General features: G+C 42.7%; 2 protein-coding genes across 2 annotated transcripts; both read right to left on the bottom strand.

The window, feature by feature from the left end:
• Positions 1–16,971: 16,971 nt before the first annotated feature.
• LOC140202947 (hemoglobin subunit beta-like) lies at positions 16,972–21,709 on the bottom strand. Its single transcript, XM_072268567.1, has 3 exons — positions 20,928–21,709; positions 20,573–20,780; positions 16,972–20,163 (listed from the first exon to the last, which is right to left on the bottom strand). The coding sequence occupies exons 1-3, from the start codon at positions 21,017–21,019 to the stop codon at positions 20,059–20,061; spliced, it is 405 nt and encodes a 134-aa protein (XP_072124668.1). The 5' UTR covers positions 21,020–21,709; the 3' UTR covers positions 16,972–20,058.
• Positions 21,710–30,076: 8,367 nt separating this feature from the next.
• Positions 30,077–31,148, bottom strand: LOC140202946 (hemoglobin subunit alpha-like). Its single transcript, XM_072268565.1, has 3 exons — positions 31,002–31,148; positions 30,531–30,738; positions 30,077–30,305 (listed from the first exon to the last, which is right to left on the bottom strand). The coding sequence occupies exons 1-3, from the start codon at positions 31,094–31,096 to the stop codon at positions 30,180–30,182; spliced, it is 429 nt and encodes a 142-aa protein (XP_072124666.1). The 5' UTR covers positions 31,097–31,148; the 3' UTR covers positions 30,077–30,179.
• Positions 31,149–72,089: the final 40,941 nt, after the last annotated feature.

Raw genomic sequence — 72,089 nt, 5'->3', positions numbered from 1 at the left:
TTAGTCCCAGGATAGATTTTCAGAGATGTTGACACCAAGCAACTTAAAACTGCTCACGCTTGCCACTACTGACCCCTAGATGAGGACTGGTGAGTGTTTCCTTGACTTCCCCTTCCTGAAGTCCACAGTCAATTCCTTGATCTTACTGACATGGAGTGCAAGACTGTTGTTGTGACACCACTCAACCAGCTGATGTATCTCACTCTGGTACAGTATGTCATCACCATCTGAAATTCTGCCAACAATAGTTGTCACCTGCAAATTTATAGATGGTTTTTAAACTGTGCCTAGTGTACAGTCATGGGTGTAGAGAGAGTAGAGCAGTGGGCTAGGCACACATCCTTGAGGTGCGACATTGTTGATTGCCAGCAAAGAGGAGATGCTATTTGCAATTCGCACTGAGGTGGCCTCCTGATGAGGAAGTCAAAGATCCAATTGCAGATGCCCAGGTTTTTGAACTTGTTGAATAGTACTGAGGGTCTGATGGTGCTGAATGCTGAGCTGTAATCATTAAACAGCAGCCTGGTGTAGGAATTGCTATTGTTCTGGAGACCAGGAGAGCCAGTGAGATTATATCTGCTGTAGACCTATTGTGGCGATAGGCAAATGCATCAGGTCCAGGGCCTTGCTTTGGCAGGAGTTGATTCCGGCCATGACCAACCTCTCAAATCACTTCATTACTGGGCAATAATCTTGAATGTTGTCTGTGGTGACTTAAAATGGAAGCTATTATTTTGTTTTCAGGTGAAAACAGAAAATGTTGGCAATTCTCACAGGACTGGTGACATCGGCAGGAAGAGAAACAGAGTTAATGTTCAGTTTGAAGATCCTTCATTGGAACTTTGGTAGACATCACATTTTATTATACTTTGAGACTCTTCCTTTGCGCACCAAACACTACAGTTAACACAATATGAGTTAATGTGAAAAGTGAATCATTGTAATAGATATTATGCTGATGAAAGCCTATCTTTCTGTCTTTCATATCTTGGCAGCATCCAGATACACAAATTGGCCCTCACAATGCTGACTCTTTTGAAAAAGTGCCTATGCTGCCATCCTCTGGTCTAGTCATTCATTACATCTTTAATTCCCTGTAAGTCGATGCTGCAGTGATCTATCTCCTGAACTGGCGAATGGGAAATCACAGAGGAGGACCACGAATGCAATATGCATGTCATCTTATCCTGATTCTTACTAGTTGTATTGTCAGCTGATTTAGACTATGCTAGAAATAAAGGAAGCAATTTCAATGAGGATGTAGTGTTGTTTATATATTCTTATGAAGTGAACATGTTGTTCTAACGTCATTTACTGATTCCAAGGCTGCACTGCACATACAAAGCCCGTGTAGGAGATATTAGTGTAGAATGTGGAATTGTAAATATTTGTGTGCACAATCCATATTCAGCACCTTTGTCAAATTAGTCGGCCACCATATGAAGGGTGGCACAGTGGCACAGCTAGCAGAACTGTTGTCTCACAGTTCCAGTTCAGTCCTGACCTCAGTTGCTGTCTGTGTGGAGTTTGCATGTTCTCCTTGTAGCTGTGGGCTTCCTCTGGATGCTCTGGTTTCATCCCAAACCCCAAAGTCTTGTGGATTGGTGTATCCGTTGGTCATAGTAAATTGTCCCAAGGGTGTGGGCGACTGAAAATAGCTTGGGGAACATTGGGGGGAATGTGATGAGAATTAAAAATGAGATTAATGTATGATCACTGTACGTGGATGATGAGGACTTGCTGGACGGAAGGGCCATTTTCTGTGTTGTTTCTCTCTAATACTCCATGATCCATTGACCTCCCCATTCAACATCAAAGAATCAGGAAGCCAAGCTTTAATATTCCAGATGCCAATGGAACTCATGATTTCAACTATTCACATGAAATTGCATTGTATTTTGAGCGAGAGGTATGTGCAATACAGTGTAAAGACTTCAAAAGCAATCAGCCACTAATCATACTGTAAGTGTATAACCCCAGCTGTTCTGGAGTTCAGAGTTCAACTCTGGAGCCACCTGTAAGAAGTTTGTACATTCTCCATCTGTGAGCATGTGCATCTCCTCCCACCGTCCAAAGGTGAACCAGTTAGCAGATTCATAGGTTGTTGTAAATTGTCCTGTATTTAGGCTAGTGTTTCAGCAAGTGGGGCCTGCTCCATGCTGTATCTCTAAATAAAATAAAAATAAAATACCAAAGGAAGAAATTACACAGGATCAAAAATATCAGAACTTTTGACTGGTCCCACTACTTGGAACCTACAGTGTTCAACATAGCCTTCTGCTCAGCTACTCCATGCCGATCAAGAGCTCCACCTAAGCGAGTTCCGTTTGCCAGTGTTTATCCCCTATCCCTCTAAACCAGGAGATCCCAACCTTTTTATGCCATGGATCCCCACCATTAACCAAAGGGTCCATGGACCCCAGGTTTGGAACCCCTGCTCTGAAGCTTTTCTATCCATGTACCTGTCCAAGTGTCTTTTAGATGTTGTTATTGTAACTGCCATGTAAATGGAATATACTGCAGGGATTGGCTATGATTGATTGAGTGGACAGATAGGGCTGAATTTTGGTGCACTGGAGCTGTGAATGTTCTAGAACATAGAATATAGAACAGCAGAGCACAATACAGGCCCTTCGGCCCATGATCTTTTAGCCTACTCCAAGATCAACCTAATGCTTCCCTCCTGCGTAGCCCTTCTGCCATTAGTGCTGTCCTCTGCCTTCAAGCTCAACCTTCTTTGTAATTCCCATCATTCTCTGAGCCATTTCCGTAAATGTCTACTCAATACGGCCCCATGCTAAAGAGGAGTTGTATTCCTAGAAAATATGTGTCGCGACGTTCCATAGCACAAACCCTGGACAAAAATGTTAAATAAAGGTTCATTCTTTTTGCGTATTGTGTTTATTTAGACCATAAGACCATAAGATATAGGAACAGAACTAGACCATTTGGCCCATCGAGTCTGCTCTGTCCATTTCCCTGTCAGCCCCAATTCAGAGACTTTGTCTACCATATATATTCTGTAAGAGTGAATTTTTATTCTGAGTTTCAAATTTTTGTTGTCGACTTTATAAAGGTGAATTTCCATTACTGGAACTGCTGTAATGTGGGGATAAATTGATTATATTCACAAATGCTGGCATTTGCTCCCTGATCCTGAATTGTCCATCAGACTAAGTGATTTGATATACCTCAGTAAGTAGTGAAGAATCAATCATGTTGATGTGTCTGGAGTCACCAATGCATATTTTTACGCATGTATTAATAAACCAGGTAGAATTTTAACAACTGTATTGGCTGTGTGTGGCCATCATTAATGACATTTTGGATTTATTTAATTTATTTCCTTTAAATTTCCTACCCCCTGCAGAGGATTCAAACACCAAAACTCTGGATGCTTGTCCAGTAAACTATTTTGTGACTATACGTGACTGAACACACATCAGCCATGTCTCATGGATGCAGTGAGATGGAGTTTGATACTGTTCCTACTCAGGACTCAAATGGTTATCTTGTCAGATTAGCAGATCACGCTAAGATAGGTAGTAAAGTAAACTGTGAGGAGGACAGTATGTTATATGGGTAAGGTTGAATGACCTGACAAAAGAAGCGTCGTGTTGGAAAATGTGAAATTATTCGCCTTGACAGAAAAAAACTAAAAGAAAGCAGCAAGCTATCTAAGTGGCGAGAAGTTGCAGAGGGATCAAATTGGTTTATTTGTATCACTGGTACCAATATTGTGTGGAAAGATTTTGTTAGTGTCCATCTAGACAGCTCATTCCATACATAACAATATTGAGGTAGTGAAAAGAAAAGATGTATAGAAATAAGTAACTAAGTACAAAAAGTGAATAAAAGTTTAGGGAAATTTTAACCATATGCATATAAACTGGCATTGTGGGCAGCTGAAAGAGTATTGAAATTCAAAATGGGGAATGTTAGGAGAGTGAACAATATGATTTAGACTCACTTGGTGAGTGGGTAGATGCATATGGATGCAATTTAATGTGGCTAAGTTGCTTATCCACTTTCTTTTCAAAAAGAGGAAGGCAGGTTATTTTCTGAACGGTGGTGGACTGGGAAAAGAGAGGTGAAGTAAGAACTGGGTGTCCTTGTACATGAAAAGCTGAAAGCAAATGTTTAGGTCCAGCAAGCAGTTAGGAAATCGAGTGGCACATTAACCTTCATTGTAAGACAACTTGAGCACAGGAACAAGAATGACTTGCTGCAATGTACAGGGCCCATGTGGAAATTGTTTGCACTTTTGTCTCCTTATCCAATCAAGGCTATTCTTGTTATAAAGGGAATTCAGGATCACTACACTAATCCTGAAATGTCAGCATTGATATATGAGACACTGGGTTGCTCAGGCGTGTAATCCCCAGCATGTAGAAGAATAAGAAGGGACCTCGGAAATGTATAACATTGTAACATGATTAGAAAACTCGATACTGGGAGATGTTCTCCATGTCTGAGCAGTCCAGAAATAGGGGCTGTAGCCTTAGGATACTGGGCATGTTATTTAGAAACTACTCTTCTTCGTTAAGGAGAAATTCACTACAATAGAGGGCAGTGGATGTGAAGACATTAAATATGCTCAAGAGGATGTAGATACTGTATATTTATCAACAACCCTGTTCTCTTCTATCTACTTATCTACAGTTGAACCAACATCGTGGGACAAAGAGCTTGTTCAAGTGCTGTATTGCTTTGTGTTCTACATTTCTTAAGGCCAAAGGCATTGAAAGTGGTGTCACAGGTAGGTAAGGTTGTAAAGAAAGCTTTTGTCGCATGGCCTTCATAAATCAAAGTATGGAGTACTGGAAGCGGGATGTTATGCTGAAGTTGTATAAGGCCGAATTTAGAGTATTGTGTGCAGTTTTGGTCACCTACCTACAGGAAAGATGTAAGTAAGGTTGAATGAGTACAGAGAAAATTTACAAGGATCTAGCGGACCAGAGTCATAAGGAATGATTGAATATGTTAGGACTTCATTCCTTGGAAAGTGGAAGATTGAGTGGAGATTTAATAGAGGAATAGAAAATTGAGGGGAGATTTGATAGAGGTATATAAAATTGAGGGGTATAGATAGGGTAAATGCAAGCAGGCTTTTTCCACTGAGGTTGGGTGGGACTACGACTAAAGGTCATGGGTTAAGGGTGAAAGGTGAAACACTTAAGGGGAACATGAGAGGAAACTTTTTCACCCAGGGGGTTATGAGCGTGTGGAAGGAGTTGCCAGCACAAGTTTTGTATGAGAGCTTGATTTCAACGTTTAAGAGAAACTTGGATAGGTACATGGATATTAAGGGTATGGAGTTCTCTGGTCCCGGTGCAGGTAGACAGAAGTAGACAGTTTAAAAGATTTGGCACAGACTAGATGGACCAAGCAACCTGTTTTGGTGCTGTACTTTTCTATGACTCTGACTCCATGAGATATACGAGGAGAAATCAGGAACAGGGCACTGAAGTGGCTACTCAGCCATGATTGCATTGATGAGTGCAAAGACATGAAGGGAGGGATAGCTCTGAATTTCTGTGTATAAACTTAATTTTCACTACAGTATAAACTGCCTTTCCTGCAGCTAATGAACCTTGCATATTCTCCTCAAGCTGGTTTAATGCTTTTGAAGTGATATTAATTTTAAAGCTATCTTGTTTTGGACCACCAGGTGGCGCAGTTCACCACTTTCAAAGCAAGTGGAAAGCATTTCCACCAAACCCTTGTTTTTTGTAACGTCTGACTTCCCACACTGCACCATTACATCTCATTTAGTTTCCTTGCTCCTGAGTGAAAGTCTCTTGCTGGCTGACAGTTTGGTGGGGACCATGTATGATGTGAACATACTTGTCATCGGCAGAATAAACCTGCTTCTGCCATACAACATTGCATTCTGACAATAAAGCTGCTTGAGGTGGGCAGCATCCCCTCTTCATATCCTTCAGGGAAGGCAGGAATCCTATAATGAAATGCACCAACTTTCTTACTCCAAAATAAGTATTATTCCGAATTATATATATATCAATGTACATGTATATTACCATAGATTACGCTGAGATTCATGTTCTTGTGGGCATTCACAATAAATTCACAGTAAGGAGAAAAGTAAAAGTGGCAGGCTGACAAATCCAGGGCAAGCATTAAAAAGGGCCACTTTTCAACATAATTTTATAAGGGCTAAGAGAGTTGTAAAAGAGCGCCTGAAGGCTTTGTGTGTCAATGCAAGGAGCATTCGTAACAAGGTGGATGAATTGAAAGTGCAGATTGTTATTAATGATTATGATATAGTTGGGATCACAGAGACATGGCTCCAGGGTGACCAAGGATGGGAGCTCAACGTTCAGGGATATTCAATATTTAGGAGGGATAGACATGAAAGAAAAGGAGGTGGAGTGACGTTGCTGGTTAAAGAGGAGATTAACGCAATAGAAAGGAAGGACATAAGCCGGGAAGATGTGGAATCGATATGGGTAGAGCTGCGTAACACTAAGGGGCAGAAAACGCTGGTGGGAATTGTGTACAGGCCACCTAACAGTAGTAGTGAGGTCGGAGATGGTATTAAACAGGAAATTAGAAATGTGTGCAATAAAGGAACAGCAGTTATAATGGGTGACTTCAATCTACATGTAGATTGGGTGAACCAAATTGGTAAAGGTGCTGAGGAAGAGGATTTCTTGGAATGTATGCGGGATGGTTTTTTGAACCAACATGTCGAGGAACCAACTAGAGAGCAGGCTATTCTGGACTGGGTTTTGAGCAATGAGGAAGGGTTAATTAGCAATCTTGTCGTGAGAGGCCCTTTGGGTAAGAGTGACCATAATATGGTGGAATTCTTCATTAAGATGGAGAGTGACATAGTTAATTCAGAAACAAAGGTTCTGAACTTAAAGAGGGGTAACTTTGAAGGTATGAGACGTGAATTAGCTAAGATAGACTGGCAAATGACACTTAAAGGATTGACGGTGGATATGCAATGGCAAGCATTTAAAGATTGCATGGATGAACTACAACAATTGTTCATCCCAGTTTGGCAAAAGAATAAATCAAGGAAGGTAGTGCACCCGTGGCTGACAAGAGAAATTAGGGATAGTATCAATTCCAAAGAAGAAGCATACAAATTAGCCAGAGAAAGTGGCTCACCTGAGGACTGGGAGAAATTCAGAGTTCAGCAGAGGAGGACAAAGGGCTTAATTAGGAAGGGGAAAAAAGATTATGAGAGAAAACTGGCAGGGAACATAAAAACTGACTGTAAAAGCTTTTATAGATATGTAAAAAGGAAAAGACTGGTAAAGACAAATGTAGGTCCCCTACAGACAGAAACAGGTGAATTGATTATGGGGAGCAAGGACATGGCAGACCAATTGAATAATTACTTTGGTTCTGTCTTCACTAAGGAGGACATAAGTAATCTTCTGGAAATAGTAGGGGACAGAGGGTCCAGTGAGATGGAGGAACTGAGCGAAATACATGTTAGTAGGGAAGTGGTGTTAGGTAAATTGAAGGGATTAAAGGCAGATAAATCCCCAGGGCCAGATGGTCTGCATCCCAGAGTGCTTAAGGAAGTAGCCCAAGAAATAGTGGATGCATTAGTGATAATTTTTCAAAACTCGTTAGATTCTGGACTGGTTCCTGAGGATTGGAGGGTGGCTAATGTAAGCCCACTTTTTAAAAAAGGAGGGAGAGAGAAACCAGGGAATTATAGACCGGTTAGGCTAATGTCGGTGGTGGGGAAACTGCTGGAGTCAGTTATCAAAGATGTGATAACAGCACATTTGGAAAGCGGTGAAATCATCGGACAAAGTCAGCATGGATTTGTGAAAGGAAAATCATGTCTGACAAACCTCATAGAATTTTTTGAGGATGTAACTAGTAGAGTGGATAGGGGAGAACCAGTGGATGTGGTATATTTGGATTTTCAAAAGGCTTTTGACAAGGTCCCACACAGGAGATTAGTGTGCAAACGTAAAGCACACGGTATTGGGGGTAAGGTATTGATGTGGATAGAGAATTGGTTAGCAGACAGGAAACAAAGAGTGGGAATAAACGGGACCTTTTCAGAATGGCAGGCAGTGACTAGTGGGGTACCGCAAGGCTCAGTGCTGGGACCCCAGTTGTTTACAATATATATTAATGACTTGGATGAGGGAATTAAATGCAGCATCTCCAAGTTTGCGGATGACACGAAGCTGGGTGGCAGTGTTAGCTGTGAGGAGGATGCTAAAAGGATGCAGAGTGACTTGGATAGGTTAGGTGAGTGGGCAAATTCATGGCAGATGCAATTTAATGTGGATAAATGTGAAGTTATCCACTTTGGTGGCAAAAATAGGAAAACAGATTATTATCTGAATGGCGGCCGATTAGGAAAAGGGGAGGTGCAACGAGACCTGGGTGTCATTATACACCAGTGATTGAAAGTGGGCATGCAGGTACAGCAGGCGGTGAAAAAGGCGAATGGTATGCTGGCATTTATAGCGAGAGGATTTGAGTACAGGAGCAGGGAGGTACTATTGCAGTTGTACAAGGCCTTGGTGAGACCACACCTGGAGTATTGTGTGCAGTTTTGGTCCCCTAATCTGAGGAAAGACACCCTTGCCATAGAGGGAGTACAAAGAAGATTCACCAGATTGATTCCTGGGATGGCAGGACTTTCATATGAAGAAAGACTGGATGAACTGGGCTTGTACTCGTTGGAATTTAGAAGATTGAGGGAGGATCTGATTGAAACGTATAAAATCCTAGAAGGATTGAACAGGCTAGATGCAGGAAGATTGTTCCCGATGTTGGGGAAGTCCAGAACGAGGGGTCACAGTTTGAGGATAAAGGGGAAGCCTTTTAGGACCAAGATTAGGAAAAACTTCTTCACACAGAGAGTGGTGAATCTGTGGAATTCTCTGCCACAGGAAACAGTTGAGGCCAGTTCATTGGCTATATTTATGAGGGAGTTAGATATGGCCCTTGTGGCTACGGGGATCAAGGGGTATGGAGGGAAGGCTGGGGCAGGGTTCTGAGTTGGATGATCAGCCATGATCATAATAAATGGCGGTGCAGGCTCGAAGGGCCGAATGGCCTACTCCTGCACCTATTTTCTATGTTTCTATGTTTCTAACACAATCGAATCACTGAAAAAACGCACGCAAGATGGATGAACAAACAATGTGCAGAAGATAACAAACTGTAAATACAGAAAATAGAGAATAAGTAAATAAGCAATAAATATCAAGAACTCGAGTTGTAAAGTCTTTAAAACTGAGCCCATAGGTTATGGAATCAATTCAGTGTTGGGGTGAGTGAATTTGTCTCCTCTGGTTCAAGAGTCTGATGGTTGAGGGGTAATAACTGTTCCTGAACTTTGTGATGTGTGACTTGAGGCTCCTGTACTACCTTCCTGATAGCAACAGTGAGAAGAGGCATGGCCTGGATGGTTGGTGTCCTTGATGATGGATGCTGCTTTACTGTGAAGGAAAGAGGGCAGGACTCTTCCCTGCCCAGTAGCGGATGAACACTGACCTGTGGTCCTTCCCCACTGAACCCTTGCATTGACTGCACAAAACTTCACTGCATCCCCCAGTACGTACCCCTGCAGCTTGGCAGCATTCCCCTACAGACTGTGCTAGTCTGTACAGACTGATTCCCACTGTGCTAGGTGACCAAAAAGTTTCGGACAGACCAAGGAGCCACTTTCACCGAGCTGATGATCTTCCAGCAGCAAGTGATGTCTGCTTCTGTGTGCATCCCTGGGAACAGCCCGTAGGTCAGAGAATCTGCCTTTACGCAGCTCCTGGGGTGAACAGTGACAAGGAACCTTTTTATTTGCATGCTCTTTGCAAACCCACAGCCTGCAAAGGAGTGAGTGACTGCCTCATCCCTCATCATCCCAGGCTCAGTGAGTAGTGAGAGTGATTTTCTGACCATGCAGGAACATCTGACTGATATCACTGCCAGCCATGCAAGGCTTTGGTGCTTATTGGTGCACTGATATGTCAGTCCACTGGGGTACAAGTTATTGTTGTTGTCCAGTGAACTTCAAAGACATGGTCTACTCCCAGCTGGCATTTCAAAGTATGGGAGACATACCACCAATGCTAGCTCACACAATACTTGAAAGCCATTGGTACGATCAGCAAAACCAGTATCTGTGTCCTTTTCTCCTGCCAAGTTCCCCAACACTGAGCCTTAATCGTGCTCAGTTGGTTTCATTGGACAGGTTGTGTTGTGCATGCCTGATTCTAGATTCCCAAACAGGCCCTTTATTCTGAGCTTTATGATTGCTTCATTATTGTCACACGTACCACAATGCAGTGAAAACATTTTATTTGCATGCTATCCAATCAGATCACATTAAACTTAAGTACATGGAGGTAGCATAGTTTTGTAGCTACTGAGAAAGTGCAGTGCAGGTAACGGAATGGTCGTGAAGAGATAGATTAGGATAGTTAATCTTTTGCATATTAGAGGTCTGGTCATTGGATAGAAGCTACCCTTAAGGCTGGCAGTTTGTGTTCTAAAGCTTTTGTATCTTCTGCCTGATGGGAGAAGGCAGAAGAGAATAACCAGGGCAGGGGATGTCCTTGAAGATGTTGGCTACTTTCCTGAGGCTGCAGGAAGAGTAGACGGAGACAAAAGAGGGAAGACTGAGTTGTGTGATGGTCTGGGCTGCATTCAGATCTTTCTGCAATTTCTTGCAGTCTTACGCAGAGCAGCTGCCATCCCAAGCTGAGATACATCTGGATAGGGAGCCTTCAATGTTGTGTGTATCTGTAAATTTTGCTAAGTGGCATTGGGATGTGCCATGTTTCCTTAGCTTTCTGAGAAGGTAGAGGATTGGGTGTGTCTTCTTTGCCACAGTGTCCATGTGTCTGGACCAGGACAAATTCCTGGTGATATTTATACCTGTAGGCAATTACCAGGTAGGCAGAGAAAATAACCCAAAGGTGTCTTCAAATTCCTTCTTGAAAAAGTGTAACATTGACAACTAATCGTGTGAATCCCTGGGCTGTGACTGCTCAAAACAGAGAAAGACATTCAGGTTGGTAGTGACAACCTGGAAAAAAGGCATTCAAGGGAAAAATTCAAAAATCAGAGGTGTAATGGGACATGGGAGTGCTAGTACAGGATTCCCTAAAGGTTAACTTGCAGGTTGAATCAGTCGTAAGCAAGGCGAATGTAATGTTAGCTTTCATTTCAAGAGGACCAAATTATAAAAGCAAGGATGCAATGCTGAGGCTTTATAAGGTATTGGTCAGATCACGTTCGGAGTGTTGTGAGGAGTTTTGGGCCCCCTATCTAAGAAAGGATGTGATGGTATTGGAGCAGATCCAGAGGAGGCTCATGAAAATGATCCTGGGAATTAAATGGTTAATGTATGATGAGTGTTTGATGGCTCTAGGAGTTTAAAAGAATGAGGGGGGATCTTACTGAAACCTATCGAATATTGAAAGGCCTACATAGAGTGGATATGGAGAGGATGGTCCCAGTATTGGGGGAGTCTAAGACCAGAGGGCACAACCTTAGAATGCAGGAAGAGCCATTTAGAATAGAGATGAGGAGGGATTTCTTTAGCCACAGGATAGTGAGTCTGTGGAATTCATTGCTATGGATGTCCATGGAAGACAAGCTATTGGGTATATTTAAAGTGGTGGTTGACAGGTTCTTGATTAGTAAAGGCTATGGGGAGAAGACAGAAGAATGGGGTCAAGGGGGTCATAAATCAACCATGATAGAATGTGTTGCAGACTCAGTGAGCTAAATGGCCTAATTATGCTCTAATGTCGTATGGTCTTATTCTCTTAAGGTCTTAAGTCAATTTGTTAAGAGTCCACAGAAAGCCAGTGTAAATACTGAAAGAAGTCAAGCGTTTCCTAAACACAGGCCTCTCCTGTTCCACAATGACAGAGTACGTCGGTCCCCAAGGGACTGTTTCTGGCAGAGGAAAGGAAGGATTGTTGACAGGTTATTCACCAAAAGCAAAATCACCAAATTTGTGTGGGTGCCACAGTGCGATGGGAGGTTATTACAGCTTGGGGCATTCTGGAGTTTGGAGCTCAATTCCAGTGTTGCCTGTACATCCTTTCCATAAATTGCATGGGTTTGTCCCTCGTGCTCAGGATTCTTCCCACAGTCCAAAAACAAACTGGATTGGTTAATTAGTCACTGTAACTTGACAAATTACATACTGGATTGGTTAATTGGTCACTGTAAATTGCCCTGTGATTAGGTTAGGGTTAATTGGATTTGTTGAGCGTTGCTGGTGCAGTGTTTATCGCTAAATAAACCTCAGCTCGAGGCCAGAGGACAGCAGATAGCCAGGTGGCAGACAATATGTCAGTTGAAATAAACCAGCTCACCAAAAATCTAGGATCAGCCCCTCATTGTCTTAATAACTAAGCTTTGTAGAAATTGTTTTTGTTAATTTTTGTTCTTCTTTCTCAAGGGATTTGAAGTTATTAAGCTAGAAATACATGCACACAGTGAAAATCTAGCCATTACAGAGTGAAATACAAAGGTTCATTTATTAGCAAAGTATTTATTATCTCGTTCAATTTCCTTAATACATCCAAGGTAGCGGTCCTCCAAGGTTTCTGACAGAGGCTGTGAACTCTGTCCTTATCCAACTTCCAACTCGACAGTAATTTGCTCAGTTACTGACCTGACTCAATCTATTCCACCAACCCTACACGACCCTCAGCAGATCCAAGATCATGACCACAGGCTACCTCATGCCCTGAAGCCCAAGAGAAGGGCTGAATTGTAGGATAAAAGAACATGCCTTACTAGGTTGCATGTGTGACCTGAAATGGTCTTTGTCATAGCTCTAAAATGACCATAGGGAGCACTTCGCTAGGTAAGCCAGCATTCGTTATCTTTCCTTACTGGCATGGAACAAGATTCAGTCCTGGTGTCTGGCCTCGCACATAATGTAGGTAATGGTGTCTATTAAACTACCAGATTGTTGCAAAAGCACATCTGCTCCATTGATGTCATACAGCGAGGAAAATCTCCCATTCTTACCCAATTTGGCTTACATGTGACTCCGGATGCACAGAAATACGCCACTCTGTTCAGGGGCAACTTGGGAAAGATACTGTTCTCAGATTTTGGATTGCCAATGCAGCCACGTAATAATTAGTAATGTAGGAAGCTGCAAGATTATTGCAAATGCTTCAATGAATTTAAACAAATTCAGTTCATTGTGAAGCCAACACCCAAGGTGCTGGAGAGAATTGGCAGGGGGAGAATCTGCTGAGCAAAGGTGGAGGTGGGTGTGGGTGTTTGAGAACGGGCCATTTTTCATTTTGGAGAATAGTTTTTGTGTGTTTTAATGGAAACATAGCTTTTATTTGTTTGGATGACATGAAAGTTGAGGAATTCCTTTGTATTATCTAATACCAACTATATACACAGTAAGAAACATTACTTTTCAAATAACTGGTAAAATGATTCAACAAATTTTTGCTCATTAGTTATTTGCTGAGTCATTGTACTCTGGCAAATAACTAGTTTTGGAGCTGATCTTTTTTTATCTGGTTTGAAATGGTGAACGTATGTGGCTATAGCTGAAGTTATGAGGCACATACTACACGTAAACAAGCCCTTGATCATACCTCATCAGAAAGAAGTCAGTTATCAATCATACCCATATTGTAGGACGGTTTGCCACCATGTTTCAGTACTTACAAACCAGTACTATCTACAAATGTATTCACTGCCCCAAGAAATTTCCTAGCTGACACAGAGAATATTAGAATCCCCATTAAATATTTATCAATCACCACCTATTGCATTGAATGGTCACTATTGCACTGTTGGAACCAAGCAATTCACTCACTTTTCAGACAATATTATCCCTTTGACCTGACTCCTGTTGTTACTGAAATTACAGCCACACGTTAGATATCTGTGGATGTAAAAAAAGTAATTCAACTTGCATTTCTACCAGTAGCACTTAATTCATTCCCACATGTGTTTTGTGAATCTTAATTTTTGAAGCATAACTCTTTGGACAGTTATTTTTCTGTGTAGTCTGCTTTTATTAAAGTAACAAGATGTCAGTCAAAGTAAACAACTGTGAATTTAGATAAAGTTAAAACTGCAAAGACAGATTGCAGACAAAGAGAAACTATTTAGATATATTAAATCATTTAATTTTTTGTGTTGTTTGAGATGAATAATTGAGCAGACTGAAGGAATCTTATGGATTTAATTGCATTTTAAGACAGAGTGTCAACATGAGTTTACAAGCATAATCCCAGGTCTATTCTGTGAAGAACTATAATGGTATAACTGCACAGTATTGATTGATGGACAGAAATGATTACTGTTAGTAAGACCTTCGGAAGTTGTAGCCTTGAATTCCAAGCTTGGATTTCCATTGGGCCCTGGGAAATTCTCTCAGGATTGATAGAATCATGCAGGGATGATGTTCACCTGCATGTCTCTAGGGCCAGGGGTCACAGGTTGAAAATAAGAAGTTAGCCTTCAGGAACAATCTGGGAACACATTTATTGACCTTTTCTACCGGTGTATGCGACTGTGTTGGCTCCCTCTGGATGCCCCACTTTCCGCGCACATTCTAAATATGTATCAGCTAGTGGGTGATCGGTCACATGGGTGTTAATGGCAGCATAGGCTCTCTGGGTCCACGTGTTGTATCTGTAAATAAATAAAATAACATTTTAAACAGACAGCAAATCTTTAGACTTCTCTACACATGGGGTATATGCCAGAGTTTGATAGAGTTTTGGATTGGTAGAAGATTGGTCAGGATCTTACTGATTGGTGGAGCAAGCATGAGAGGTCAAACTGCCATTTCTGATTCTGAGTCTTAGTTAAAATTCCCAATTAAAGCTATCCACTTGCCTCATATTTATGTGATCTGCTACTTCATAAACTCTACTCATAGCCAGTTATGCCCAAATCCACCTTACTCTTTAATCGTTTTCCACTTTCTAATTTAATTCATAAAGTCTCGGCTTTTTAGAAAAAATATTGTTAAGAGGGCAGAGACCACTGGCAACTTACTACCAATCCTTAATTGCCTTTGAGAAGATGGTGCTAAGCCAACTTCTTGAACCATTGCATTGCTTTTGATGAAGCTTCTCCATTAATTCTATTGCATAGAGATCCAGGATATATTGGCCTTTTGCCATGTTCTCTCACATAAATTATGCTGTCACTTTCACCATTTTATCTTTCTGTCTTGTAGATTTTATAAGCTGCTACATTTAGTTCTTAGTCCTAATTTTCTAGTAGCAATATCTAAGGAATCACTGCTACACCATATTTCACAGGTTGAATTTGTACTTGCAAATTATTTACATTGTTGAGAAGAACAACAGTATAAAAAAGTTGGAACTGGAATATGCCATTTAGCACACCAAGCCTACCCCACCATTCAATATAATTATGGCTTGTCTGCAACACAAACATGTATTAAATGGTGGAGCCTGATGAAGGGTCTTGGCCCAAAATGCCAACTATTTATTCCACTGCATAAATGCTGTGTGTACTGTTGAATTCCTCCCGAATTTTGTATGTGTTACCATGGTTGACCTACGCCAGGAGTCAACTCCTCTTCTGTGCCAGTCCCCCAGAGCCTTTAACTCTTTCACCTTCAAACAATTATCTTCCTTTTTACATACCCATAATGATCTAGCTTCTGCAAACCTTCAGGGTGGAGGATTCCAGAAATTCCCGCCCTTATGTGAGTTCCTATGCACCTCAGCTTTAAACCCTTAATCTTATAGCTCTGTCCCTCTTGTTTGAGGTTCTCCTGCTGATGGTGACATCTCAATATCCACTCTGCCATGGACACTAATATTTTCAGTAAGATGATCTATCAGTCTTCCAAACTCCAAAGAATATAGGTCTAATTCTGTTAGCCCTTTGTGATAAAACAACCCTCCCATCCCAGGGATTAACCCAGTCCTAATCTGCCATTATCTAAAAATTCCTAAAATATAGACTAGAGTGATGTTCAAATCAAGTCACTTTTTATTGTCATTTCAACCATAACTGCTGGTACAGAACATAGTAAAAATGAGACAATGTTTTCCAGGACCACGGTGCTACATGAAACAATACAAAAACTACACTGAACTAAGTAAGGAAAAACACAAAAACTACACTAGACTATAGACCTATCCAGGACTGCATAAAGTGCACAAGACAGTGCAGGCATTACAATAAATTATAATAAATAATAAACAAGATAGTAGGCACAGTAGAGGGTATAGTAGGTTTGGTGTCAAGCCAGGCTCTGGGTATTGAGGAGTCTGATGGCTTGGGGGAATAAACTGTTACATAGTCTGGTCATGAGAGCCCGAATGCTTTGGTGCCTTTTTCCAGATGGCAGGAGGGAGAAGAATTTATATGAGGGGTGTGTGAGTTCCTTCATAATGCTGTTTGCTTTGCGGATGCAGCATGTGGTGTAAATGTCTGTGATGGTGGGAAGAGAGACCCCAATGATCTTCTCAGCTTGATATAGATGGAACTAGAAAAGGCAAGTAAAAAGGGCAATGTCTTAATAGTCATGCAGGATTTCAATATGTAGATAGATTGGAAAAATTAAGTTGGTGCTGGATCCCAAGAGAAGGAATTTGTAGAATGCGTATGAGATGGCTTTTTTGAGGAGCTTGTTTTGAATCCACTAGGGGAAAAGCATTTCTGGATTGGATGTTGTGTGATGAAGCAGATTTGATTATGAAACTTAAGGTAAAGAAACTCTGAGGAGGCAGTCATTTTCATATGATAAAATTCACCCTGCATTTTAAGAGAGGGAAGCTACAGACAGATATATCAGTATTATAGTGGAAAGAAGTAAACAGTGGATGTTGAGGGCTAAGATGAAGGGCCTCAGTCTGAAATGTTTTTTTTTAATATCATTTTTATTAAATTTTCAAAAAAAATACATGAAAAGATAAAATCTACCCACCCCCCTCCCCTTAACCCTCCCCCCCATATATAGTCCTACCTAAAAAGAAAGAAAGAGAAAAAAAAGAAAAGAACTGAAATGTTGACTGTTTACTCTTTTCAGTAGATGCTGCTTGACCTACAGAGTCCCTCCAGCACTTTGCGTGTGTAAATTGGAATAGCAGAGCAGACTTGATGGGTCAAATGTCCTAATCCTGCTCTTAAGCCTTATGGTCTTATGATATGTTAGCAAAATGATTATTTTCAATGGTTCCCTAACACAACAAAATTCATGTGACTAAAGCCTCTTCTGCCATTGGCTGGGCTCAGGCTATCTGTCCACCGGTCCAGTGAGTGTGTGATCAGCATGGTACTTGGTGAGTTTATAGATAGTTAAGGGCTTTAGAGCATAGCATGTAGCTAGGTAGATTGACTAGTGATATTGGACGGTGGGGTTGATGACCAGAAAAGGAAGGAGCGGCCACAGGTGAGAGAAGAGGCATTGGGCAGGAGAGGGTGGAAACTGAGAATGGAGAGAGGAGAAGACAGGAGAGAGAAGGGGAGACCTTCAGGAGTGAAGGTAGAGATATCAATAGGGAAAGAAAGGAATTTTGGGATGACCCACGCATGAGGGAAGGAGAGGACATTATGGAGGGGAGGGGGAGAAGGAGGAAAAGAGGGAGTTTGGAATTATTGAAAGAAGGTAGTATATCCATGAACAATTGTAAAGACAGGAAGAGAGGGAAACTAGTAATGTCAGAGATTAAGGAGCTGTGGGGAGGGCGGGAGAGAGAAGAGCATCATTTGGTTGGTAATCCAATGGGAAGAGGAAAGTGAGAAGACTTCATTGGAGGAGTCATTTTTATCAGGATGCCATGCATATTGGTGGAAGCATCTACTTCCTTGAGACCAAACGTGGTTCAAGTAGAACTTCTACGCCCTAGTGGTATCAGGGCCAGAGAATTATGAAATGCATCAGCTGATTCCCACTACACTTCATCATCCTTGTGTAATCTTAGACAATTTGTAAATAGCAGAGATAATAATCCAGAGATTGCAGTCATATAATTTAGTTATCTATCATTTATCTCCCAGATCCTAGGACTCTGAACAGGAGCTCTTGATTAATCTTTGTTTTGCTACCTGTGCCAATATAGATTAATCATTTCCTTTTCTTCTCCATTATCATTTCAAATCTCCATTATCACTTCAAATAGGTATGAGATGGGTCCTTAGCCAAACACAATACACATATAATGATTCTGCTTACAAAGTATGCTGTCTCTTCAATTTGTTATGAAATCACCCACAATTACCTCACTGTGCTTCACCTTGCCCTTTTCTGGACACTTCTCTATTCCAAGGTACTAGGGTTTGTTTTCTGGTTGTTCTTCTGACAATCTTTACCTTTTTCCTCATAGATACATTAGATCGAATCTTTCTTGCTCTCCCTTGGAATCCCCTCACTTTATGAACTTGTCAGTCACACCAAGGGCATTTTCACCCAGTACTTCTCTAGAACGTGTTCATCTACTGAGTCAAACTGTTAAAATATTCTTCCCCTCTTCTATGAGTCAAAGCGTCTCCAAAGTGGTTTAATATCGCTTAGCCAGAAGGGGATATCTACTGCATAATCCTGCATAAGCACCCAGTCTGCATTCCAAACACACATCTTGTTCTCGCTTAACTTAATACATACTATTTATATGTAAAATTTTAATATTTTAAATAAAATTTAAAGTAACTAACACATTTACTGCAACAATATTAAGCTACTGTTATGTTTTGATAACTTGATGCCTCAAGTTTAGTCAAATCATTCTGTGTTAGAGGCAAATAACAGAATCTCTTGCCCTGTTAGCAGTAAGTATAAAGTCTGACCAAGCTTCTGTCTCCATATTCTAATAATAAAAAATCTGAAGAGCACCCTGTGTGGTTTGATGTCCATGGGATAAAAGTGGCAGCGTGGATCCAAATGTCTTATAAATGACTGTTTTCAGATGGAGCAGAAGTTGTCAGTGGACATCCTAAAATTTCATTAGAAGGACTCTACTTCCGATATAGATTGTATAGAATGACTGTGCAAACCTAGATTGGAGTTTGACGCACAATTTGAAAATTTAGCAATAGAAGTTGGCATCTTAATAAGAATTGAGAAGATATACTGTATGTATGTGTAATCAGATCCATGTTAAAACTGATGTTCTGCCCTTTTCTCACAGTTGATTGCCCTCTTCACATTACTACTGGACCCCAGTGTTTGCTATTGCTGACAGCTTCATCTGGATGTGCTGCCATTTTAATATTGATGCTATAACTCTAACTTGAACCTAGCATTGGATTGGAACAGTTCACTATAATTTTTGATGTTTCACTGTCTGTTTTATGTGTACATAACATTCTATTTGAGGCATTGACTGTAAGACAGGTCAGCTCTCCCACAACCGAGTCAGAATGTTGTGGGCTGAAGTTTCACACCAGAGGCTTGAAAATGAAAAGGTTTTGCTAATATCCCAGTGCAGTAATGAAGGAGTGCTGCTTTCACAAGAACACAGCCTCTCAGTAAAGATAATAAACTGTGGTTACAATAAATAGTTAATATAAATCCTGACTGTATTCTCTAATACTCCACTTGAGCATGAGCGGGGATGTTACATGTAACCTTCCACTCATTTTTAATATGATGGCCTGCTGGACAAGCTGGAACTGGCTACTGTGTTCCCTAAAGTACAACATTACAGGTATGTCAAAAATACCTTTTTGGCTGTAAAATACTTTTGCATGTCCCGAGAGACAGAATGCTCCTACTTAAATATGACACTTTTTTAATATATGGGTGCAGTGGTGATCACAATGCTGACCAGAGGATCATTTAAGATCCAAGTTTTCACTATGCTAAAGTTAAATAAAGAATTCAGACATGGCAGTTTTAAGCGTAGTACTGTTCCTTTATTGAAGCATCAAGAAACAAAAAGAAACATTTTTCAAAATATGAGGGGAAAGTAACTTTAAAATTGGAGCATCACAGCACCTTTGATTTAACATGATTTGAATCTGATGGTATGTAGAATGTATCTTGGTTGCTGATGATTGTTTTCACTGAGTTTTGAGATGCAAGGGGATGCATATAATGTAGAGCTAGTGGTATCTTCAGGAGAGACCATTTGCCACCTGTCTGAGAAATTTGTATGTGGCTTTATGTGCCTCAGATGTGAATGCACCTTTAGACTGAAGGGCAAGTTCAACGATGAAGGTCTGGCCCAGAAGCAGGGAAAAAAAACAGGACAATTATACAAAAATTGAAACAAATCTGGAAAACTGATCTCCCAAATTAGTATTAAGAATCGTTGTATTTTTTAAAGCAATGTGAAATGGTGATTAGAAGTATCATTTAGTATTAGCTAGTGCTCTTCAATAATCTAATCCAGTGTGTAAGTTATTATGTGGATGCCCTGCATATGTGTTTCAATATTCAATCTGTGTAGCCCATGTCCGACATTCCTGTCCCACTTTGCAGCAGAAACTATCTTTTCTAAAGGAAACCAGATGTACTTTTCCATAGTTACAATCAATTACGTTACTGTCTTTTGTTCTTATCCTAGAGTCAGGCTGCATTTACAACATCATTATTGTGAAAATGCATATTAAAAAGACCAATTCTTACCCTGAAGTTTTGCGTGTCCACTCCGATTGTCTGATGTCTCTCACTGAGAGGGCCCAGGGCTTCTTCCATTTTATTTATGCTTTTGACTGTGTCACCCAGAGCCTTCGCCACTTTTTCTGCATGTTCTTGAACACCAGGGTCACCAGCAGCAAATTTCCCCCTGAGCTTTGAAAACAGCCTGGTTGTCCAGGGGTAGACAACGAACACCCTGGAAGGAAAAAGCAAAGACATGGCTTTGACTAGAATTTTGGTACAGTGTTGAATACTAGTTTCCCCACTGTATTACACATTTAGGCATGTATTGAAAATAAAATACATGAACTAAACAGAACAAAAACACATTTTTTTGTCATACCTTGCAAGAGCACGTGCAGTTATCCCCTTCTTATCCAAACTTTCCCAAGTATCCTTAATGTAGTTGATCTCTCCGTCAGTTAATTTCCCCATTTTGGTTATTGAGCTCTCACTGTCACTTCCTATGCAAAAAAAAACCTGTGTTGATCTGGAGTTTTGGCTTCACATTTATAGGCTGCAATGGGGCACATCTCAGACTAAAACCCAACTGTGATAGGCTGACTGTGAAGCACCTTCAATTCCTCCAAAAGACTGAGGTTTGGTTTACCACAGACTGCTTGGTGGGTTGGACGCCATTTATCATTGGACATCAGCCTTCTGTGTTTAAGTGTTAAGATAAGCGCCTGCCACATATTTGGTTATTTCTGATTTAATCATATTTCCATGCATCTGCTTTCAAACTGTAAAACTCTCTCCCTGTTAATTGAAGTTCAACTCTTACATCTCTTTTTTATTATGGAGCCACAAGATGCTGCAAATGTTGTACTCTGGAGAGAAAAGAAAACCTACTGCTGGAGGGACACGAAGGGTTAAGTAGCATTTATGGAAACAGAACCTGCAGCGGGAATTTTTCACCTTTTTGCTGTTACATATTTCTATTAAGCAACATATTTAATTTTCAAACGAGGTTTAGACAATTCTAATGTTGAAACAACACCTCACCTCTTGATCTTGGCCATATTTTGAATAATGTTCTAATCTAAGTATGGGGATCCATATTCCAGAAAGCTTAACAACACACAATGTTATTGCTTAAAAGGGAAATTAATTTTGCAATCACAAATCAAAATACTGAAATATTTTGTCTCAAATCTGATTTAGACCTTTCACTTCTGAAGCCCTGCTAATAATTCATAATTCTTTGACTACATTATATATTATTTTCCATCATCATTATTGTTAACTTGCAAGTGCTGTCTCTTAAAATGTTTAAACTGGAGTGGAATATTTCTGATTGTAAGTTCTCAGCGTACTGTATATGTTATTAATCTGACAGGGGCAACAAATACCATCTAAGAAGAAGAAGCATTCTAAAGAGAGGATGAGGCAACTGTGACTGTCAAGGGAAGTCAAAAACAGCATAAAAGAAAAAGAAGAGGCATAAATATAACAAAATTAGTGAGAAACCAGAGCACTGGGAACTTATAAAAACCAACAGAAGGCAGCAAACAAAGAGGAGAGAAAAGTTGAAATATGAAGGTAAGCTGGCTAGGTGCAGCATTGTAGTGTAGTGGTTGAAACAATGCTTTACAGTACAGGTGACCTGGGTTCAATTCCCACTACTGCCTATAAGGAGTTTGTACGTTTTCCCCGTGACCGCATGGGTTTCTTCCAGGTGCTCCGGTTTCCTCCCACAGTCAGTTGGTAGGTTAATTGGTCTTTGTAAATTGTCTTGTGATTCGGCTAGTATTGAATCAGGGTGGCATGGTTTGAAGGGCTGAAAAGGCCTATTCCATGCTGTATCTCAATAAGTAAGTAAGTAAATAAATAAAATAATATAAAAGAGGATGCCAAAAGGTTTTTCATATATATGAAGAGTAAGGGAGAGGCAAGAGCAGACGTCAGACCACTGGAAAATGACACTAGAGAGATAGTAAAGGTGGGCAAAGAAATGTCCTAATTTACTATGTATTTTACATCAGTCTTCATTGTGGAAGACACCAGCAGCATGCCAGAAATTCAAGTGTCTGGGGGACAAAGTGAGTGTAGTTGCTATTGTTAAGGAGAAGGTGCTTGGGATGCTGAAAGGTCAGAAGGTTGATAAGTCACCTGAACCTGATGGACTACACCCGAGGGTTCTGAAAGAGGTAGCTGAAGAGACTGTGGAGGCATTCATTAGTAATGATCTTTCAAGAATCACTAGACTCTGGATTGGTCCCAGAAGACTGCAAAATCTACTCTTTAACAAGGGAAGAACAAAGGACAGAAAATTATAGGTTAGTTAGCTTGACTTCAGTGGTTGGCAAGATATTAGAGTACATTATTAATAATGAGGTTCTGGGGTACTTTGAGGCACATCAGCATTGTTTCCTCAAGAGGAAATCTTGCCTGACAGATCTGTTGGAATTCTTAGAGAAAATAATAGCCAGGATTGGCAAAGGAGGGTCAAGGGATGATGTTTTCTTGGATTTTCAAAAGATCTTTGACAAGGTGCTGCATATAAGGGAGCAATCATTCCATGGTCAAACTCACTTAGGTCAGAGTTTTCCCCATTCTGATGCTTTGTCTGAATAAGGACTGAACTTCTTCACCATGTCCACATGCTTTTATGCAGTGAATTGCTGCCACATGATTGGCTGATCAGATATTTATATTAATGAGCAAGTGTATAGGTATACCTAATAAACTGGCTACCAAATGCACATTTGCGTAGCTTAAGAAAGAATATACACAAGGTATTTTTCCATAAATGTTTAACTGTTGTATTGTTTAGTGTGGACTGTTATATTTTAATCAATCTAGAGTACCACATACAAAATGCTGGAGGAACTGCAGGTCAGGCATCATCTACGGAACAGAATAAACAGTCAACAATTTGGGCTAAGACCCTTCATCAGGATTAGAAAGGAAGGGGGAAGAAGCCAGAATAAGAAGGTGTGGGGATGGTAAGGAGTATATACTGGCAAGTGATAGGTGAAACCAGGTGAGAGGGAAGGTGGGTGGGTGAGGGAGGATGAAGTAAGAAGATGGATGGTGATTGGAAGGTGCAGAGGGCTGAAGAAGAAAGAGTCTGATAGGAGAGGATAGTGGACCATGGGAAAAAGGGAAGGAAGGGCACCAGAGGGAGGTGCTGGGCAGATGAATACAACAGGAGTGATAAGAAGGCAGTCAGACTGTGAAATGGAAAAAGAGAGAAGGACTTCCGCAATCTGGTTCCCCTCTTACCCCTTCTCTTCGCCTCATCAGATTATGTGCATTAACTAGTTTTCTTGTCATACATCGCTTTTCCATAATACAATTATGATTTTAATCTTACACATGTGAGAAGGAACTGAAGTCAGATGAGTCTTTGAACTTTATACTTGAATATATGTTAGATCGAAATGAAACAGATGCAAAAATGGCATAGCAGAGCACCTGCAGCAAACTCATGCAGTCACGGGAGAACATACTCCTTACAGGCAGTGGCGGGAATTGAACCTGTGTCACCTGTACTGTAAAGTGTTGTGTTAGCCACAATGCTACAGTGTTGCCCCATCGTATGATGAAATATTGTTCAGCTTAGGCTTGTAAAGCCCGGAAATTTGAACTTTGATAAAGAACTTGACTGAGGGATCGTAACGATAGATATGGAGAGGACATTTTCTCTTGTGGGAAACTGTAGAACAAGAGATTATTGTTTAAAGATAAAGAGCTGCCCACTTCAGATAATGATGAGGTGATTTTTTTTTGAAGTCTTTGGATCACTCTTATTTGAAGCATTTTGGAAGTAGAGTTTTTCGTCATTTTTAAGCAGCTGTTTGTTAAACAAGGAAGTGAAAATTTACTATGGCAGGTCTAGATTTGGCATGACATCAAAAACCTTGACAAACTTCTATAGATGTATCCAATCACAAACAAGAGAAAATCTACAGATGCTGGAAATCTAAGCAATTCACATAAAATGCCAGAGGAACGCAGCAGGCCATGCAGCATTTGTGGAAAAGAGCAAACAATTGACGTTTTGGGCCGAGACCCTTCCTACGCTGGTGTAGGAAGGGTCTCGGCCCAAAACGTTGACTGTTGGCCAGCACAGGAGGGGTCTCGGCCTGAAACATCAACTGTTTACTCTTCTCCATAGCTGCTGCCTGACCTGCTGAGTTCCTCCAGCATTTTGTGTGAGTTTCTATAGATGTGTGGTGGAAAGTGTATTGTCTGGCTGCATTACAGCCTGATATGGGAATACCAATGCCTTTGAGTGGAAAATTTTACAGAAGGTGGTGGATTCAGCCCAATACATCTCAAATAAAACCTTCCCAACCATTGAGCACATCTACATGAAACATTGCCATAGAAAAGTAGTATCTATCATTAAAGACCCTCACCACCCAGGCCATACTCTTTTCTCTCCGCGGCTGTCAGGAAGAAGGTACAAGTGCTTCAGGACTCACACCACCAGGTTCGAGAACAGTTACTACCCCTCAACCTTCAAGCTCTTGAACAAAAGGGGATAACTACACTCATTCTACTTCTGCTGTTCCCACAACCAATGATCTCACTTTAAGGACTCCATCTTATTATTTCATGCTCTCATTACCTATTGCTATTGATTTATATTTGCATTTGCACAGCTTGCCGTTTATTGATCCTGTTTATAGTTTGCTGAGTATGCCCACAGGAAAAAAAGCATCTCAAGGTTGTATGTGGTGACATGTAAGTACTCTGATAACAAATTCTAAATTGAACTTTGAACTTCGAAATGTGCAGTGTAAGTTGCAATTTCATGAGTCATTAAATGATAGCACAGTCTCAAAAGAATGAGTGGCATACTCAGCCAACAAACGTACATATTTGTAAATTCTTGGTAAGAGAGAATAGCTCCTTTTTACAAAGATAATTTGGAGACAATTTTATAGTTAATTTCATAGTGACTGGTTCAGACAACTCTCAGGGGAGAGTTGTAATGATATTTGCCTCATGTAGAATAATTTATCTCCCAGTTTTCTAATTTTGTATTAATTCCTTAAATGACAGAATCAGTAGCAAATTGGCATCTGCTACTCTTTCTTATTTACACTGGAGCAATGGTTTTTGCAGTCTCAGTCTTGAACTATTGCAGTCCACTTGGTGAACACACTTTCTATATCATTTTCACACAGATTCCAGCACTCAGTGTGTGCTGGTGGTCAAACCTCAAACTATGACTTCCATCTGTGGAGTATTTGCTGCACCAAGCTTCAATTCACCCCTCAATATGTGATCAATCACCTTGGAATTTGCCTTATTGCAGTTTTATGTTATGGATAGCCAGGAAACAAATGTGTAGCCTATTTTGTGTTGATGATCTTTCAGTGGCAGCTAAAGTTTTTCTAATTTGGCATCCTTGGGAAAAGCCTGTAGATCATAGAGCCTTGGGATGAGGGAGAGCTGTGACAATGACCACCATCTCTCAGACTTGCCTGACGAGAACACATTCCAGAAGGGGATAGGTGGCTCCACTGTACAAGAGTGCAAGAGGCTACAGAGAATGGAGCACTCAGCCAATATGGATACAGCTCTACATTGGTGAGACCTGTCGTAAACTGGGTGACCACCACTCCATCCACCATTAGTGTGACTTCCCGGTGGCCAAACATTTTAATTCTGATTTCCATTCCCATTCCAACGTATCAGTCCATGGCCTCCTCTTGTATCAAGATGAGGCAACCCTCAGGGTGGAGTAGCAACACCTTATATTCCGTCAGGGTAGCCTCCAACCTGATGAGATGAATATTGATTTCTCCTTCCGGTAAACAAGCTTCTTCCTTCTTCTGTTCCCCACTCTGAGCTTTTACTTCTTCTCAGCTGCCTATAACTTACCCCTGGGTCCCCTCCTCCTTCCTTTTCTCCTACCGTCCACTCTCCTCTCCTATCAGATTCCTTTTTCTTCAGCCCTTGACCTTTCCCACCCATGTGGTTTCACCTGTCACCTTCTAGCTAGCCCCCCCCCACCCCACCTTTTTATTCTGGCATCTTCCCCCTTCCTTCTCAATCTTGAAGAAGGGTGTTGGCCCACTCCATTGACTATCTGTTCATCTCCATAGATACTGCCTGACCTGCTGAGTCCCTCCAGCATTTTTGTGTGTGTTGTTATGTGTATAGCTTTTCTTACTACTGAGGACATCTACAAGAGGTGATACCTTAGGATAGTGGCATCCATCATTAGGGACCTCAACCATTAAGGGCATCATCATGCCTTCTTCTCAAAGCTGCCATCAGGAAGGAGGTGCAGGAGAATGAAAACACACACCTCAAGGTTCAAGAACAACTTCTTCCCCAGTGCCAACCTAAAAACCTTAACAGTACTTCAGGTAATATTTGTTTACCTCTCTCTCAATATTGCACCAGTGTTATGTTTATTTTGTTTTTTTGTTCATGTTAAATTATGTTTGTCCTCATCATGTCTGTACTGTGCCACTGTAGCAAAAAGCTAATTTTCCCTACATTTATATCCTGTGTCTATGACAGCGATAAACTTGAACTGATGGTCTCATCTTCACCACAGCAATGCCGAGGGCAGGAACTGATGGTACCAAACTCTAACTGCACAAGAAAGACTTGATGGAGAAAGACGCTTCCCCAACTATTCCACACTAGGTGCTAACGTTTGTTTGAAAGTTTTTGTTGATGAGCTATTCTGTCAAATTACAATATTTTGCAGGGAAAGATCCACCATATCCTATTCCCAAAATGGCCTCAGTGATATTTTGTGCAGGCTGCTGTCTTTTAATCCTGTCTTGTAATGCTTCACCAAATGATGTTGATGCTGTGCTGCCCCAATGATGGAAATTGGCTCTGAAAGTGTAATATCGTTTATGTCACAACAGAGAAAAGTGTGCTCATCTGGATAAGGAGGTTTAGCCATCACGTTTGAATTGTCCCAGTTCTGTTCGTACCACAAACTCCCAATTCCATGTCCTATAAATGAAGGCAATGGTCAAATGGTTTTCCAAGATTCTATGATGGGCTTTGAACAAGGTCATAAGAAAATAGTATTTGCAAATACAGTGAATGCCATCAAGATGTCAATTTTCCCAGTCATCCCCTGCTGCCAGAGATGATTGCTGGTGAAGGAATGAAAGGCTGAGTGATGATGATACACAGCCCGTGAGTGTGGTGTGATCCAGACAGACGGCACACCAGCATGGGTTCAATACTTCCCATGGTGCTCTCTGCTTGAATTTTGTACATGGTCCATAAGACAATAAGGTATAGGAGCAGAATTAGGCCATTTGAATGCTCAGCCATTCCAACATTGCTGATTTATTATCCCACTCAATCCCATTCTCCTTCCTTCTCCCCATAACCTTTAACACTCTTACTAACTGAGAAACTCTCAGACTCTCCTTTAAATATACCCAATGACCTGGCCTCCACAGCTATTCGTGTCAATGAATTCCACAGATTCACCACCCTCTAGCTAAAGAGATTCCTCCTCAGCTCTGTTCAAAAGAGGTGACTTTGTATTCTGATGGTGTGTCATCTAGTCCTAAGCTCTGATGATTCTTTGACTGTGAGGATTTCTATGAGGAGTTCCAGTTTCCTCCCACATCTCAAAGATATGCAAGTAGGTCAACTGATTACATTAAATTGCTCCTAAGGTATATGAGCTGCAAAAGTATCAGGGGAGTTGCTGATGTGTTTGAGAGAATAGGATGGGTGTGCTCCGAGAACGAGCTAAACTTGATGGGGGTTATAGAAACAAACCTTCATGAAGATCTGCTGGTTAAATTACGTGACCTCGGCTTGCTGAAGGGATCGGGCCTACAGTCCTTGGATTTGCCTGATGCCAGTGACAGGAGGTGGAGATGTCGTAAGCGGTGTGCGAGGAAGCAGAAGCGAGGCAAGCAGGCAGGACTCCATGCCAGGCAAAAGTCAAACTCTAGCCAGCTGTCTCTCCCATCCATTCTGCTCTCCAATGTCCGCTCCCTAGACAATAAATTGGACTACATCCGACTCCAACGAAATACTCGACAGGAGTACAGAGTCTGCTGTGCGTATGTTTTCACGGAAATGTGGCTCTCCGATGAAATCCCGGACGCCGCCATTCAGCTGGATGGGCTCGTCTTGTTTTGAACGGACAGATGCAGCTCTCTCCGGTAAGACTCGCGGTGGGGGCTTGTGTGTTTACATCAACACGGAATGGTGCAAGAACTCTGTGCTGGTTTCAAGACACTGCTCATGGCTAGTGGAATTTGTGACTGTTAGATGCAGACCATTTTATTTGCCATGGGAATTCACCATTGTCATTATAGTCGGCGTGTACATTCCCCCAGCGCTAATGCTAAGTAGGCGCTCTGTGAACTGTATGGGCCTATTAGTGAACTACAGAACGCACACCCTGATGGACTGTTTATTGTCGCCGGAGATTTTAACCATGCAAACCTTAAGTCAGTGCTCCCCAGATTCCATCAGTATGTGGACTTTGCAATGAGAGGGGAGAACACGTTGGACCTTGTTTACACAAACATCCCTGACGCGTACTGGGCGGAGCCCCGCCCCCCCACCTCAGTTACTGAGGTGTCTCTCTTCCCACCGTTACAGACATTTACACCACACACTGCATCAGTAAAGCAAACAGCATTATGAAAGACCCCATGCACCCCTTATACAAACTCTTCTCCCTCCTGCCATCTGGCAAAAGGCACCGAAATATTCGGGCTCTCACAACCAGACTATGTAACAGTTTCTTCCCCCAAGCCATCAGACTCCTCAATACCCAGAGCCTGGACTGAAATCAACCTACTGCCCTCTACTGTGCCTATTGTCTTGTTTATTATTTATTGTAATGCCTGCACTGTTTTGTGCACTTTATGCAGTCCTGGGTAGGTCTGTAGTCTAGTGTAGTTTTGTGTTGTTTTACGTAGTTCAGTGTAGTTTTTGTATTGTCCAGGTAGCACCATGGTCCTGAAAAACTTTGTCTCGTTTTTATTGTGTACTGTACCAGCAGTTATGGTCGAAATGACAATAAAAAGTGACTTGACTTGAGAGAAAAAAATCCCACTTGCAGTGCCCTATGTCACTTTAATTGTACCACTATCTTAGTTTAACAAACATTTGAAAGAGCTCTTGGTTGTATTGCTCTGCAGGGCTTGATTAGCTTTACCTCATTTGAATACTTTCAAGTTGAATCCCATGACTCAGAATCATTTATGATATGCTGCGTTAAAATGAATAATAATCTAAGGCTTGAAAACCACTTCACTATTTGTTAGTTTGTTCTTTCTATCTAAAAAATGTAGAATTTCATTCTCTACTTTTTAACCTTTTTAAAAAGTATTAATATTTAAACACATCAGATTGTACTCACATTGAAGAATATTTTTAGTTTACCCAATCATGGAAAAGTTAAAAAGACAAGTCATAATTCTCCTGATGTTGGTGGAAGCAGTTCAGCAAATATAAATGGAAAGTTCCTCAACAACAAAATAGGGAAGTGGATTAAGGGATTTAAAAAAATACCCAAAAGAATTGTGAGTATAATGATTTATTAGCTGACAGCTTGAGAATGCATGCAGGAGAGTATTTAAGTGATGGTCTTCCTGTTTGCTGTCATCGTTAGTTGATGATGTCTTTAACGGTACTTGGAGCTCAAATGATGTGAAAGCAGCTCAAGGAATTTGTCAACAGCACAATGAACTTCAGGGGTGAACACAGGCAAGTGAACGGCCAGAGTGACTGCTATGCAATCAGCAAATAGCTGTAAAAGTGAAAATTAAATAACATAAGGTGGTGTCAACCTGTGATTTTACACATTTAATGGTCTCTAATATATAATGTACAGGGAAAAAAATCCCAACTAAGCTGAACATTATTACAATTCCAGTCAGCTGAAATTTCATGAAAGTTCAGAGTTGCAGATCTAATCACAATTTCAATGTTTACGAAATGACAATGAGGAAGAATCTGTAAAAGAGTTACATACGTGGAAGTTATGAGGATCCACCAGAAGTTCTTCACCATGTTTGTGGGCAAGGAAGTTCAGCTGTTCACCCAGGTTGTCCAAGTGTTGGGCTGCACCCACCACAGCATCCATTACCCGGCAGCCATGCGCTTTGACAGATGCGTCATTGGCTTTGAAGCTAGTGAATTTCTTGAAGTATGTCTTAGTTTGTGGATGGAGCAAAAACAACCTTTTAAAACATGGGAAATAAAGGCAGAAATAAAAGGCTTTCATTTTCAAGGCATATTCTCCAAGTCAAAATTATTTACAGACACAACTATTATTTTCAGACCAGCTGTCACATTATGTTGGAAAAATGTGAATACAATGCAGAGAATATCATTGCATACTTACTAGTTGTCTAACTTTTCCAAGGAAATGAAAAGAAATTGTTAACATTCACAAATAATTGTTCAAATTATAGTAAATATTTGACAAACCTAAGAAAATTACCTGGCTAATGCATCAGCACCCAAAGCTTCAGCATTGTCCTTTATATCTTTGGCCAGTTTTCGTATTATCTGTTTGTTGCCTTCTGAGAGCACCATTTTTGCAGTTTTGACTCCTTAAGACTTCTCAGTACTTAAGAGATGTCTCTGACTTGTTATGTCCTGTATTTATATTGCAATTTAGAACTGCCTCCCTCTCCCCACCCACTTTTCCAATTGGTTTTAGGTCCTAACTCACAGTCTATTGGATCAATGTAATGATAAGATGCAATGCCAATGTGACAGCCAATCATCTGTTTCACATACAACTGTTTGCAAAGATATTCTGTTCCAGAAAAGCTAAAACTTACCTAAGCTGATTTGATTTGGCACGCTTTCGCAAAAGTTTAGATTATCACATAAATAATTAGCAGTAAATGCAATTCATTGATAAGAACTAAATATTTGTGTTAAAGCATTTCTTTATAGCACTGTGTCGAATCTACAGTAGTTATGGATAAAATGCTTAATTGCAATAAGAGTTTATTTAGACCCCTACAGTCTTGTGTGCTGCATTTGAATCACAGAGTAAGAAATGCATTAGTCCAGAACTTCTATTGCATATCTCTTCTTGGAAAGTTCAGTGCTTTGCCTTGAATGTCTTGAACTTGAAACAAAATCCCCATCACCTCTTCCCTAAGCTGAACAACACAGCACAGACAGCATGCTAGGTACAAATGCATCAAATTAAGTTAATTTAAGCAATTTGAAACCCAGCCCTACTGAGCTTCTGATTAACAAACACCATGGTTCTGCAAAGGTGAGGAGATTTTAACAGCTTTCTTATACACAGAAAGCATAATTCCTGCAGCAAACTGTAGGAGTGGCGTCAAGTGTACAGTCGGTGTTTCAATGGGCTACGGAGATTGGCAGCAATTAATCGAGAGGATATGGAGAGTCATTTTTTGAACATTTCCAAAATGGGTGTTACCATGGAGTTCTATTGGATGAGGTATGAGTGCAGAAAGAAGAGGAGAGGGGCCAAAGACAAGGGAGATTTTCCAGAGGACAGTAGGAAGAAAGAGAAAGAGGACTCAGAAACCCTAAACCTGTAAAGTCTTCAGGCAGTCACACCCATGACTCCAGTTTTCAAAAGAGCATTGCATACAGATATCTAGTTTCTCCAAGACAGTGGAAAAGGAGATACTTCATTTTCTAGACAGCAATGACTACGTGGCTGTGCTCTTCCTTCTGTAGACAATGTAAGACTAAATCATAGTCACTGGGAAATACAATATCCCTCCGAGTCCATGCCATGCATAAAGTACTCATTCCTACTAATCCGGCCCTAACCTATTTTATTTCCCCAAAATTTCCAACAACTCCTCCCAGGGTCACCACTCAATTAATCTGACAACTAAGGAAACCTAAGCACCTGGAGGAAACTTGTATGGTCACATGGAGGATGTGCGAACTCCACGTCGACAGTCCTTTAGTGTCCTTTTACATCCCAAAGAAGGTTAACTGGCCATTATAAATTGTCCTGAGCATGCAGGCAAATGGTGGAATTCTGGGACCTTGATAGGAATATGAAGAATGTAAACTGGGGTTAGTGCAAATTGGTGCTTGATAGTTGGTATGGACTGGTATAGTGGGCCTGTTATCTTGTTGTTTGACTTCATGAATCTATATGTCTAGAATTCAAGAATCCTATTCCTACTTTATACACAAATCTTGAAGAAGGACAAGATCCAGCAGAATACAAGCCTACTGCCTTCTGTTAAGTTGCACCAGAGTGAACCTCATTGTGTGGTGAGGCAAGGCTGCCCTTTGCACTAATTTTGCTACTAATTTTGAAATTGTCCTCATTTTGAAATTCTTTGGTTTATTTTGTTTATTTGCTGGCCGGCACATTTTGTGATTCTGCCACTGCTCTTAAATTTGAGTCCAAGAAGGCACATTTACTGGCTTACACCTATTTATTAGCTCCAGTCATTTGGACATTGCTAAGGTGTACACTTGTGAAGGAAAAAGAAAAATCCCACATTCTAGTTTATAACGATGCATGAAAATTTATCAAGGGATGATCAACATGGATTTGTTCCGCTGCCTTCAATTGACATTCAACCCTCACTTCCTCCATTTTTCCACACACATGCGGATAACTTTTGATGGCTACAGAAGATCAGGCAAGTCATCTTTTCACCTGAGGGGTGTCCCTTAATTCCAAGCATTGACTACAGAACAGTGTTCTGCTGTGTCCTCACCCTGACAGCCTTAGAGAGTCACCGTTAAAAGATTTTGAATTGGTGTTAAATATCTCAGATTAAAATTAAGTATATTTAATTGAAAACCTCAAAAGAATATAAAGAATGAAAAAGCATTAAAACAAGGATGAGTAATTGGTCTACACTTTTTTCCCAGAAGGTTGGGGACTGTAGTCAAATGAATGTTTCTGGGCTCACCATGACTCCTGTGGCAAAACAGGAGGTCAGAGCCAATAGCAATGAACTCCTTCTCAATTCAAAGAATTAAGTGCAGGCTTAGGACTCAGCAGTTGCCCTACAGCACGCTTGCCCTTGTGCAATATCAGAGTCTCTGGTGATGGGGGAAAACCCATCATGGTGCCGTGAAAAGGAAGGTAAGTTCAGCATTCTGAGGTGTCCATCTGCTTCAAGCAAATTTTAATAATACCAGTTCCCAAGAAGAACATGGTAACTTGCCTCATTGACTATCATCCAGTAGCACTTACATCCACTACTATAGATAGATAGACATACTTTATTGAGTTTCGTTACAGCTGCACCAACCAAGAATAGAGCATAATATAGCAACACAAAAACCACAAACAATCAAACAACAATATTCAAACTATGTCAGATGGAAATAAGTCCAGGACCAGTCTATGGGCTCAGGGTGTCTGACCCTCCATGGGAGGAGCTGCAAAGTTCGATGGCCACAGGCAGGAACAACCTCCCATGACACCCAGTGTTGTATCTCAGTGGAATATGGCCGGAGTCCAACAGCAGAAAGTCCAATACCCGGTCTACAAACATGTTCCTCGATCGTAATATGACCAGGATTGCACCATCTGTTGTTAACCAGAACAGTAAGCACCCAACTCCTTTACGCCTACCGCTCTCAGTGCACTTCCAGTCAGCCCAAACTGTCGGTAAGTCCTCGTGCAGCCACGTTTCAGTAAAACACATAACACTGCTCTCCCGAAATGTTCTCTGACTCCTGGCTAGCGCCGTCAACGCGTCCATTTTATTACCCACCGAACTCCTCTTCTTCATAAGTCTCTGTTGTCTCGACCCAGTCCTCTTTCCTCGCCTTTGTGATCCCCCTCTGCATCGTCTGTGTATTTTCCTCCCAATTTCAGCAGGGGTGTCCGCCGCTCTGTTCGCTAAACCGGCCGGCATAAGCGCAATCAGCTGGTCCCTGGAATAAACAATGCCACCATTGTTTACTTGATTGTTCATTGTTTATGAAGTACTTAGAAAGGCTGGTCGTGAAGCATATCAACTCCTGCCCAAGGAGTGATGTGAATCCACTCCAATTTGCTTACTGTCACAACAGGTCAAAAGCAGATGCTGTTTCATTGGATCTTCACTCAGCTCTGGTCACCTGTCAATGAAGGTGTATAAATCAGGATGGTCTTTATTGACTACAGGTCAGAATTCAGCATTATCAACCCCTCAAAACTCATCACCAAGCTCTAAGAGCTGGGCCTCAATACTTGTCTGTGAAACTAGATCATTGATTTCCTCATGGGCAGACACCAATTAATACAGATTAATAACAACATCTCCTCCATACTCACCTTCAGCATAGATGCACCACAAGGCTGTGTGCTTAGCCCCCTGCTCTACTCACTTTATAGTTGTGATTGCATGACTAAGTATAGCTCTAATGCCGTATTTAAGTTTACTAACGACACCACTGTTGTTGGTTGAGTCAAAGGTGGTGATGAATTGGCACAAAGGAGGAAGATTGAAAATCTGGTTGAGTGGTGCCACAGCAATAATCTATCACTCAACATCAGCAAAGCCAAAGAGATGATTATTGACTACAGGAGGAAGAAGCTGGAGGTCCATGAGCCAGTCCTCATTAGGGGAACAGAGGTGGAGAGGGTTAGTATATTTAAATTCCTTGGTGTTAACATATCAGAGGATCTGTCCTGCGACCAGCACATATGTACCATCACTAAGAAGGAAAGAGAGTGCCTCTACTTTCTTAATAAATTTGACGTGACATTCAAAGACTTTGACAAACTTCTATAGATGCATGATGGAGAGTATTGTTACTGATGGCACTACGGCCTGGTATGGAAGCACCATTGCCCAGGTTCAGAAAGTGGTGGATACAGCCCAGTCCATTACAGGCAAAGCCTTCCGGATCATTGAATACACTTACATGGAGTACTGCCACAAGAAAGTAGGATGCACCATCAAACACCCCCACCATCTGTCTATTCTTGTTGATACTACTGTTAGGCAAGAGGTACAGAACTCTTAGTCCCACAACATCAGGTTCAATAACAGTTATTGTCCTACAACCATAAGGCTCCTGAACCAGTGTGGATAACTTCACTCATTGCTACTCTGAAAGCAAGTAATGGCAAGGAGGAAGGTCATATTACAGCCAGATCTTTCAAGGCTGGACTAAATTTGTCTCAACTGTGCAGAGGGCTGGTGGGATGAGGTGAGGGAGGATTGTATGGAATTGATGGTAATGTAGGGGCAATAGGTCAAAGGAAATTTACTGGGGAATGGGATTGCTTTGTGAAATAATATACAGCTGATGGGACAAAATGTTATAAATGTGGAAATATTATTTATAACTTGATTCCCAGCATGGACAGGATGTCTCACGAGGAAAGGTTAGAAGCTTTTGCCTTGTATCACAAGAGTGAGGGGGGGAATTCAATTCAAGAATATGAAATCTTGAATGATCCTGACAGGATGGAGAATATAAGACAAAAGTAGAAAAAAAGAATGAATTCCAGCCCAGACAGCATCTGTGGAAAGTTGGAGCTTCAGATTGAAAACCCTTTCTCAGGGTTAAACAAAATTGGCAATCATGTATGATATCTCAGACTACATTTCTTCCAGCTCACAACTTGTCCAACCAGTGTATTTAAAAATTCTAACACACGCAAAATACTGGAAGAACTCAACAAGTCAGGCAGCAACTGTGGAGGGGAATAGATAGTTGACGTTTCAGGCTAAGACCCTTCATCACAGATGATGACCAAGTCCTGATGGAGGGTCTTGGCCTGAAATGTTGACTGTTTATTTCCCTCCTTAAATGCTGCCTGATTTGCTGAGTTCCTTCAGCATTTTGTGTGTTTTGCTCATGATTTCCAGCATCTGCGGAATCTCTTGTGTTTATTTAAAAATCTCACTCGTTCCTTGCATCAAGAGGGGAGCAAATCTCAGCCAATCTTTGTCTGATGATCGTGAAATTGCCATTATAGTACAGCTCTCTGGCTCCTGCATTGAAAGTTTATTTTGAGATAAAATTGTTCTTGATGCAAGATTGTCTTCGGCCAAGTGGTTTGTGATCTACACTGTAGTTCGAAATAGATCCTGTTTATTTATTTTTCCCAGCCCCGCACAATTTGTGTCACTTAATTAAGTCTCTCCTCAACCTCCTCTGTTCCAGAGAAAATAACATGAGCCTGATGTAACTTCCCTTAGAGTGAAAACAATCCTGTCTGTGTCTTTTGTAAATCTCTCTCCAAAGCAATCAAGTCTAACTGCAATGTAGTGACAAGAACTGTGGACTATACCAAGTCATTGCTAACATTTTACATAAAATATCTATGTTCTGGCAATTTTGAAATGAATGATAATAATAATAATAACAACAATAAGAAGAAGAAGAAGAAGAAGAAGGAGAAGGAGAAGTACTTTATTGATTCTGAGTGGGAAATTCTTTTGTTACAGCAGCAACATTTAAAAACATACTTAACAGTGTGCAGACTTAACTAATAATAAAGTACAGGCTCATAATATATATGATAATAATTTACCAATGTGCAATAATAATGTGTGAAATAATAAAACAGAGACTATTGTACTATGATGTGTGTTCTCCTGCTGTACATAGACGAACTGTTACATATGTTGTAATGCTGGGGATGTTGGAATGCTCGTATTTAAAAGAGGAGTTTCAAATTATTCCACGTTCTCCCCAAATACAAGTGATTAATGTGCATCAAATCTCTCAAACTATTTTGATGATGAATATACATCCAAGATAGTACAGTGATTAATACATAAATGCAATAGATTATAAATATTATGCTGTATTTTTGTCAGCAAAAGCAAAATAGTTGTAGTATTTGAGTAGGATCCTTACATTTATTGTTCTAAAGTTGTGCAGTATTTTCATTAGATCTGTAATTAGAACCTACATTTAAGACTGTTTGTTATCTCAATAAAACATTGCACCTAGCTGCTGAAATGTGAACATGAATGAGTATTAAATTCTCTCTCATCAGACACACTCAGGGACTTGAGTACGTGCAATTTGCTTCCAATGTTGGAACCATGACAAATGTGTTCATCATATCAAGTTTAATATAAGGACATGCCTTAACAGAATGACTCAGCATTAAAAACAGAGCTGAAATTGTTTTTTATCACAGTGTAAATGAGGGCCATCAGTATCATGTACCGAGCATGAGGCTGGCCAGGATATTGAGGGAAGCTAGTCTTGAAAAATGTTTTGGAAAGCATATTTAATAACCACTGGCCCATTGGCTACCTACTCTATATCTCTCATAATCTTATAAACCTCAATCATGCCTACCATCAGTCTCCAAATTCCAGTGGAAGCTCACCAGGCCTGTCCAACATCTCCGTGTAGAACATCCCTTCCAATCGAGGCAGCATCCTGGTGAACCTCTTCTGCACCCTCTCCAAAGCATCAACATCTTTCCTTTAATGAGATGACCAGAACTTCATACAATACTCCAGATACATCTTAACTAGTGTTTTATGAAACTGCAACATAACTTCCCATTTTCTGAACTCAGTTCCTTGACTAATAAAGGCAAGTATGACAGATGCCTTCTTAAATACCCTATCAACCTACGTAGCCACTTTCAGGGCGACAAATTCCAGTCTTGCAGGTACAGCACCTTTAAGCAGACGAAGGTGCATCACCATGGCTGGAAGAGAGGAAGGAGTGGAAGAACTCAAACAAGGTTGAGACAGAGAGGAATGAAACTCCCTCTATCCAGCATCTTGATAGCAAATGTACCAAGATTCTTGCTGCAGAACAAGACTGAGGACCTAAGGACAAGGTTACTGTATTGGAGGGAAATGAGGTATTGCTGTATTCTGTGTTACATGGAGACATGGCTCACTCTGAACACACCAGATGTGTCAGTAAGACCTGAAGGCTTCTTGATACATAGTATAGACAGAACTGTTGATTCAGAGAAGGCAAAAGGTGGAGATCAATGCTTCATGATAAACGGTGGTGGTTTTGTCGTACTCTTGTTTATTTGACCTGGATCTGACTTGGCACCTGTTAAGTGCCAATTGTTCTACTTACCAAGAGAGTTCTCCTCTGTGAACCTGACTGCAGTTTACATACCGCCAAAAGCCAATGTTAATCAGGCATTTGAGATATTGAATGCTGCCACTACCAAACAAGAAACAGCTCACTCTGAACTGATTTCAAATCATAGTCGGGCACATCAGTCTGGCTTGTTTAAAGAAATCTCTGCCTAATTATCATTAGCATATAACCTGTAGCACCAAAGATCCAACATGCTTGACCACTGTTATAGTACGATAAAGAATGCGTCCTCTTCCTTGACTAAACAGCATTTTGATAAATCTGATTACTTGGCTCTCATTCTGCATGCATTCAGGCAGGAGCTAAAGAGAATAGGCGAAGAAAGAGTTGGTCGCGGGGGCAGGGGGCACAGAGGAGCAGCTGTGGGATAACTTTCAGTCAATGGACTGTGCCGTGTTTAAGGATTCATTAGAGGATCTGGATGAATACACCATAGTTCTCACGGACTTTTAAAAAAACAGTCATTGATGAGTGTTTCTCCACAAGATTATTCAGAGTCTTCTGCACCCAGAAGTCCTGGATGAACTATGAGATCCACAATGTACTGAGGGCCAGATCAGTGGTATTCAGGTCTGGTGACCAAGTAAGATACAAGATGTCCAGGTATGATCTTAGGAAAGTCAAATCATGCATGAAATGGCAATTCCGGGCCAAACATGTATCACTGAAGGATGCACAACAGCTGTGGAAGGGTTTGAACATTATTATATCTTACAAAGCGAAACCAAGCAACATAGGTGACCACAAGGTTTTGCTCGAGATGAGTTCAATACCTTTTATGCTCGATTTAACTGTCATCAAAGTATGGAGGTACCTTCATGAAATCGCACAGCCTCTGATGACCCTGTGATTTCAGTCTCTGAGGTCAACATGTGAGTATCCTTCAGGAAGGCGAACCCGTGGAAAGTATCTGGCCCGGATGGGGTACCTGACTGAGTATTAGAGACCTTTGCAGATCAACTGATTGGAGCATTCGCCAATATCTTTCACCTCTTGACTCAGCAATCTGAGGTAACCATTTACTTCAAGTTGTCTTCAATTATACTGGTGCCTAAGAAGAATGTGGTAACTACCTCAGTAACTATCATTCAGTAGCACTTACATCCACTGTAATGAAGTGCTTAGAGAAGTTGGTGATGAAACGTATCAACTTCAGCCTGAGAAGCAATATGGATCCACTTCAATTTGTCTACTGGCACAAGTCCGTAACAGAGGCCATATCGTTGGCTCTTCACTCAACCCTGGAACATCTGGACAGCAAAGATGCATACATCAGGATGCTTTTTATTGACAGCTCCACATTCAATACAATCATCCCTTCAAAACTAAACAATAAGCTTCAAGACCTTGGTCTCAGTGCCTCCTTGTGCAACTTGATCCTCGATTTCCTCACTTGCAGGTTCCAGTCAGTTTGGATTGGCAACAACATCGCCTCCACTGTTCCCATCAGTACAGGTGCAACACAAGGGTGTTTCCTTAGGTCCCTGCTCTACTCACTCTATACTTATGACTGTGAGGATAAGCACACTGTAACTTCCATGCCATATTTAAGTTTGCTGATGACACCACTGTTGAAAGCCAAATCAAAGGTGGTGATGAATCGACATAGAGGAGGGAGATTGAAAATCTGGCTGAGTGGTGCCAGAGCAACAACTTCCCACTCAGTGTCAGCAAAGATCATTGACTTCAGGAGGAGAAAACCGGAGATCCATGAGCCTGTCCTCATTTGGGGAATCAGAGGTGGAGAAGGTCAGCAACTTTAAATTCCACAGTGTTATTATTTCAGAGGACCTGTCCTGGACCCAGCACGTAAGTGCAATTACGAAGAAAGCATGGCAGTGCCTCTATTCCTTGAAAGTTTGTGAAGATTCAGCATGACATCTAAAACTGTTACAAACTTCTATAAATGCATGGTGGAGAGTATATTAACTGATTGCATCTTGGCCTGATATGAAAACACAAATGCCCTTGAATGGAAAATCCCACAAAAAGTTGTGGATATAGCCCAGTCCATCACGGGTATAACCCTCCCACCCATTGAATACATCTACATGGAGCACTGTCACAGGAAAGCAGCATCCATTATGAAGGTCCACTACTATCCAGGCCGTGCTTTCTTCTCGCTGCTGCTGTCACAAGGGGGGTACAGGAGCCTCAAGATCCACAGCACCGGGTTCAGGAGCAGTTAATACCCCACAACAGTCAGGCTCTTGAACCAGTAGGGATAACTTCACTTACCCCATTACTGAACTGCTCCGGTTTAAGATGGTGCTGTTGAAGATGAGCGACAACTTACTGGTGATTAACAAAACAAGAAATACAACTAAACACTTTATTACTAACACTTTTTCCTGTGAAAAATTTGGTGAACCATCACCACAAACAATGAAGAAGCAAGCGAAGATGAGCCAGAGTCGAGGGTCACAGTGTACGGGTGCGAGGTGAGGTCAGGGCAAGATGAGCTAGAGTCGAGGGTTGAAGTGTGTGGGTGCAAGGCGAAGTCAGGACAAGCTCGAGACATGTTCCGGGAGAAGACAAAGCAAGGTTGAGGCATATTCGAGGCAAAGTTGTGGCGAGCGGAGCAGAGGAGAAGCAGATCTGGGACCCATGCACCTAAACTAAGAGCATGGTTTGATTGGTCTAAGCACCAGGCTGATTTGGAAAGGTACTGACTCTCAGTACTTCACCATTCTCATATGGAGCAGGGTGTGATTATTCAGCCCTTCAAACCTGCTCTGCTATTTAATAAGATCAAGGCTGACAATTATATACCAGCTCCACATTACCGCAAATCCCCAGCAGTCGTTCATCAAGACTTGCAGGAACAGAGTTCTTTAGATTCGCAACCCTCTGAGAGAAAAGGGTGTGGGTCATATTTTATTGAAAGAGCTGCTCCTTATTTTTTAAGAATTAGAATTGAAAATACACTTGGACTAAGCTGTTAACTGTCCTGTGCTATCACCAGTGGGATCATCAGTTGATCTGCCACCTGCCTTCAGGAGTTTCGGCCCGCTTATGATCAAGACTCCCTCGAGGTGGTGGGCCAGCAGTGCTAAAGCACCACCTCCCACTGGTGAGCTTAAAAACTTGGCATCTGCCTCTATCAGAGTTGTTGGTCACTTCCATCCAACAGCTAGTCTGCTTTTCAGGTGTCTATGCAACTACTGAAGGGTTTGCAAGATACGTATACACTGTCTGACCATCTGCCCCTCTGGACATACTTGGTCCACACCCACGCTGATCCTTTCTCTGCTGCCTCAGCTACAGCCCTGCTGGTTGACTTGATCTCTCTTCTAGTGAAGCCAAGGTCACACAGCCACTTCTGGAAAGTGAACGCAATAAAGCCACATCAACCTACTTTGAATGGATAGCATGAGACCTTCCACCCTCTGTCTCTGCACTCTGATCTTAATTCTGCATACTTGTTAACTTGCGCTCATGGGCTTCATTGATGTTGTCTTCCCAGGGGACTGTGAGTTCACCAATAACCACTTCTCTACTGGTATCAGACCATACGATTATATCTGGACGCAATGTTGTGAAAGCTATTTGCTCTGGGAAACTGCCTTTCCGTCCAGGTCGGCCTTGACACACCAATCATTGGCTGAAGAAAGTATGCTTGATCGTGAGCCTGCGCTGTACACCCTTGACTTGGAGCCTTCTTTCACAAATGATATGCGATGTTCTGTGCAGCATGGGGAATGAGATAAGTTGTGCTGCAGTATTCTCTGCTCAACCGCTTCTGTTACAACTTTGAGAAAGTTGTTATGTCTCCAAGTGTACATGCGGCTAGAAAGATTGACTCTGCATGCGCTTAAAATATGTTGAAGTGTTCCCTTCTCGTCACAAGCAGCACACCGGTCTGTATTATCTTCATACCAGGTGCTGAGGTTGGCAGGTGTTGGGAGCAGATCGTACGTTGCTCTACATAGAAAAGAAATGCGGAGCGGTTCCACCTGCCACAGAACATTCCAAGATCGATGTCGTTGTTCAGCACTTTCCCACCAGGTCCAAGCCCCTTGTTTGGCCAGGCCAGCTGTTTTAGCTAACCTCTTCTCCTATTCTACCTCTCGTATTTCTTGCATTACAAGCTCACGGCGCTCCTTACCTGTAGAAGATGACCACCACTTGTGGGTTGTCCACCCAAGTCCCTGGCGGCCTAGCTGGGTAGCCCCAACCCTCTCCTTGTGCTTCAATCTAGACTCTGCCTCATCAACTGATACATGGGCTGACCGCGTCCTGCCTGATCTCACATCCAGCTGGGTGTTCTTGATGTCAGGGTCTTTTGAGTTTCGAAGCATCAAGGATGATCTTACCTTGGCTACCTTGACCTCTTCAACAAGGGATTACACTGGGATGGCAAGCTTTGTCTGGCTACTGTGGATTGCAGCATTGGTGAGGCTGCTCGGTACTCCAAGCCACTTCTTCACATACTTGTTGATCTTCCGTTCCATTGCCTCAATGTGGGACTGATGCACCATCAATAATTCCAAAAGACTGGAAGTAGGGTAAATACTGAAAGGCTTTTATTAACAGTAAAATGTGACCTCCACCATGCTGAGTGTCTGCCCTGGACTGAGAGGAGGAGCAATGACACAATCGCCTTTATTCAGGGGTCTGTGGGAGGACCCACAGGGACAGTCAGCAGAGGGGCGGGTCCAGACAGGTAACCCAGTTACAACATATGTATATGGTTTACCACATTCACCCCTCCTTTTTTTTAAAAAAGAGTCCCGCGGGGTGAAGTGACTGACAATATTTAAAACAAGTACATTTACAGGTCAAGTCAATCAGGCAGTCGAGTCCGTCGCTGTGATCTACGTAGCACCGGTGGTGATTGCGTTGGCAACGGTGGTTGTGCTGGCTCCGGCCCGACTTGAAGTGTCAGCATGTTAGGTGACGGTAATCCCTCGTGCGTGTGCGTCACGCCCGGTATGGGAGTATCGTGCGGTGTCTGTGTAGGGCTTGGAGTGTGTGGTGTCTGGTGGGTATATATATTGGTGGATACAGGGTTAATAGTCACCACGGAGTGTTCAGGCTAGGGGCCCGGTGCTCCTGCAGGCGCCAGGTCGCGGATGGAGACCGTGTCCTCCCGCCCATCAGGTAAAACCACATAGGCATACTGGGGTTTCGCATGAAGGACGTGAACCCTCTCGACCATCGGGGAGTATTTATTGCTCCTCACATGTTTCCGGAGCAGCACTGGCCCCGGGGACGTCAGCCAAGTTGGTAGGGTGGTTCCAGTGGTCGACTTTCTGGGAAGTGAAAAGAGCCGCTCATGAGGGGCGACATTGGTGGCCGTGCATAACAGGAAGCGGATGGAGTGGAGTGCCTCGGGAAGGACCTCCTGCCAGCAGGAGACCGGCAGTCCCTTTGACCTGAGGGCTAAGAGTGTGGCCTTCCACACCGTGCCATTCTCCTTCTCCACCTGTCCATTCCCCCGGGGGTTATAGCTCGTGGTCCTACTAGTTGCAATTCCCTGAGCCAGCAGATATTGGCACAGCTCGTCACTCATAAACGAGGACCCCCTGTCACTGTGGATATAGCATGAGTATCTGAACAGAGTGAAGGGCTTGCGCAGGGCTTTTATAACTGACGTGGTAGTGGTGTCGGGGCAGGGGATGGTGAAGGAGAACCGCGAGTACTTGTCGATAAAGTTAAGAAAGTACACATTGTGGTCGGTGGAGGGAAGGGGGCCCTTAAAGTCACTCAAAGGGGCGGGTGGCCTTGATGAGTGGTGCCTTTTTGGGTCGGAAGAAGTGCGGTTTGCACTCTGCGCAGACTTGGCAGTCCCTGGTCATCGTCCTGATCTCCTCAAGGGAGTAAGGCAGGTTCCGGGCTTTTACGAAGTGGAAAAGCCGGGTGACCCCTGGGTGGCAAAGATCTACATGTAGGGCGTATAACCGGTCAATCTGCGCGCTGGCGCAGCTTCCCTGGGATAGGGCATCGGAAGGCTCGTTGAGCTTCCCAGGCCGGTACATGATTTCATAGTTGTAGGTGGAGAGTTCGATCCTCCACCTCAGAACTTTATCATTTTTGATTTTGCCCCGCTGTTGGTTACTGAACATGAATGCGACTGAGCTCTGGTCAGTTAGCAGGGTGAACTTTTTGCCGGTGAGATAGTGCCTCCAGTGCCTAATAGCTTCCACCGCAGAGTGCAGAATTTCAGGGCCTTGAAGGGTACGGGAGAAGAACGCCACCGGTCTTCCCGCCTGGTTGAGGGTAGCAGCGTTGCTGCTTTGGCAATGTCCCCTTTTATGCAGCTGAAGGCTGCGCGGGCCTCGGCAGAGAGGGGGAATGTGGTGGACTTGACTGGGGGCGGGCCTTGTCTGCGTAGTTAGAGACGCATTGGGTGTAATATGAAAAGAAGCCCAGGCACCTTTTGAGGGCTCTGAGGGTGTTGGGAAGAGGGAGTTCCAACAGGGGGTGCATACGGTCAGGGTCAGGGCCAATGACTCCGTTCTCCACGACACACCCAAGGATAGCAAGTCGGGTGGTCCCGAAAACACACTTGTCCTTGTTATAGGTGAGATTGAAAGCTTTGGCCACTTGGAGAAATTTTTGGAGGTTGTTGTCATGATCCTGCCGGTCGTGACCGCAGATGGTGATGTTATCCAGATATTGGATCGTGGCCTTCAGTTGGCACTGGTCCACCATCCGGTCCATTGCCCTCCGGAAGACAGATACACCATTCATGACACCAAAGGGGACGTGCAGGAAGTGATAAAGTCTGCCGTCCGCCTCGAAGGCGGTGTAAGGGCGGTCTTCCCGGTGGATGGGGAGCTGATGGTAAGCGGATTTTAGGTCTATGGTCAAGTACACCTTGTACTGTGCTATCTGATTGACCATACCCACGATGCGGGGTAGAGGGTACGCGTCGAGCTGCGTGAACCTATTGATGGTCTGGCTATAGTCCACGACCATCCTATTCTTCTCCCTGTTCCGAACAACGACCACCTGCGCCCTCCAAGGACTTGTGCTTGCCTCAGTGACCCCCTCCCTGAGCAGCCGCTGCACCTCCGACTTTATGAAAGCTCTGTCCCCCGCGCTGTACCTCCTGCTTTTAGTTGCCTCAGGTTTACAGTCGGGGGTCAGGTTGGCGAACAGCGGTGGGGGCGGGATCTTGAGGGTGGAGAGGCCACAAGTGGCGTCAGTAGAGCGGCAGTTGGCATGGTGTTGGGTGGGATGTGTGGGTCGGTGTGTGTGGGTGGTCAGTAGCGGAGTATGTGACGTATTCCTACAAAACTGAGGATTTACGACAGTGATTGGCGGGAGGGGCCCATCATACTTCATTGTCACACTTTTCAGGTGGCTCTGGAAGTCCAGCCTCAATAGCACAGGGGCACACAGTTCAGGCATGACCAGTAACGTAAAGTCTCGATATTCTGTGCCCTGCACCACTAGCGTCGCTACACACCCCCCCCGGATGTCTTTTGTATGCGACCTGGAAGCCATGGTGACCCTCTGGCTTACCGGCCATATCGCGAGCCCGCAATCCTGCACCATGTCCGGGTGGATAAAACTCTCCATGCTGCCTGTGTCAAACAGGCAGCTTGTCCTGCGCCCCCCCACCAGGATGTCCATCATTGACCTTGCGAGCTGGTGGGGAGCGCTTTGGTCGAGGGTCACGGAGGCCAGGGTTGAGTCGCAGTCTTGGTCCGGCGTGGTGGGGTGCCCCGTGAGCACCCGTTGGTCGTAGGTGGTGGGAGGTGGCGCTGACCAAGATGGCCGCCCCCATGTCTTGCACGTGGTGGCGGCATGCAGGGAAGATAGCGGCAGGCAAGATAGCGATCCCCATGTCTCGCACGTGGTGGCGGTGTGCAGGGAAGATGGTGGCAGGCGAGATGGCGATCCCCATGTCTCGCACGTGGTGGTGGCGTGCAGGGAAGATGGGGGCAGGCAAGATGGCGACCCCCATGTCTCGCATGCGGTGCTGCTCGATCCCACTTGCGGTTTGGACTTACAGACCTTGGCGAAGTGGCCCTTCTTTCCGCAGCTTGAGCAGGCAGCTTCTCGGGCCGGGCAGCATTTCCGGGGGTGCTTCTCGAGTTTGCAGAAATAACACTTAGTGGTCTTGCGACTGGAAGCAGCCGGGGTTGATTCGCTGGTGGGTTGCGGGGTCTGCGGCGCCCACGAGGCCATCGGGGGATCGCGTGCCTGGAGTGCCTCAGAGTTCTGCAGATCAGCCTCCAGCGTGTCGGCCAGCTCAATCGCCGAACGTAAGGTAAGATCAACTTTTTCCAACAGCCGCTGGTGCACATACACTGACCTGGTCCCCGTGACGAGGCGTCTCTCACTAGGAGCTCTGCATGCTGTCCTGCCGTCAGCCCCTGGCAATTGCAGGCCCGCATGAGTGTTTTTAGTGTCCGGACAAACTCAGCGCTTGATTCCCCGGTCTGCTGGTGCCGAGTCGCTAAGCGATGCTGCACATAGACGGTGTTTAGCAGCCGCAGGTATTGTCCTTTGAGTGCGCTCAATGCGCCGTCATAGCTCAGCTGGTCTCTGATCATTGAGTAGACCCGTGGACTGACCCTGGAGAATAGAACGCTGCACTTCGCTGTGGAGTCAGTCGCTGCAATCTCCTCTAGGTACGTTTCGAAACAGGCCAGCCAGAGTTCGAAAGCGTTTCCAGCTTCAGGTGTTTGCGGGTTGAGGTCTAACTTGTCGGGTCTCGGGGAATGTTCCATGCTTTACAATTACTGCAAATAAAATTGATGCACCATCAATAACTCCGAAAGACTGGAAGTACGGTAAATACTGAAAGGCTTTTATTAGCAGTAAAATGTGACCTCCATGCTGAGTGTCTGCCCCTGGACTGAGGAGAAGCAATGACGAAATCACCTTTATTCAGGGATCTGTGGGAGGAGCTACAGGGGCAGTCAGCAGAGGGGCGCGTCCAGACAGGTAACCCAGTTACAACATATATATATGGTTTACCACAGGGACATTGCCACTTTATAGACAGTTAGTGGCCACATTATCCGTGACATTAGTCCCTACTGCAAGCACCACAACTTCAACTTGCCAGGCAAGCCACACTTGTCAACAGACATCAGACCTCTGCTGATCTGTTCTCCTGTCTCTTGAACCCTCTTGGTGTCTCTCAGCTTCTCTGTGTACCATCACCCAATGCTCTTAACTGGTTGGTCCTGAATGGATGGAATCTCCCCTCCACAAACAGTGAAATGAAAGTCAACCAGCTTTCCTCTCCTAAGAACAAGGCTCCTTGACTTCTTGGTCTTGAACTTCATTCTTCCCCAATCCATTAGCTCCTCAAGTCTAGATAGTACACTTCCCACTGCCTCCGAGCTAGGACCCAAAAGGGTGAGATCATCCATGAACGCTCATATTGGTGGTAACTCCCCTCCGCCATCAAGTGCGACACCTGGTCCCACTGATTCTGCAGCCCTCACAATGACCTCCATGGCTAACACAACAAGGATGGGTGAAATCACACACCCCACTGGGATTCCAACATCTAAGCTCTGCCACCTAGTTGTAAACTGCTGAGTGGAAAACCTCATCCGGAAATCGTTGTAGTACTGCATAACAAAGTTCCTCACCTTAACAGGAATCCATAGGAATTCCATCGCAAACTCAATCAGGACATGGGGAACAGAACCATATGCATCTGCAACATCAAGGCAAGCTATAGCCAGACTCCTTCTCAACCTTTTTGACTCCTGGATGGTATGCCATATCATACTAGTATGTCCAAAGCATCCCGGGAAGCCTGGTATTCCTGCCTTCTGCACAGATGTATTTACCAATCCATTCTCTATCACAAATGAAGATATTCTTTCTGCTAGAATGCCAAACATAATCTTCTCCTCTACATTCAGGAGTGAAATGGTCGGAACTGATTCAATGTAGAAGAATTCTCTTCGTTCGGGATGTATACTCTTTCAGCCTCACTCCATGACAAAGGAACAATACCTTGCCTCCACACCACCTTTAAAAATCCCCACAAGTATTTCCTCAGCTCTTCACTTTTCTTGAACACCTTTTACAGCACACCATTAGGTCCTGGCACTGAACCTGACCTTGCCTTTCTGATGAACTGTTCGACTCCTGCCAGTTTGGGTTCTGACAGATTGAACTTCACTCCTGGCTTGGTAGGCTTCACGAGCCCTGAAATGTCAAGCAAAGGAGCCTCCTGCTGTTTGTTAGAGTAACTCCTTGCCAGGTGATCCTCAAGTTCTTGTTGAGAGATGTTAATCTGCCTGCTCTTACTTTGTTCAAACAATTTCTTTGTGAACTGGTGAGGGTTCTCAAAGAATGATTTTCTTGCCTTCTCTCTCTTCTTTTTCTTTTTACGTTGTGACTCTGCACCACGGAGTGATGTTAACTTTATTCGAAAATGCTCTTGGAGATTAGCAAGCCCTGGCTTGTCACCCTCACTTGCTACCTTCCACCTCTGTCTCAATGATCTAAGCTCTCTCCTCAACCTACTAATCTCCTTCTGGTGCCTGCTTGGTTGCTGTGTAGGCTTTGCTTTCTTTAACTCAACCAAACCAAACCGGTACTTTCCAACATCATAAATCATATCACCCATCACTTCCAACTTTCTCTTTGATGTTCCCCTGAGAGTGTTCTCTAACATCATACTGATATCGTCATCAATGCCTTCTCATCTGGCATTGCTGGCCACTTAACCTTCCGCTTCTTCTCTACCTCCTCAGCACCGCCATCATGTGAACGATCTATCTGGGTACTGTGGTCTGAAACCTGACCTGGGTTATCTCTCTTCTGACCTGGAGTTTGATGGCTCTCTCCAGAGCAAATTGCTGTGGCTTGTGAATGAGTGGTTGAAAAGACCACATCATCTGTGCTTGGTGAAGTAATTTCATCTTCATCCACTGGGGTGGAATAGCATTTCAACTTTGCTTGGTGGACTCATAAACCTTTAATGCTGGAAAACGCTCTCCCACACCAACACACTGGACACCCAGAGCCTCTTATCCTAGCTCTTGGTTGTAGTCATTCCCTGTAATTAACTGTATCTGTATGATTGGGTCCATCATTCTCCCTCCTTCTCAGAGGGCCCCGAGGGTATGTTTCTCCACGTAAACTAGAAGCTTCAAGGGGTGGGTGCTCTTCTGAGTTGGTGCCCGGACTGCCAATCCTGACACCCCCAGTGCCAGTCTTTCCTGGCCATCCACCGTCTCTCCACGCTGTCACCGGACTATTCGCAGTTGCCAACCAGACTATTCCTGGTAGTCACTGGTGTCCAGAACAAACAAATTGAAAATACACTTGGACTAAGATGTTAACTGTCCTGTGCTATCACCAGTGGGATCATCAGTTGACCTGTCACCTGTCTTCAGGAGTTTCGGCCCACTTATGATCAAGACTCCCTCGAGGTGGGAGGTCAGCCGTGCTAAAGCACCACCTCCCACTGGTGAGCTTAAAAACTTGACATCTGCCTCTATCAGAGTTGTTGGTCGCTTCCATCCGACAGATAGTCTACTCTTCAGGTGTCTATGCAACTACTGAAGGGTTTACAAAAGATGGATATACGTATGACCTGCTCCCAACACCTGCCAACCTCAGCAACCGGGATGAAGATAAGACAGACAGGTGTGCTGCTTGTGGTGAGAAGGGAACACTTCAACATATTTTGAGTGCATGCAGAGTCAATCTTTCCAGTGGCATGTACACTTGAAGACATAGCAATGTTCTCAAAGTTGTAACAGAAGCGGTTGAGCAGAGAGTACTGCAGCACAACTTATCTCATGCCCCATGCTGCACAGAACATTGGATATCATTTGTGAAAGAAGGCTCCAAGTCAGAGGTGTACTGTGCAAGCCCACGATCAAGCATAGTTTCTTCAGCCAATGATTGGTGTGTCAAGGCTGACCTGGATGGGAAAGGCAGTTTCACCCTGAGTTTCAATTGCAAAAGGAAACATGACCTTCACACCCACCATCTTTAGACCCCTGTGGATCACACAGATTTCAGTCAAGCCCTATCTCACTGTCTCAAACTCCAGCCTACCTAAGCTTACCTTGTGATATAATCTACCCATTCAAGTTTCAAAGTTCAAAGTAAATTTATTATCAAAGTATATTATTACAACCCTGAGATTTATTCTCTTGTGGGCATACTCAATAAATCCATAGAATAATAACCATTAACATAACATTCCAGGAATTAATTGAGAGCAACTTTTCCCTAGGCTGCTTTCAACTCTTTATTCAAGGAGACTGTGAACAACCTTCTTTAATTAAGGAGACTATACAATGTATTGCATGTTGTTTCTCTCTAATATCCAACATAAATGAATTTATGTTCAATTACCTCACAATAACAAGAAGAGTCTGCTAACTTTCCTAAATACTTGTTGCAGCAGACAAATTTTTGTTTTGTGAAACATGCACTTGGACACTCACATCAGTCTGCACTTCAGTGGTCTGCAATCATCCCACCATTTACGTACTTAACTTGGAAGAAGGTGGCACCAGGGAACAACATGACCAAGGGCAACATCCTCAACACGGTTACGAAACTACTTCTTTCACTTCTTTTACATTTTCTTTTTCTTTCAAATATGATTCTGCTATTGTTGGAGGTTGTGATCTACATTCTGGTGGTGTTTTTTTTTGGGCTGATTGAGCAACTTGGCGCTTCGCTGTCTCCGAGAAGTTTCCGTGAGATTTTGAGCGAAGTGCCGGGCCTCAAGGCTAAGACGCCCAAAGCCCATGATAGACTCCATTTCTCGCTGATCTCACCAATTAAAGCACTGGGGGAGATTGAAATCATTGAGGCAAGAGTGGAAAGTGAGCAGATGTTCTGTGTCATCCACCAGCCTCTCTCTCACTGCTGCCAGAGGAAGGTGTCCGCATGTGACAGTTTCTCTCTCCTTCTTGCTCACTGCTCATGGAGGAAGGACCTGCATTTGAATGGGCTCTCTCTCCCTTGAAGCTGTCGGAAGGTGGTGCTGGAGTCCTGGGTATTGGGCAAGGTTCAATTGACACAGTTTATGGGTTAGACTCTGTAGTTCATGTTATGATGCATTTCTGGTTTCTGGTTGCTCCTTATTTGTCGTTATTTTGAGCAATTTTGATTGGGGCATCCTGTAGATAATGAACAACACAGCACTAGATTGAACAGAACTGAATATGCCTGGACTCTTTCGATTTTGAGTTTTATATTCTGATTCCAGCCCCCCCCCCCCCATTTTTTGCCACTTATGCGCTTTGTTTTTTTTTGTGCTTGAGGGTAGGGGGTTTTTGATATTTCCCTTTGATTTTTCTTTCATGGCTGTTTGTTGGAAGGCAGATCTCCATAAGACCATAGGACTATAAGACATAGGAGCAGAATTAGGCCATCTGGCCCATTGAGTCTGCTCGGCCATTCAATCATGGCTGATCCTTTTTCTTTCTCCTCCTCAACCCCAGTTCCTGGCCTTCTCCCCGTAACCTTTGATGGCACGTCCAATCAAGATTCTATCAATCTCTACCTTAAATACACCCAATGGCCTGTCCTCCACACCTGCATGTGGAAACAAATTCCACAAATTCATCAGCCTTTGGCTAAAGAAATTTCTCTGCATCTCCGTTTTGAAAGGGTGCCCCTCTATCTTGAGGCTGTGCCCTCTTGTCCTAGACTCTCCCACCATGGGAAACATCCTTTCCACATCTACTCTGTCTAGACCTTTCAATATTCAAAAGATTTCAGCGATATCCCCCCTCATCCTTCTGAATTCCAGCGAGTACAGGCCAAGTGGTATCAAATGTTCATTATATAATAATCCTTTCATTCTTGGAATCATCTTTCTGAACCTCTTCTGGTCACTCTCCAATGCCAGCGCATCTTTTCTAAGATGAGAGGCCCAGAACTGTTCACAATACTCAAAGTGAGGCCTCACCAGTGCCCTATAGAGCCTCAGCATCACATCCTTGCTCTTGTATTCTAGACCTCTTGAAATGAATGCTAATATGGCATTTGCCTTCCTCACCACTGACTCAACCTGCAAGTTAACCTTTAGGGTGTTCTGCACAAGGACTCCCAAGTCACTCTACATACCCAATTCCCTTTGCATCTCAGATTTCTGGATTTTCTCCTCGTTTAGAAAATAGTCAGGTACATTTATTTCTACTATCAAAGTGCATGACCATGCATTTTCCAACATTGTATTTCATTTGCCACTTTCTTGCCCATTCTCCTAATCTGTCTAAGTCCTTCTGCATCCTACCTGTTTCCTCAACACTGTCTACCCCTCCACCAATCTTTGTATCATCTGCAAATTTGGCAACAAAGCCATCTTTTCCATCATCTAAATTATTGATATGCAGCATAAAAATAAATGGTCCCAATTCCGACCCCTGCAGAACACCACTTGTCACTGGCAGCCAACCAGAAAAGGATCCTTTTATTCCCACTCGCTGCCTCCTACCAATCAGCCAATGCTCTAACCATGTTAGTAACCTTCCTGTATTACCATGGCTCTTAACTTGGTAAGCAGCCTCATGTGTGGCACCTTGTCAATGGCCTTCTGAAAGTCCAAATATACAACATCCACTGCATCCCCTTCATCTATCCTACTGTACTTGTAATCTCCTCACAGAATTCCAACAGTTCTGTCAGGCAGGATTTTCCCTGAAGGAAACCATGCTGACTTAGTACTATCTTGTTCTGTGTCACCAAGTACTCCATCACTTCATCCTTAACAATTGACTCTAACATCTTCCCAACCACTGAGATCAGGCTAACTGGTCTATAATTTTGTTTCTGCTGCCTTCCTCCTTTCTTAAAGAGTGGAGTGACATTTGCAATTTTCCGGTCATCTGGCACCATACCAGAGCCCAGTGATTTTTGAAAGATCATTTCTAATGCCACCACAATTCCTAACGCTTCCTCTTTCAGAACCCTAGGGTGGAGTTCATCTGATCCGGGTGACTTATGTACCTTTAGGTCTTTCAGCTTTTTGAGCACCTTCTCTCTTGTAATAGTAACTGCACTCACTTCTCTTCCTTCACACACTACCACATCAGGCATACTGCTCGTGTCTTCCAGTGAAGACAGATGCAAAATACTCATTTAGTTCATCAGTAATCTCCTTGTCCCCCATTATTATTTTTCCTGCCTTATTTCCTAGAGGTCCTATATCCACTTTCATTTCCCTTTTATTTTTAACATACTTGAAAAAATTTTTACGATCCACTTAGGTATTATTTGCTAGCTTGCATTCATATTTCATCTTTTCCCTCCTAATGATTTTTTAGTTGGTCTCTGTAGGTTTTTAAAAACTTCCCAATTGTCTATCTTCCCACTGATTTTTGCTTTGTTGTATGCCCATTCTTTTGCTTTTACAATAGCTTTGACTTCCCTTGTCAGCCATGGTTGTACTATTTTACCATTTGAGTATTTCTTCATTTTTGGAATACACATGTCCTGCACCTTCCTCATTTTCCCCAGAAATGCACAGCATTGCTGCTCTACTGAAATCTCAGGGTTGTGTACTGCATACATACCTTGATAATAATTGCACTTTGAATCTCCAAACTTGTTTTTTTAAGTTTTTGTGCCACTTTGGACACACTTACAGTTTCCAACATAATGTTCACTTTGCCCACTCACATAATCCATCTATTTTACCTTGGAAGCTTTCTTTGGGGATTCTCCACAACTTAATATCCCAACTATCTTAGCTTAGTCAATGAATTCAGCAATGAGGAATCAGTGAGATATCACGTCCAACAATTCTAATAATCTCCATTAGTTATAATAGATCAAGAAACGTTCACACAATGCTATACTCCAACAACTTTATATACCCCTACAGTCAGAACTCTGCTTTCAACGAAAGCTTTTGAAAAGAACTCAGCATGATGACCAAACTTAGTAATGACTTCCAGTTCATTCAAGCCTCCCCAGGAAGCAGCCAAGCTCAGTTCCATTAAATGGCTCTTCTGCACACAGTTATCATTTATCAATTCTAACTTGTGCAGTTCCTGTACCACCTGTGGGTTAAGGGCATGGGGAACCATAGTGCGCCAATAACAAATGGGCTCATCTCCTTCTTGACTGAAAGCAGATTGAAATCTTGACTTTTTTCCAGTCAAGATGGTGTTGAGATGCTGCCTCCATTGAGGTTGTGGGTCAAACTTGGATTTTTTTTAGGTTCATGGGGATGGTTTTGGGGACAGAAAGGGAATTTAGGGAACAGGGCAGGGTTTGAGGACAGGGATGTGGGGTATTAGATGTCAGGCTGGAGCCTAGACATCTGCTCTGTGTTCTGCATTCAAAGTCCAGTGACAACGTGGATGAAGGGCATCCATGGATGGATACTGGCAACTGCAATGGATGAAGACCAGCAAGGACATGGGCTGTTCCCCTCCATTGATCAGCACGACCATCCACGGGCTCAGTGGGATTGGATGTCCACGTGGGCAGGAGGTATAAGGGCCAGTGATACTGAAGACACACGAGTCGGCAAACCTCAAGCTTGAACCCAGTATTAAGGCATCCATCATTGGTGAGTCAGGAGTTCGAGGTGTCGCTATCAATGCATCCTGAAGTCGATACCAAAGGTCGAAGTCTGCAGGTTGATCGAAGTCTGGATGTCAAGGCCTGATGGTTGAATCCCTGGGTCTGCAAGTCTGCAAGTCCACAGGAGAAGTCAGAGGCTGATGCCTGTAAATTCACCAGTCCAATGTGTGGGTGAATAGGAGGAGGCAAAAGGGTTTGTTTTGCTGTTGTTGTTTTGTTGCCGGCATTCCGCTGAACATTTTGGGCATGCTATGTTGGAGCTGGAACGTGTGCCACCACTTGCAGGCTGCCCCCAGCACATACTTAGGTTGTGTTGATTGTTAATGCAAATGATGCATTTTACTGTCTGTTTCAATGTACATGTGATCAATAAGTGAATCAGAATCTCTGTCTGTTTCAAGTGTGGGCTGTATATCCGATAATGCCGTTAGCAGTGAAAAGGTCTTTACACTCTGCTAAGTACTTTTGTAGATCCATTAGTGCCATGCCAATACTACAGATATCCACCCAGTCAATATGCAGTAGATATACTGCATATCGATCACCTACATCAGGGATCTGATGTAATTAGTTACATTCTATGGCAGTTCCCTTCCTTATCCTTGCACAGCATAGTTCAGAATAACTCATCCAGATTCTGTGGGACCTGTGGGAGTCCATCTGCAGAATTGTGCTTCCCACTCATGTCTCCCTGAATACTCAAAGTTCAAAGTAAATTTATTGTCTAAGTACATATATGCCACCATACACAGCTCTGAGATTTACTTTCTGGAGGGCAATCACAGTAAATACAAGAAACACAATAGAATCAATGAAAGACCCCACCCAACAGGATGGACAAACAACCAGTGTACAGCAAAACAACACACTGTGCAAATACAAAAAGAAAGAGAAAAAAGAGAAATAATAAAAAATCTATAAATATTGAGAACATGAGATGAAGAGTCCTTGAATGTGAGTCCATCGGTTGTGGGAACAGTTCAGAGTGGGCTGAGTGAAGTTATCCCCTCTGGTCCAAGAGCCTGATAGTTGAGGGGTAATAACCTGGTGGTGTGGATTCTGAGGCTCCTGTACCTTCTTTCTGATGGCAGCAGTGAGAAAAGAGCATTGCCTGGGTGGTGGAATTTCTTGATGATGGATGCTGCTCTCCTGCAACAATGCTTTGTGTAGATGAGCTCAGTGGTGGGAAGGGCTATATTTGTGGTGGACTTGGCTGTATCCATGACCTTTTAAAGGCTTTTCTGTATCAGGGCATTGGTGTTTCCATATCAGGCTGTGACACAATAAACTCTGCACCACACAATTAAAGAAGTTTGTCACAGTTCTAGATGACATGCTGAATCTTCACAAACTTTAAAGAAAGTAGAGGCACTGCCGTGCTTTCTTCGTAATGGCACTTATGTTCTGGACCTGGCACAGGTCATCTGAAATGATACCATCGTGGAATTTAAAGTTGCTGACTCTCTCCATTACTGAACTCTGATGAGGAATGCTCATGGACCTCTGGTTTGCTCCAACTGAAGTTAATAATGATCTCCTTGGTCTTGCTGACATTGAGCGAGAGGTTGTTGCTGTGACTCCACTCAGCCAGATTTTCAATCTCCCTACTGTATGCTGATTTGTCACCACCACTGATTCGACCAACGACAGCGGTGTCGTCAGCAAACTTAAATATTGCACTGAAGCTGTGCTTAGCCTAAGTATAAAGCTATCAGAGTAGGAGCTAAGCACACAGTCATCTGGTGCACCTTGCTCATATATATTACAGCCTATCTTCTTTTGAGGAGTGCCCTGAATATGAGGGTCATCTTTGTCCATTCTTGCTTCCAATGTACTGAGTTTATTATTGGAATTACCCAATAGGGAGGGAGGGTATAATGCTCCTTTGGCCATTTATTGGGCCTTTTGTGTGCTACAAGCATGATCTTCTGGTAATCAACTAAATTGCAACTGTCTTTTTTTCTCTTCTGAGTGGTGGAGAGTCTGAGAGTCAGTGGAGAAGTTGCGTCTCTTCAAGGAGGCTTTGAATTCATGAATCACTTCTTCTGTTTACCTGTTAACCTCTTCCTGTGACATAACTCAGTGCAACCTGTTTGTCTTGGAAGCATAGTATGTGGCACATTGTCAAGGTGGCCTGAACAAAGGAGGCAACCCTGTGTAACTAGGCTCTCAGATATGAGTAACTGGCTTGTTAATGTCACGTCTACCAAAATACAGTGAAAAACTTCTGTTTGCATTCTCTCCAAGCAGACAAAAGTACATGATGATAGTACTAAAGGGGGAACAAAAATAATGCAGGATATAGCGTTACAGATACAGAGATCTGCAGTGCAGGCAGACAAATGAATTGCAATGTCATTAATGAGATAGAATCAGCCATCAAGAGTTTATCTGTATCATACTGTTTAAGAGGTCTGTTTAAGAGTCTTAGCAGAATAGCTATCCTTGAGCCTGGAGGTAGGTGCTTTTAGAATTTCTGCAACTTCTGCCTGATGAAGGGGAAGAAGAATGAATGAGCAGGGTGGGAAAGGTCTTTGAGTATGTTGGCTGCTTTCCAGAGGTAGTGTGAGAGTCGAATGAGTTGTTTTCATAATTCCCTCCAATTTCTTGTTGCCTCCCCAAGCCGTGATGTATAGGAATGTGGTCCATGGAGAGTTCAATAGCATTGGATCGCATTCCTTTCCAGTGTATTTGGTAGAGTTTTGAAGAGACATCTCTTCTGTTTAGTTTTAGTGCCTCGAGGTTCCTGCTGTAGGCAGCCCAGGTCTCAGAAGCATAGAGGAGAGCTGGGATCACTGCCACCCAGGAAACCATGAGTTTTATGCAAAGTTTGAGGTCTTGATCGCGAAATAAACTGTTTCTTTTGTCAATGTGCTGGTGCACTGAATGACATAGTGTATTTCTTCACCAATCTGCCTTTGCTAGGAGGTGGCCCCAGAGATGAGGAGTGTGCTCTCAGATTTCCAGTGTCTTGCTGTGAGACTTCTTTGTTGGAGGCAGGTATTGGTTGGTAGAGGACGTGTACCTTGCAAGTTCTGAGTATGTAAACTCAGTGGCCACTTTAATAGTTAACCTGTACTCATGCTCGATAATGCAATTATCTACTCAGACAATCAGATGCCGGCAACTCAATGCATAAAAGCATGCAGAAGTGGTTAAGAGGTTCAGTTGTTGTTCAAATCAAATATTAGAATGAAGAAGAAATGTGATCTAAGTGACTTAGACTGTAAAATGATTGTTGGTGCCAGATGGGGTGGTTTGAGTATCTCAGAAACTGTTTATCTCCTTGGATTTTCACACACGACAGTCTCTAGAGTTTACAGAGAATGGTGCGAAAAGCAAAGAAACACATCCAATGAGTGACAGTGTTGTGGGTGAAAATGTCTAGTTAATGGGAGAGCTCAGAGGAGAATAACGTGTTATCCTTGATTCAGGTTTGAATTTTAAATCCCACATGAAGAAAGTGACCAGAGCAGTAGTTCTACACTTGAGAAATACTGCAAAGTTATGTTTGTTTCTGTCATGTAGTGATGCTGAAAAACTAATTCACATCTTTTTTCAAATAGACTAGGTTACTGCAATGCACTTTTTATTGGCCTTCCAAAGCAATCTATTGACAAACTTGAACTCATTCAGAACATCGTGGTAAGCCTTTTAACTGAAACCAGGATAAGTGAGCATGTCACACCCATCCTAACTACTTTGTATTAGCTTCCTGTTTAGAATTTAGGGTTGATTTTAAAATTCTCTTCCTTGTTTTTAAAGCTCTCTATGGTCTAGGACTGGAGTACATCACAGAATGATTTTCATTTTAGAACCTTTCTCGAGCTCTCAGGTCATCTTCTGCTGGACACTTAAATTTAAACTATCTCCTGCAAAGGAAAATTGACAAGTCATCATTTTTATAAATATGCTCCAAAAACATAGAACTCAATACCTAAGACTCAGTTGACACACTTAAAAGACGGCTCAAAACCTTGCTTTTAATTAACATAATTTTATCTTTTATTTTTATGGTTGCTCTTTATCCCATTGTAAAGCACTGAACTACAGTGTTTGAATGAAAACTGCTCCATAAATAAGTTATCATTATTGAGCTGACAGGAAGGTCATGGTAACTTACACAACCACATGTTACAACAGTCATATGCAGAAGAGCATCTCTGAACACACAACACATCAAACCTTGAAGTGGATGGGCTACAGCAGCAGAAAACCATGAACCATCATTCCCACAATCCTGACTGAGAAGTTGCAGAACCTGGGCCTCTGTACCTCCCTCTGTAATTGGATCCTCGATTTCCTAACTGGAAGACCACAGTCTGTGCGGATTGGTGATAACATATCCTCTTTACTGACGATCAACACTGGCGCACCTCAGGGGTGTGTGCTTAGCCCACTGTTCTGCTCTCTGTACACACATGACTGTGTGGCTAGGCATAGCTCAAATACCATCTCCAAATTTGCTGACGATACAACTATTGTTGGTAGAATCTTAGGTGCTGATGAGAGGGCGTACAGGAGTGAGATATGCCAACTAGTGGAATGGTGCCACAGCAACAACCAGGCACTCAATGTCAGTAAGATGAAAGAGCTGATGGTGGACTTCAGGAAGGGTAAGACAAAGGAACACATACCAATCCTCATAGAGGGATCAGAAGTGGAGAGAGCGAGCAGCTTCAAGTTCCTGGGTGTCAAGATCTCTGAGGATCTAACCTGGTCCCAACATATTGATGTAGTCATAAAGAAGGCAAGACAGCGGCTATACTTTATTAGGAGTTTGAAGAGATTTGGCATGTCAACAAATACACTCAAAACCTCTATAGTTGTACCGTGGAGAGCATTCTGACAGGCTGCATCACTGTCTGGTATGGAGGGGCTATTGCACAGGACCGAAAGAAGCTGCAGAAGGTTGTAAGTCTAGTTAGCTCCATCTTGGGCACTAGCCTACAAAGTGCCCAGGACATCTTTAGGGAGTGGTGTCTCAGAAAGGCAGTGTCCATTATTAAAGACCTCCAGCACCCAGGGCATGCCCTTTTCTCACTGTTACCATCCGGTGGGAGATACACACTCAGTGATTCAGGAACAGCTTCTTCTCTTCTGCCTCAATACCTCACTTTCTTTATTATACAGTATTTCTCCTTTTGCACTTCTTTAATAATCTATTCAAGATACGTAATTGATTCACTTGTTTATTTATTATTATGTTTTATTTTATTTATTATTATTTTTTTTCTCTCTCTGCTAGATTTTGTATTGTATTGAACTGCTGCTGCTAAATTAACAAATTTCACGTCACATGCTGGTGATAATAAACCTGATTCTGATTCTGTATAATGCCCACAGTCTCAGTGAATGAGTCAGTGATGGATTGGAATTCGGACCCTGAGCATGTGCAAACTCAAGCACCATGTCTCTACTGCAGCTGGGCCACTGAGGTCTGGGTGATCATGGCTCTGAAGTCAACTTGCATTAATTGAGTTAATTCTGAAGATTAGCTCAAATCTCAGAGAATGTGAGTTGGAGTCAAGGAGCAATGTTACAGCAGGAAAGATGGACAGAACAGTTGGGCAATGACATAGCCTTATTTGATACTGATTTTCACTGACCATATTGTTATAGACCCACAGTTTAGGATGATGGCTTGCATGCCATCTAGATGCAGATGTGAAGCTGGGATGGATTTTTGTGCATCATCACATTTGAGGACTGCTTTGACAGTCCTCCCCAATGATGGTGTCAAAAGCTTTAGTGAGAACGTGAAGGCAGTGAGAACAGTGGATGATGCAATTTGTTTGGAATTTATGTGTGGTGACAATCATGTCCACTGTGTCTCTGTGTGGATGGATTCCAGACTGAGATACTGTGAGTATCTCATTTGTAAGTGAGAGAGATGGTGGAGGAAGGCCCTCATAGTGACATTCCCTAAGACAGACTGCAGGAAGGTTATGAGGTTACCATATCTGAACTGACCTTTTTTGAATGCAACATCTCCGAGGTCCTCCTGGAACATTCACCACCTAAGATTAGGTAATATTCCACCTATTACCCACCAACCTCTGTCTCAGTCTTCCTCTCATGTTGACATACTGATTATATTCCCTTTATAGGCTCACTCCTGATGTGGGGTCTTGACCCAAAACATTGACCATTCCTTTGCCCCCACAGATGTCGTTGGACCCGCTAAGCTTGCCCAGCAGTTTATTTTTTTGTTTGCTCTAGATCCCAGCATCTGCACTCTTTCATGTCTACCTTTGTAGAGTCCTTGAGAGTTTCCATACTGATTTTCCAGCAATAACACATCTGTTGACACTGAGGCTTTGGAACTCATTTGTTAGCGATAGCAATGAAGATAGCATTGTGATAGTCAACCCATCAAGTATTGTTGCTGGTAATACAATCTCTTCTCAAACCATGATATAATCTAACAGATAATGGTGTTTGACTGAGGAGATTACAAAGACTCTGTTCTATTAAAACAGAGAAATCATTTTGAGGAGATTATGCTCTGGCTCTTTGTCAGTCAAAGGATCTTGTCAGAGATAGTCTTCCTACTCCATTCTTCGTGTACGGCTGCCATCCTAATACTGTTCTAGTTGATCCGTTTCTCACCCTTCCAATTGCAGTCCAAGATCTTTTCAAATCTTCATTCATAGGTTCTACAGTTGGGGTCTTTGCATTAATGACTCAAATGTGCTGTTCTGTGTTATAGTGAGCCGGGGGGGGGGGGGGTCAAAAGATATTCACTAATTTTGCAAGGGATTTCAATGAGATGGTTGATGGCTAAGCCTAATCTCTGAAGATAACATTCTTCTCTCAGTTTGTCTTCCCAGAATAAGGTCTACTCACTACCTTGTACCAAGACCCTCACCTGCCCATCACTTATTACTGTAGATAGCAACATCAAGAAGACCGTAAAGCTCTCAGCTTTTATTCTCAATAAAAGACCCAACCAGTTCCCCTCCACCACTACCCTCTCCAAATGGTAGAACTGGTCCTCTCCGTCAACAATTTTCTCCTTTGGCTCCTCCCACTTTTATCTAAACTCAAGGGGTAGCCATGGACACCTATGTGAGCCCCAGTTATGCCTGACATTTCATTAGCTACCTGCAACAGTCCATGTTCCAAGCCTTCCCTGGCAATGCTTCCCAACTCTTTCTGTGCTTACATTCATGACTGCATTGGTGCTGCTTCATGCACCCATGTTGACCTCATGAATTTAATCATCTTTGCCCCCAACTTCTACCCTGCCTTTAAATTCATCGGGTCCATTTCTAACACCTCCCTTTTCCTTTCTCAATCTCTGTCTCCATCTCTAGAGACACCAACATCTTTCATGAACCTAACAATTTTCACGGCTATCTTGACTATACTTCTTCCCTCCCTGTCTCCAGGGATTTAGTTTAAGAGCAGGGAGGTTATGCTGCAACTGTACGGGGTATTGGTGAGGCCGCACATGGAGTACTGCGTGAGTCTCCTCACTTGAGGAAGGATATACTGGTTTTAGAGGCAGTGCAGAGGAAGATCACCAGGTTGATGCCAGAGATGAGGGGGTTGGACCATGAGGAAAGATTGTGTCACCTGGGTTTGAAACTCACTGGACTTCAGAAGAATGAAAGGAAATCTTAGAGAAACATATACAATGATGAAAGGGATAGATAAAATAGAAAGTTGTTTCCAGTGGTAGGTAAGTCTGGAACTAGGACACTTAGCCTCAAGATTCAGGGGAGTAGACTTAGGACAGAGATGAGGAGGAACTGCTTTTCCTTGAGAGTGGTGAATCTGTGGAATTCTTTGCCCAATGAAGCAGTGGAGGCTACCTCAGTAAATATATTGAAGACAAGTTTGAATAGATTTTTGCATAGTTGGGGAATTAAGGGTTATGAGGAAAAGGTAGGTAGGTGAAGATGAGTCCATGGCCAGATCAGCCATGATATTATTGAATGCTGGAGCAGGCTCGATGGGCAAGATGGCCTACTCCTGCTCCTATTTCTTATGTTCTTACGTAAAAATGTTATTCCCTTTTCTCAGTTCTTTCATCTCTGTCGAATCTGTTTCCTGGATGAGGCTTTATTTTCTAGGACAGGGTTTCTTTTCTTCCACCATTGATGCTGCCTCCACCCACACCTCCTCCATTTCCTGAATCAGCACTTCTTCCCGCTGTTTTAACAGGGATTAAGTTCCTCTTATTCACACCTACCACCCCATGAACTTTTGCATCCAACACATCCTTCTCCACAACTTCCGCCAACTTCAACAGATCCTACACCAAACACGTCTTTACTCTCACCCCACCCCACTCTCTGAATTTCATGGGGATTGCTCCCTCTGTGATTCTCTTGTCCATTTGTCCTTCCCCGCTAATCTCCCTCCTGGTATACATCCCTGCAAGCAAGAGAAATGCTACATCTGCCCATTCACCTCCTCCCTCATCTCCATTCAGGGCCCCAAACAGTCCTTTCAGGTGAGGCAATACTTCACATGTTTGAATCTGTTGGGGTTGTCCTCCTGACGTGAAACATTGGTGAAACCTGCCATAAATTGGGGATTGCTTTGTATAGCACCTGCACGCCATCTGCCTAAAGTGGAATTTCCTGGTGGCCAACCACTTTAATTCCTATCCCCATCCCCATTCCAACATGTCAGTCTATAGCCTCCTCTTCTGTCATGATGCGGCTACTCTCTGGGTGACGGAGCAACACCCTATATTCTTTGAAGGTGGTAGCCTCCAAGCTGACGGCATGAAAATTAATTTCTCTTTCTAATAATTTTCTATTCCCCTCTCCCTTCCATCTTCTTCGCTTCCCCACTCTGGTTTCTTACCTCTTCGCCTCACCTTCTCCGGTGTCCCTCTTTCTTCCCTTTCTCCCATAGTCCACTCTCCTCTCCTACCCGCTTCCTTCTTCTCCAGCCCTTTACCTTTCCCACCTGGCTTCACCTGTCACCTTCCAGCTTGTTCTCCATCCCATCTCCCCTACTTTAATATTCTTTCCAGTCCTTGGTCCAAATTCTCAACTATTCATTCATTTTCATAGATGCTGCCTGACCTGCTGAGTTCCTCCAGCATTTTGTGTTGCTTTGCATTTCCAGCATCTGCAGAATCTCTTGTGTTTAAGATAGCAACATTAGTCTCAAAACTGCTGGGTTTTCAAGATGTTATAGCTGAGCAGAGCTCGTGTCCGTTGTTATCAGGGTAGACCACAAGGGCCCTAATATTCATATTCAACTTCATATTGAGGAATGGACATTTTCTGAGCAAGGTTTTGTTTAATTCCTTTGCACACCATTCACCATGTGGGCTTCATTGATCCAATGACATAGGGCACCAGGGTATTTGCAAACCAAGCCGTGTTGCATAAGAATTAACATTCACACGTTATCAGGCAGACATGTCGGTGCCACCCAGTGCCTCTTTGGCTGTTTTTCTCTCTCTCTTACACACACACACACACACACACACACACACACACACACACACACACACACACACCCTCCAAGAGGACCAGAACCTTATCATTTTTTGAAAGAATCCTACATCTGAGTGCGTGGTATTCCTGGGTCTTCACTTGGCACATGCATGACAGACAACAGTGAAAACCAAGAGGAAGCTACTAACATGATGAAGAAAGCCCTGAATGCCACGAGAGTTGGAGGACTTTTATTGCTGCTCTAAACGCCAGCAGTGCAATGGGCTGTAAGTACACTCACACTGACAAAACTCACAGAAATGAAGGATTAACTAAAGCTAGGAAACTCAGGTTGGTAGAATACCCAGAAGAAATATAAGGAGTCATTCTTTTAGTTTGACTGGGCCTCACCCTGGCAATGGATGTGTTAGTGTGGAATTGGGAAGAGGAATTAAAATGGCCTGAAGCTAGGAGCTGAGGATGACTATTTTGGACAGAGTGTAGGTGCTCTGCAAAATAGTCACCCGGTCTGTGCTTGGTCTTGCCGATGTAGAGTTGGCCACCACTATTGCAGTCTCTTCAGTGATTACTCAGAAGAGTCCGTTTCCTTATAAACCGTTGGTCAAATCTCTGCAATTTACTTGCAAATTTACTTTCTTTCAATGGAAAGTGAAGTCCATGTAAATTGATTGATGCAAACCCCTCCACTATTTCTTTTCTCCATCCAGTCATTAGATTTAAGTCAGTTACTCCTCTTTAAAAGATTGAAAGACTGGTCTTGTAATAGCATGTGCTCAGACATAAGGAATTTAGAAACTCACATCCCTTATGGCTTTAGCTACAATTGCGTTGCATTCATTGGCAGTACATATCAAAATTACTTGGGGCATTGTATGGACATATTCTACTACATCACTCTAGTTCATTGCTTGTTTTGAATGATCAACTTCTGATTAGTTTGTTGTGATATACACCAGGGTGGAATAAAATTCCTGGTTTGCATGAAGCTTGCAGTGTATTAATAAATACAACAATGAATAGTGTAACAAGCACAAAACATCAGAATGGTGCAGTTTACAGTGAGGTTTTACAGAATGGTGGAGACTCCAGTGAGGTTTTGCAGAATGATACAGACTCCAGTGAGGTTTTGCTGAATGGTGCAGACTCTAATGAGGTTTTGCAGAATGGTGCAGAATACAGTGAGGTTTTACAGAATGGTGCAGACTCCAGTGAGATTTTGCAGAATGGTGCAGAATACAGTGAGGTTTTACAGAATGGTGCAGGCTCCAGTGAGGTTTTGCAGAATGGTGCAGAATACAATAAGGTTTTACAGAATGGTGCAGACTCTAATGAGGTTTTGCAGAATGTTGCAGAATACAGTGAGGTTTTGCAGAATGGTGCAGACTCCAGTGAGGTTTTGCAGAATGGTGCAGACTCCAGTGAGGTTTTGCTGAATGGTGCAGACTCCAGTGAGGTTCTGCAGAATGGTGAAGACTACAGTGAGGTTTTGCAGAATGGTGCAGAATCCAGTGAGGTTTTGCAGAATGGTGCAGACTCTTGTGAGGTTTTGCAGATGGTGCGGAATACAGAGAAGTAGTGCAGAAAGAAAAGATGAAATGACAATAACAGAAGAGAAAGAATTAAAGTTCTGAGAACATGGCAGTACCAGCGGGAAGGGGATGTGAAAAGCGATTGTTTCAGAAGTCTGATATCAATGGGGAGGAAGCTGTTGTGGTTGTCCGGACTCCCAAGCTCCCATAAGTCCTTTGGGTTCCTTGCACTAAGAAATGAAACTTGGCCATTTTTGTCTGTGAAAGTCACACAATACTGCTGCAACAAGACAGGTATCTGGCTTCTAGATAGCCAGCTTATTTTGGGATCAATATAGATGCGAGGAACTGTAGATGCTGGAATCTGGAGCAACCAACAATCTGCTGGAGGAACACAGAGAGACCCCCACAAAAGATGCTGCTTGACACCTTCATCACCTCCAGCAGATTGTTTACCACTTGTGATAAATGAATCCCTGCTGCAGGTTGTCTTCATGCCATGGTTTCTGACCCACTATGCTAGTGGGATTAGATGCAGTTTATTTACTCTCTTCAGTCTCTTCATAATTATATGCCTCTCATCTAGGTCTGTGCTCAGCCCCTCTGTCCCAGCAGTAACAACCTCTGCCTGTCCAGTCTTGCCTCAGAGCTCAGCAATCAGCTCACTCCTGTGTAAATATGCTCTGCACCAACTCCAGCGCAATCACAACCGAGATGAGCAGAACCATGGACAGTACCAACACATTGTTGTCATTGCACAAAGCCGAGAACAAGGTGATTAGCTAGAAACTGAAGGTAGAATTAGAATCAGAATCAGGTGTAGTCTCACCGGCATTCATCCTGAAACGTCCAGGAATTAATTTGGCTTTTTTGACACTCATCAATAGAAAAAGACTCCTTCATGACAAAGTGAAAGCAGATCTCTACAAAGTGATCTAAATTAATCACAAATATAAAACACAAAATAATTGATTGCATAAGTAGTTACCCACCTTTAATATGACGCACCAAATAAGTCACATAATTAGTTAAATGGAGATCTGTTTTTGGAGACCCATGCACAGTCAACGTGTTTCGATTGACTGTAGTTAAAATACACCTGTATCTGTAAGGTCCAACTGCTGGTGAGTCAGTATCTTGGCAAAAACTACACCATGAAGACAAAAGAACACTCCAAGCAACTCCGCAAAAAGATTGTTGAAAAGCACAAGTCAGGAGATGGATACAAGAAAACTTCCAAGTCACTGTAGTCAATTATCAAGAAGTGGAGAGAATATGGTACAGTTGTAAATCTGCCTAGAACAGGCCTTGCTCAAATGCTGAGTGCCTGTGCAAGAAGGGGACTAGTGAGGGAGGCCACCAAGAGGCCTATGACAACTCTGGAGGTGTTACAAGCTTCAGTGGCTGAGATAGGAGAGACTGCACATACAACTGTTGCTTGGCTGCTTCACCTGTCGCAACTTTACGAGAGAATGACAAAGAGAAAGTCACTATTGAAAAAAAGCTCACATGAAATCTTGGCTAGAGTTTGCCAGAGGGCATATGGGAGACTATGAAGGAGACTATGGGAGGCTGGAGAAAGGTTCTATGGTTTGTTGAAACCAAAATTGAGCTTTTTGGCATTAGACTGAACGCTATGCTTGGTGCAAGCCAAACACCGCATATCATCAAAAAACACACATTCCTTAACATCAAGCATGGTGGTGGCTGCATCATGCTGGGGGATGCTTCACTGCAGTAGGCCCTAGAAGGCTAGTGAAGGAAGAGAGTAAAGTGAATGCAGCAACGTACAGGGAAATCCTGGAGGAAAACTAAGGAGAAGATTTGTTTTCCAGCAAGACAATGACCCCAAGCATAAAGCCAAAGCTACACAGGAATGGCTTACAAACAAAGTTAATGTCCTGGAGTGGCCAAGTCAAATTCCAGACCTCAGTCCAATTGAGAATTTGTGGCTGGACTTGAAAAGGGCTGTTCACTCACAATCCCCATGAAATCTGACAGAGCTTGAGCACTTTTGTAAAGGAGAATGGGGAAAAATTGCAGTGTCCTAATGTGCAAAGCTGATAGAGACCTATCCACACAGACTCAAGGCTGTAATTGCTGCCAAAGTGCATCTACTAAATACTGACTTGAAGGGGGTGAATACTTATTCAGGCTTCTGTACCTTCTGCAAGGCATGATCTGGTTGATGGGGACCCTTCATAAAGGATGCTGGTTTTTCTCACACATCGGTCCTTGGAGATGTCCAGGATACTACGGAGGCTACTGTCCATGATGGAGCTGACTGAGTTTGCAACTCTCTCCAGCTTATTTTGATCCTGTGCAGTAGTCCCCACCACCATACCAGACAGTGATACAGCCAGTTAAAATGTTCTCCACAGTACATCTGCAGAAATTCACGAACGTCTTTGGTGTTATACCGAATCTCTTCAAACTCCTTATGAAATATAGTAGCTGTTGGGCATTCCTTGGAGCTGCATTGATTTGTTGGGTCCAGGATAGATGCTCAGAAATATTGACACCCAGCAATTTGAAATTGCTCACTCTTTCCTCTTCTGATCCCTCTATGAGGACTGGTGTGTGTTCCCTCATCTTACCCCTTCTGAATTCCACAATCAGTTCTTTGGTCTTACTGATGTTGAGTGCAAGGTTGTTGCTGTGACATTATTCATTTAACTGATAAATCGTGATCCGGTACGCCGTCTCGTCGCCATCTGAAATTCTGTCAACAATAGTAGAATCGCCTACAAATTTATAGATAGCATTTGAGCTGTGCCTAGCCACATAGTCATGAGTGCAGATAGAGTAGAGCAGTGGGCTAGGCACTCATCCTTGAGGTGTGCCAATGTTGATTGTCAGTGAGGTAGACATGTTATTTCCGAGCTGCAAAGATTGTGGTCTTCCGGTTAGGAAGTTAAGGATCCGGTTGAAGAGGAAAGTACAGAGGCCTAGGTTCTGGAATTTTTCTATCGTCGGAATAATTGTGTTAAGCGCTGAGCTGTAGTCAATGAACAGTATCCTGACATAGATAGGAAGGATATACTGGAGCTGATGGAATGCTTGTGTTTAATAAGGAGTTATTGAAATAGGAATTTCAGTTATAGGAATAGAAGTAGAGGAATTTGATCCTGCACAGTACATCGATTGAGATTAATATTTTAAGTCTGCAGGCAAAAGGGTTTGGAAATTTTGAGATGTGCTGCTCAAATGTTGCCTGATCCCCAAACCCTACGTGAAGAGTACTGATAGTTTAAAACTCCCTGGTTAGATGTAGTCAGGACCTGAGTACGTGCAATAGTGTCTGTACTATTACGAATGTATTCGCCTCACCATAGCTGATAAAAAATAAGCATGAAAACTACATGCAATAATCTAGTGACTCAGCAGTACGTTGGAACCGAATTTTGCGTTATCATAGTAAGGATGAAGGTCATCAATCTTCTGCACACAGAAAGATGCTCAACTACTTTTTCTGAAGATGTTCGTTTAGGAAAACAAGTTTGATAACTGTTGTCCACGCCTATCAAATCTGCAGATACACAGGCACAGTGAAAAACTGGAGTCTTTTGATAGACTTATTTCTGTTTAGTGTTTACCTTGCCAAGACACTTTATTTTTACAAATAAGACAAGCTTTAAATAACCGCTCACTATTTTACAACATATAATTTCATATCTTCAGTAATTTCATGCAACATAATGTAGAATATAATTTGTAGTGCTTGTACTTATAAATGTATTGTGGATTTTTTTGGGGGGTTTTATTAAATTGTTTTGAAGAAGTTTTAAAAGGATGAGTAGTCCAACCCCAGTTTGTGATGAGAGGCAGGAAGGTTATGGATGGAGTGAAAGTGTAGGGGTTATAAACCCAGTCACTGCAGAAACAGCCATGATTTGTACTCTATGGTACTGATTCCATATTCCTGGAGTGACATATCAGCTATTCCAGTAATCTAGAGATGGACAGTTTGATGGAATTTGATTTCTGTTTCTTTCAGAGGCAGTACTTGGGCTACCTTGGTTAAAGAAAGGGTCGATCACTGAGTTCCTCCATCAAATTTATTGTTGCTCCATATCTCAGCATCTGCAGTCTCTTGTGACCTTTGAGTTGCCATCAATGCTGCCCCCTGTAGTTCCTCAGGTATCATTGCAACTCCTTTCCAAAGATCCTTCAGTGCTTTACTGCATCTTGGCTCCATCATGTGGTACTCTATAGGTTATATTGCACATCACATTTGTTTAAAATACAGTAAAACTCTGTTAATCCAGAACCACTGGGCTTTTGGGAGCGTCAGTCTGTCAGATTTTCCAGATGATATTGTCTATGCAGAGTTTGTCCTAGTCCCAACACATAAGTGGAATTATTAAGAAAGCATGGCAGTGCCTCTGCTTCCTTAGAAGTTTACAAAGATTTGGTGTGACATCTAAAACTTTGCCAAACTTCTATAAATGTTTGGTGGAGAGTGTATTGATTGGTTGCATCACAGCCTGGTATGGAAATACCAATTGCTTGAATAAAAAATCCTACAAAAGGTAGTGGATACAGCCCAGTTCATAATGGGTAAAGCCGTCCCGACCATTGAGTACATCTACGTGAAATGCTATTGCAGGAAAGCAACATCCATCATCAGGGACCCCCACCACCAGGCCATGCTCTTTTCTCACTGCTGCCATCAGGAAGAAGGTACATGAGCCCCAGGACTCACACCACCAGGCTCAGAATTTGTTGCTACCCCTCAATCATCAGGTGATAATTTCACTCAACTTCACTTCTCCCATCATTGAAATGTTCTTACAATCAATGTGCTTACTTTCAAGGACTGTTCGTTTCATGTTCTCAATATTTAGTGCATATTTATTTATGTTATCGTTTCTTCCTTTTTTCATTTACACAGTTTGTTGTCTTCTGCACTCCGAACACCTTAGTTGGGTGGTCTTTCATTGATTCTGTTATAGTTATTATTCTATAGGTTTGTTGAGTATAACCACAAGAAAATGAGTCTTAGGGTTGTATATGGTGACATATATGTACTTTGATAATAAAAATAAAGTTGACCTTTGAACTTGGAATCTTAACAGTATTTATCAAAAAACCTTCTGGCTCTCTCAGGACACCTTCTACTACATCCCCTTAGTTCATAGCTTGTTTTGAACAATCAGATTCAGATTAGTTTGCTGTGATATACTCCAGGGTGGAATAAAATTCCTTGTTTGTGTGATGTTTGCAGTATACAAGGTATTAATAAATATGACAATAAATTGAGTAACAAGTACAAAACAACAGAATGGTGCAGACTACAGTGAGATAGAGCATAAGAACATCAGAACATAAGAAATAGGAGCAGGAGAAGGCTCGGCCATTCAATAAGATCATGGCTGATCTGGCCACGGACTCACCTCCACCAACCTGCCTTTTCCCCAGAACCTTTAATTTCCCTACTACGCAAAAAATCTATCCAACATTGTCTGAAGTATACTTACTGAGGTAGCCTCTACTGTTTCATTGGGCAGAGAATTCCACAGATTCACTGCACTCTGGGAAAAACAGTTTATCCTCATCTCCGTCCTAAATCTATTCCCCCGAATCTTGAGGCTATATCCCCTAGTTCTAGTCTTACCAGCAGAAATAATTTTCCTGCCTCTATCTTATCCATCCCTTTCATAATTTTAAATGTTTATATAAAATCTCCTCTCATTCTTCTGAATTTCTGTGAGTACAGTCCCAGTTGACTCAATCTTTCCTCATAGTCTAATCCCTTCATCTCTGGAATCAACCTGGTGAACTTCCTCTGCACTGCTTCCAAAGCTAGTATATCCTTCCTCAAGTAAGGAGACCAGAACTGCACACGGTATTCCAGATGTGGCCTCAACAGTACCCTGTACAGTTGTAGCATAACCTCCCTGCTCTTAAATTCAATCCCTCTAGCAATGAAGGACAACATTCCATTTGCCTTATTGATAGCCTGCTGTACCTGCAAACCAACCATTTATGATTCATGCACAAGCAGTCCCAAATTGCTCTGCACAGCAGCATACTGCCATCTTTTACCATTTAAATAATAATCTG

This window comes from Mobula birostris, chromosome 9 (genome assembly GCF_030028105.1).
Source record: "Mobula birostris isolate sMobBir1 chromosome 9, sMobBir1.hap1, whole genome shotgun sequence".
NCBI lineage: Eukaryota > Metazoa > Chordata > Chondrichthyes > Myliobatiformes > Myliobatidae > Mobula > Mobula birostris.
Note: the sequence above shows the minus strand (reverse complement) of the source record. Positions and strands in the feature narration are given on the sequence as shown.

Bases quoted from the DNA above. Each gene is read 5' to 3' on its own strand.
- LOC140202947 (XM_072268567.1), bottom strand. From the start codon at position 21,019: ATGGGGAAATTAACTGACGGAGAGATCAACTACATTAAGGATACTTGG. The intron at 20,781-20,927 runs GTATGACAAAAA...TTTTCCTTCCAG, and splicing joins ACTGCACGTGCTCTTGCAAG to GGTGTTCGTTGTCTACCCCT. The intron at 20,164-20,572 runs GTAAGAATTGGT...CTTCTGGGCCAG, and splicing joins TGGACACGCAAAACTTCAGG to ACCTTCATCGTTGAACTTGC.
- LOC140202946 (XM_072268565.1), bottom strand. From the start codon at position 31,096: ATGGTGCTCTCAGAAGGCAACAAACAGATAATACGAAAACTGGCCAAA. The intron at 30,739-31,001 runs GTAATTTTCTTA...ATGTTTTAAAAG, and splicing joins GGTGCTGATGCATTAGCCAG to GTTGTTTTTGCTCCATCCAC. The intron at 30,306-30,530 runs GTATGTAACTCT...TCACTTTTACAG, and splicing joins TGGATCCTCATAACTTCCAC to CTATTTGCTGATTGCATAGC.